Source organism: Silene latifolia, chromosome 10 (assembly GCF_048544455.1).
Source record: "Silene latifolia isolate original U9 population chromosome 10, ASM4854445v1, whole genome shotgun sequence".
Lineage (NCBI taxonomy): Eukaryota > Viridiplantae > Streptophyta > Magnoliopsida > Caryophyllales > Caryophyllaceae > Silene > Silene latifolia.
Window position 1 is genome coordinate 4,015,312 of NC_133535.1, and position 62,618 is coordinate 4,077,929.

The 62,618-nt window shown below is 39.8% G+C and overlaps 4 protein-coding genes across 9 annotated transcripts; 1 reads left to right on the forward strand and 3 right to left on the reverse strand.

Annotated features, from left to right (window-relative positions):
* Positions 1-24,729: 24,729 nt before the first annotated feature.
* Positions 24,730-28,735, reverse strand: LOC141604755 (actin-11-like). Its single transcript, XM_074423242.1, has 5 exons — positions 28,557-28,735; positions 26,516-26,586; positions 25,864-26,257; positions 25,152-25,765; positions 24,730-25,062 (listed from the first exon to the last, which is right to left on the reverse strand). The coding sequence occupies exons 2-5, from the start codon at positions 26,573-26,575 to the stop codon at positions 24,997-24,999; spliced, it is 1,134 nt and encodes a 377-aa protein (XP_074279343.1). The 5' UTR covers positions 26,576-26,586; positions 28,557-28,735; the 3' UTR covers positions 24,730-24,996.
* Positions 28,736-32,644: 3,909 nt separating this feature from the next.
* LOC141604754 (actin-7-like) lies at positions 32,645-36,175 on the reverse strand. The gene is made up of 5 exons (XM_074423240.1): positions 35,938-36,175; positions 34,282-34,352; positions 33,799-34,192; positions 33,072-33,685; positions 32,645-32,973 (listed from the first exon to the last, which is right to left on the reverse strand). The coding sequence occupies exons 2-5, from the start codon at positions 34,339-34,341 to the stop codon at positions 32,908-32,910; spliced, it is 1,134 nt and encodes a 377-aa protein (XP_074279341.1). The 5' UTR covers positions 34,342-34,352; positions 35,938-36,175; the 3' UTR covers positions 32,645-32,907.
* A 2,444-nt stretch (positions 36,176-38,619) lies between these two features.
* LOC141604756 (actin-7-like) lies at positions 38,620-60,038 on the reverse strand. 5 transcript variants are annotated; one of them, XM_074423244.1, is made up of 9 exons: positions 59,426-60,038; positions 59,244-59,317; positions 46,797-46,966; positions 41,200-41,252; positions 40,866-41,013; positions 40,161-40,234; positions 39,679-40,072; positions 38,973-39,586; positions 38,620-38,884 (listed from the first exon to the last, which is right to left on the reverse strand). In XM_074423244.1, the coding sequence occupies exons 6-9, from the start codon at positions 40,218-40,220 to the stop codon at positions 38,819-38,821; spliced, it is 1,134 nt and encodes a 377-aa protein (XP_074279345.1). In that variant the 5' UTR covers positions 40,221-40,234; positions 40,866-41,013; positions 41,200-41,252; positions 46,797-46,966; positions 59,244-59,317; positions 59,426-60,038; the 3' UTR covers positions 38,620-38,818. The 5 variants fall into 5 exon arrangements, with proteins under 5 accessions (XP_074279345.1, XP_074279347.1, XP_074279344.1 ...); XM_074423246.1 differs by lacking the exon at positions 40,161-40,234; XM_074423243.1 differs by having other exon boundaries at positions 40,161-41,013.
* LOC141604757 (MADS-box transcription factor 23-like) lies at positions 43,567-51,030 on the forward strand. Of its 2 annotated transcripts, XM_074423248.1 has the most exons (10): positions 43,567-43,847; positions 43,933-44,123; positions 46,935-47,013; positions 48,073-48,134; positions 48,729-48,828; positions 48,903-48,944; positions 49,028-49,111; positions 49,203-49,354; positions 49,458-49,519; positions 50,701-51,030. In XM_074423248.1, the coding sequence occupies exons 2-9, from the start codon at positions 43,942-43,944 to the stop codon at positions 49,471-49,473; spliced, it is 717 nt and encodes a 238-aa protein (XP_074279349.1). In that variant the 5' UTR covers positions 43,567-43,847; positions 43,933-43,941; the 3' UTR covers positions 49,474-49,519; positions 50,701-51,030. The 2 variants fall into 2 exon arrangements, 1 of the variants encoding a protein (XP_074279349.1); XR_012526211.1 differs by lacking the exons at positions 48,903-48,944; positions 50,701-51,030 and having other exon boundaries at positions 48,729-48,852; positions 48,999-49,111; positions 49,458-49,626.
* Positions 60,039-62,618: the final 2,580 nt, after the last annotated feature.

Below are 62,618 nucleotides of genomic sequence, written 5' to 3' on the forward strand. Positions count from 1 at the left end.
AGATAAAGCAGCCATGCAAAGTTTGAGTACCAACGGAAGACATTTTGAGGTGCCGGTGTGCCACAAACCAGCATTCGCCGATCCTCGGGTTATCGTGAAAAATGTGTTAAAAGCTCGTTATTTGAGGCTGAAATCGAACATGTTAATTCCTGAAATGAGCTCGGACGCGTGATTGAAAAACAGGGAGAAAAAGAAACAGGGTCCGGTATGACCTTCCGAACGGCTCAAATTGAAGTCTATAATACATGGTTTTTCGGGATTCCAGGGTCCCGGAACAAAATTCTCCGGAAATCACATAGAAAGTTCCTCGTGTCAGATAAAGTGGCCACGCAAAGTTTGAGTACCAACGGAAGACATTTTGGGGTGCCGGTGTGCCACAAACCAGCATTCGCCGATTCTCGGGTTATCGTGAAAAATGTGTTAAAAGCTCGTTATTTGAGACTTAAATCGAACATGTTAATTCCTGAAATGAGCTCGGACGCGTGATTGAAAAACAGGGAGAAAAAGAAACAGGGTCCGGTACGACCTTCCGAACGGCTCAAATTGAAGTGTATAATACACGGTTTTTCGGGAGTCCGGGGTCCCGGAACAAAATTCTCCGGAAATAACATAGAAAGTTCTTCGTGTCAGATAAAGCAACCAAGCAAAGTTGTTTGAGTATCAACGGAAGACATTTGGGGGTGCCGGTGTGCCATAAACCAGCATTCGCCGATCCTCGTGTTATCGTGAAAAATGTGTTAAAATGTGTTAAAAGCTCGTTATTTGAGGCTGAAATCGAACATGTTAATTCCAGAAATGAGCTCGGACGGATTGAAAAACAGGGAGAAAAAGAAACAGGGTCCGGTACGACCTCCGAACGGCTCAAATTGAAGTGTAATACACGGTTTTTCGGGATTTCGGGGTTCCGGAACAAAATTCTCCGGAAATCACATAGAAAGTTCCTCGTCTCAGATAAAGCGGCCACAAAAAGTTTGAGTACCAACGGAAGACATTTGGAGTGCCGGTGTGCCACAAACCAGCATCCGCCGATCCTCGGGTTATCGTGAAAAATGTGTTAAAAGCTCGTTATTTGAAGCTGAAATCGAACATGTTAATTTCTGAAATGAGCTCGAACGCGTGATTGAAAAACAGGGAGAAAAAGAAACAGGGTCCGGTACGACCTTCTGAACGGCTCAAATTGAAGTGTATAATACACGGTTTTTCGGGATTCCGGGGTTCGGAACAAAATTCTCCGAAAATCACGTAGAAAGTTCCTCGTGTCAGATAAAGCGGCCACGCAAAGTTTGAGTACCAACGGAAGACATTTTTGGGTGTCGGTGTGCCACAAACCAGCATTCGCCGATTCTCGGGTTATCGTGAAAAATGTGTTAAAAGCTCGTTATTTGAGGCTGAAATCGAACATGTTAATTCCTGAAATGAGCTCGGACGCGTGATTGAAAAACAGGGAGAAAAAGAAACAGGGTCCGGTTAGACCTTCCGAACGGCTCAAATTGAAGTGTATAATACATGGTTTTTCGGGATTCCGGGGTCCCGGAACAAAATTCTCCGGAAATCACATAGAAAGTTCTTCGTGTCAGATAAAGAGGCCATGCAAAGTTGTTTGAGTACCAACGGAAGACATTTGGGGGTGCCGGTGTGCCATAAACCAGTATTCGCCGATCCTCGTGTTATCGTGAAAAATGTGTTAAAATGTGTTAAAAGCTCGTTATTTGAGGCTGAAATCGAACATTTTAATTCCTGAAATGAGCTCGGACGTGTGACTGAAAAATAGGGAGAAAAAGAAACAGGGTCCGGTACGACCTTCCGAACGGCTCAAATTGAATTGTATAATACATGGTTTTTCGGGATTCCGGGGTCCCGGAACAAAACTCTTCGGAAATCACATAGAAAGTTCCTCGTGTCAGATAAAGCGGCCACGCAAAGTTTGAGTACCAACGGAAGACATTTTGGGGTGCTGGTGTGCCACAAACCAGCATTCGTCGATTCTCGGGTTATCGTGAAGAATGTGTTAAAAGCTCGTTATTTGAGGCTGAAATCGAACGTGTTAATTCCTGAAATGAGCTCGGACGCGTGATTGAAAAACAGGGAGAAAAAGAAACAGGGTCCGGTACGAACTTCCGAACGGCTCAAAATGAAGTGTATAATACACGGTTTTTTGGGAATCCGGGGTCCCGGAACAAAATTGTCCGGAAATCACATAGAAAGTTCCTCGTTTCAGATAAAGCGGCCATGCAAAGTTTGAGTACCAACGGAAGACATTTTGGGGTGCCGGTGTGCCACAAACCAGCATTCGCCGATCCTCGGGTTATCGTGAAAAATGTGTTAAAAGCTCGTTATTTGAGGCTGAAATCGAACATGTTATTTCCTGAAATGAGCTCAGACGCGTGATTGAAAAACAGGGAGAAAAAGAAACAGGGTCCGGTATGACCTTCCGAACGGCTCAAATTGAAGTCTATAATACATGGTTTTTCGGGATTCCAGGGTCCCGGAACAAAATTCTCCGGAAATCGCATAGAAAGTTCTTCGTGTCAGATAAAGCGGCCACGCAAAGTTGTTTGAGTATCAACGGAAGACATTTGAGGGTGCCGGTGTGCCATAAACCAGCATTCGCCGATCCTCGTGTTATCGTGAAAAATGTGTTAAAATGTGTTAAAAGCTCGTTATTTGAGGATGAAATCGAACATGTTAATTCCTGAAATGAGCTCGGACGGATTGAAAAACAGGGAGAAAAAGAAACAAGGTCCGATGCACGACGATCCGAACGGCTTAAATTGAAGTGTAATACACGGGTTTTCGCGATTCCGGTTCGAACAAAATTCTCCGAAAATCACGTAGAAAGTTCCTCGTGTCAGATAAAGCGGCCACGCAAAGTTTGAGTACCAACGGAAGACATTTTGGGGTGTCGGTGTGCCACAAAACAAAGATTCGCCGATTCTCGGGTTATCGTGAAAAATGTGTTAAAAGCTCGTTATTTGAGGCTGAAATCGAACATGTTAATTCCTGAAATGAGCTCGGACGCGTGATTGAAAAACAGGAGAAAAAGAAACAGGGTCCTTAGACCTTCCGAACGCTCAAATTGAAGTGTATAATACACGGTTTTTCGGGATTCCGGGGTCCCGAACAAAATTCTCCGGAAATCACATAGAAAGTTCTTCGTGTCAGATAAAGAGGCCACGCAAAGTTGTTTGAGTACCAACGGAAGACATTTGGGGGTGTGCTTGGTGTGCCATAAACCAGCATTCGCCGATCCTCGTGTTATCGTGAAAAATGTGTTAAAATGTGTTAAAAGCTCGTTATTTGAGGATGAAATCGAACATGTTAATTCCTGAAATGAGCTCGGACGGATTGAAAAACAGGAGAAAAAGAAACAAGGTCCGATTTACGACGATCCGAACGGCTTAAATTGAAGTGTAATACACGGGTTTTCGGGATTCCGGGGTTCCGGAACAAAATTCTCCAGAAATCACATAGAAAGTTCCTCGTGTCAGATAAATTGGCCACGCAAAGTTTGAGTACCAACGGAAGACATTTGGGGGTGCCGGTGTGCCATAAACCAGCATTCGCCGATCCTCGGGTTTTCGTGAAAAATGTGTTCAAATGTGTTAAAGGCTCCTTATTTGAGGCTGAAATCGAACATGTTAATTCCTGAAATGAGCTCGGACGCGTGATTGAAAAACAGGGAGAGAAAAAAACAGGGTCCGGTATGACCTTCCGAACGGCTCAAGTTGAAGTGTATAATACACGGTTTTTCGGGATTCCGGGGTCCCGGAACAAAATTCTCCGGAAATCACATAGAAAGTTCCTCCTGTCAGATAAAGCGGCCACGCAAAGTTTGATTAACAACGGAAGACATTTGGGGGTGCCGGTGTGCCACAAGCCAGCATTCGCCGATCCTTAGGTTATCGTGAAAAATGTGTTAAAAGCTCGTTATTTGAGGCTGAAATCGAACGTGTTAATTCCTGAAATGAGCTCGGACGCGTGACTGAAAAACAGGGAGAAAAAGAAATAGGGTCCGTTACGACCTTCCGAACGGCTCAAATTGAAGTGTATAATACATGGTTTTTCGGGATTCCGGGGTCCCGGAACAAAATTCTCCGAAAATCACATAGAAAGTTCCTGGTGTCAGATAAAGCGGCCACGCAAAGTTTGAGTACCAACGGAAGACATTTTGGGGTGCTGGTGTGCCACAAACCAGCATTCGCCGATTCTCGGGTTATCGTGAAAAATGTGTTAAAAGCTCGTTATTTGAGGCTGAAATCGAACGTGTTAATTCCTGAAATGAGCTTGGACGCGTGATTGAAAAACAGGGAGAAAAAGAAACAGGGTCCGGTTAGACCTTCCGAACGGCTCAAATTGAAGTGTATAATACATGGTTTTTCGGGATTAGGGGTCCCGAACAAAATTCTCCGAAAATCACATAGAAAGTTCCTGGTGTCGATAAAGCGGCCACGCAAAGTTTGAGTACCAACGGAAGACATTTTGGGTGCTTTGGTGTGCCACAAACCAAAGATTCTCCGATTCTCGGGTTATCGTGAAAAATGTGTTAAAAGCTCGTTATTTGAGGCTGAAATCGAACGTGTTAATTCCTGAAATGAGCTCGGACGCGTGATTGAAAAACAGGGAGAAAAAGAAACAGGGTCCGGTTAGACCTTTCGAACGGCTCAAATTGAAGTGTATAATACATGGTTTTTCGGGATTCCGGGTCCCTTTAACAAAATTCTCCGGAAATCACATAGAAAGTTCTTCGTGTCAGATAAAGAGGCCACGCAAAGTTGTTTGAGTACCAACGGAAGACATTTGGGGGTGCCGGTGTGCCATAAACCAGCATTCGCCGATCCTCGTGTTATCGTGAAAAATGTGTTAAAAGCTCGTTATTTGAGGCTGAAATCGAACATGTTAATTCCTGAAATGACTTCGGACGCGTGATTGAAAAACATGGAGAAAAAGAAACAGGGTCCGCTACGACCTTCCGAACGGCTCAAATTGAAGTGTGTATAATACACGGTTTTTTGGGATTCCGGAACAAAATTCTCCGGAAATCACGTAGAAAGTTCCTCGTGTCAAATAAAGTGGTCACGCAAAGTTTGAGCACCAACGGAAGACATTTGGGGGTGCCGGTGTGCCACAAACCAGCATTCGCCGAAACTCGGATTATCGTGAAAAATGTGTTAAAGCTCGTTATTTGAGGCTGAAATCGAACATGTTGATTCTTGAAATGAGCTCGGACGCGTGATTGAAAAACAGGGAGAAAAAGAAACAGGGTCCGGTACGACCTTCCGAACGGCTCAAATTGAAGTGTATATAATACACGGTTTTTTGGGAATCCGGGGTCCCGGAACAAAATTGTCCGGAAATCACATAGAAAGTTCCTCGTGTCAGATAAAGCGGCCATGCAAAGTTTGAGTACCAACGGAAGACATTTTGGGGTGCCGGTGTGCCACAAACCAGCATTCGCCGATCCTCGGGTTATCGTGAAAAATGTGTTAAAAGCTCGTTATTTGAGGCTGAAATCGAACATGTTATTTCCTGAAATGAGCTCAGACGCGTGATTGAAAAACAGGGAGAAAAAGAAACAGGGTCCGGTATGACCTTCCGAACGGCTCAAATTGAAGTCTATAATACATGGTTTTTCGGGATTCCAGGGTCCCGGAACAAAATTCTCCGGAAATCGCATAGAAAGTTCTTCGTGTCAGATAAAGCGGCCACGCAAAGTTGTTTGAGTATCAACGGAAGACATTTGAGGGTGCCGGTGTGCCATAAACCAGCATTCGCCGATCCTCGTGTTATCGTGAAAAATGTGTTAAAATGTGTTAAAAGCTCGTTATTTGAGGATGAAATCGAACATGTTAATTCCTGAAATGAGCTCGGACGGATTGAAAAACAGGGAGAAAAAGAAACAAGGTCCGGTATGACGATCCGAACGGCTTAAATTGAAGTGTAATACACGGGTTTTCGCGATTCCGGGTTCGAACAAAATTCTCCGAAAATCACGTAGAAAGTTCCTCGTGTCAGATAAAGCGGCCACGCAAAGTTTGAGTACCAACGGAAGACATTTTGGGGTGTCGGTGTGCCACAAACCAGCATTCGCCGATTCTCGGGTTATCGTGAAAAATGTGTTAAAAGCTCGTTATTTGAGGCTGAAATCGAACATGTTAATTCCTGAAATGAGCTCGGACGCGTGATTGAAAAACAGGGAGAAAAAGAAACAGGGTCCGGTTAGACCTTCCGAACGGCTCAAATTGAAGTGTATAATACATGGTTTTTCGGGATTCCGGGGTCCCGGAACAAAATTCTCCGGAAATCACATAGAAAGTTCTTCGTGTCAGATAAAGAGGCCACGCAAAGTTGTTTGAGTACCAACGGAAGACATTTGGGGGTGCCGGTGTGCCATAAACCAGCATTCGCCGATCCTCGTGTTATCGTGAAAAATGTGTTAAAATGTGTTAAAAGCTCGTTATTTGAGGATGAAATCGAACATGTTAATTCCTGAAATGAGCTCGGACGGATTGAAAAACAGGGAGAAAAAGAAACAAGGTCCGGTACGACGATCCGAACGGCTTAAATTGAAGTGTAATACACGGGTTTTCGGGATTCCGGGGTTCCGGAACAAAATTCTCCAGAAATCACATAGAAAGTTCCTCGTGTCAGATAAATTGGCCACGCAAAGTTTGAGTACCAACGGAAGACATTTGGGGGTGCCGGTGTGCCATAAACCAGCATTCGCCGATCCTCGGGTTTTCGTGAAAAATGTGTTCAAATGTGTTAAAGGCTCCTTATTTGAGGCTGAAATCGAACATGTTAATTCCTGAAATGAGCTCGGACGCGTGATTGAAAAACAGGAGAGAAAAAAACAGGTCCGGTATGACCTTCCGAACGGCTCAAATTGAAGTGTATAATACACGGTTTTTCGGGATTCCGGAACAAAATTCTCCGGAAATCACATATAAAGTTCCTCCTGTCAGATAAAGCGGCCACGCAAAGTTTGATTAACAACGGAAGACATTTGGGGGTGCCGGTGTGCCACAAGCCAGCATTCGCCGATCCTTAGGTTATCGTGAAAAATGTGTTAAAAGCTCGTTATTTGAGGCTGAAATCGAACGTGTTAATTCCTGAAATGAGCTCGGACGGATTGAAAAACAGGGAGAAAAAGAAACAAGGTCCGGTACGACGATCCGAACGGCTTAAATTGAAGTGTAATACACGGGTTTTCGGGATTCCGGGGTTCCGGAACAAAATTCTCCAGAAATCACATAGAAAGTTCCTCGTGTCAGATAAATTGGCCACGCAAAGTTTGAGTACCAACGGAAGACATTTGGGGGTGCCGGTGTGCCATAAACCAGCATTCGCCGATCCTCGGGTTTTCGTGAAAAATGTGTTCAAATGTGTTAAAGGCTCCTTATTTGAGGCTGAAATCGAACATGTTAATTCCTGAAATGAGCTCGGACGCGTGATTGAAAAACAGGGAGAGAAAAAAACAGGGTCCGGTATGACCTTCCGAACGGCTCAAGTTGAAGTGTATAATACACGGTTTTTCGGGATTCCGGGGTCCCGGAACAAAATTCTCCGGAAATCACATAGAAAGTTCCTCCTGTCAGATAAAGCGGCCACGCAAAGTTTGATTAACAACGGAAGACATTTGGGGGTGCCGGTGTGCCACAAGCCAGCATTCGCCGATCCTTAGGTTATCGTGAAAAATGTGTTAAAAGCTCGTTATTTGAGGCTGAAATCGAACGTGTTAATTCCTGAAATGAGCTCGGACGCGTGACTGAAAAACAGGGAGAAAAAGAAATAGGGTCCGTTACGACCTTCCGAACGGCTCAAATTGAAGTGTATAATACATGGTTTTTCGGGATTAGGGTCCCGAACAAAATTCTCCGAAAATCACATAGAAAGTTCCTGGTGTCAGATAAAGCGGCCACGCAAAGTTTGAGTACCAACGGAAGACATTTTGGGGTGCTGGTGTGCCACAAACCAGCATTCGCCGATTCTCGGGTTATCGTGAAAAATGTGTTAAAAGCTCGTTATTTGAGGCTGAAATCGAACGTGTTAATTCCTGAAATGAGCTCGGACGCGTGATTGAAAAACAGGGAGAAAAAGAAACAGGGTCCGGTTAGACCTTCCGAACGGCTCAAATTGAAGTGTATAATACATGGTTTTTCGGGATTCCGGGGTCCCGGAACAAAATTCTCCGAAAATCACATAGAAAGTTCCTGGTGTCAGATAAAGCGGCCACGCAAAGTTTGAGTACCAACGGAAGACATTTTGGGGTGCTGGTGTGCCACAAACCAGCATTCTCCGATTCTCGGGTTATCGTGAAAAATGTGTTAAAAGCTCGTTATTTGAGGCTGAAATCGAACGTGTTAATTCCTGAAATGAGCTCGGACGCGTGATTGAAAAACAGGGAGAAAAAGAAACAGGGTCCGGTTAGACCTTTCGAACGGCTCAAATTGAAGTGTATAATACATGGTTTTTCGGGATTCCGGGGTCCCGGAACAAAATTCTCCGGAAATCACATAGAAAGTTCTTCGTGTCAGATAAAGAGGCCACGCAAAGTTGTTTGAGTACCAACGGAAGACATTTGGGGGTGCTTGGTGTGCCATAAACCAAAGATTCGCCGATCCTCGTGTTATCGTGAAAAATGTGTTAAAAGCTCGTTATTTGAGGCTGAAATCGAACATGTTAATTCCCAAATGACTTCGGACGCGTGATTGAAAAACATGGAGAAAAAGAAACAGGGTCCGCTACGACCTTCCGAACGGCTCAAATTGAAGTGTGTATAATACACGGTTTTTTGGGATTCCGGAACAAAATTCTCCGGAAATCACGTAGAAAGTTCCTCGTGTCAAATAAAGTGGTCACGCAAAGTTTGAGCACCAACGGAAGACATTTGGGGGTGCCGGTGTGCCACAAACTAGCATTCGCCGAAACTCGGATTATCGTGAAAAATGTGTTAAAGCTCGTTATTTGAGGCTGAAATCGAACATGTTGATTCTTGAAATGAGCTCGGACGCGTGATTGAAAAACAGGGAGAAAAAGAAACAGGGTCCGGTACGACCTTCCAAACGGCTCAAATTGAAGTGTATATAATACACGGTTTTTTGGGAATCCGGGGTCCCGGAACAAAATTGTCCGGAAATCACATAGAAAGTTCCTCGTGTCAGATAAAGCGGCCATGCAAAGTTTGAGTACCAACGGAAGACATTTTGGGGTGCCGGTGTGCCACAAACCAGCATTCGCCGATCCTCGGGTTATCGTGAAAAATGTGTTAAAAGCTCGTTATTTGAGGCTGAAATCGAACATGTTATTTCCTGAAATGAGCTCGGACGCGTGATTGAAAAACAGGGAGAAAAAGAAACAGGGTCCGGTATGACCTTCCGAACGGCTCAAATTGAAGTCTATAATACATGGTTTTTCGGGATTCCAGGGTCCCGGAACAAAATTCTCCGGAAATCGCATAGAAAGTTCTTCGTGTCAGATAAAGCGGCCACGCAAAGTTGTTTGAGTATCAACGGAAGACATTTGAGGGTGCCGGTGTGCCATAAACCAGCATTCGCCGATCCTCGTGTTATCGTGAAAAATGTGTTAAAATGTGTTAAAAGCTCGTTATTTGAGGATGAAATCGAACATGTTAATTCCTGAAATGAGCTCGGACGGATTGAAAAACAGGGAGAAAAAGAAACAAGGTCCGGTATGACGATCCGAACGGCTTAAATTGAAGTGTAATACACGGGTTTTCGCGATTCCGGGGTTCGGAACAAAATTCTCCGAAAATCACGTAGAAAGTTCCTCGTGTCAGATAAAGCGGCCACGCAAAGTTTGAGTACCAACGGAAGACATTTTGGGGTGTCGGTGTGCCACAAACCAGCATTCGCCGATTCTCGGGTTATCGTGAAAAATGTGTTAAAAGCTCGTTATTTGAGGCTGAAATCGAACATGTTAATTCCTGAAATGAGCTCGGACGCGTGATTGAAAAACAGGGAGAAAAAGAAACAGGGTCCGGTTAGACCTTCCGAACGGCTCAAATTGAAGTGTATAATACATGGTTTTTCGGGATTCCGGGGTCCCGGAACAAAATTCTCCGGAAATCACATAGAAAGTTCTTCGTGTCAGATAAAGAGGCCACGCAAAGTTGTTTGAGTACCAACGGAAGACATTTGGGGGTGCCGGTGTGCCATAAACCAGCATTCGCCGATCCTCGTGTTATCGTGAAAAATGTGTTAAAATGTGTTAAAAGCTCGTTATTTGAGGATGAAATCGAACATGTTAATTCCTGAAATGAGCTCGGACGGATTGAAAAACAGGAGAAAAAGAAACAAGGTCCGATACGACGATCCGAACGGCTTAAATTGAAGTGTATAATACACGGTTTTTCGGGATTCCGGGTTCCGGAACAAAATTCTCCAGAAATCACATAGAAAGTTCCTCGTGTCAGATAAATTGGCCACGCAAAGTTTGAGTACCAACGGAAGACATTTGGGGGTGCCGGTGTGCCATAAACCAGCATTCGCCGATCCTCGGGTTTTCGTGAAAAATGTGTTCAAATGTGTTAAAGGCTCCTTATTTGAGGCTGAAATCGAACATGTTAATTCCTGAAATGAGCTCGGACGCGTGATTGAAAAACAGGGAGAGAAAAAAACGGTCCGGTATGACCTTCCGAACGGCTGAAATTGAAGTGTATAATACACGGTTTTTCGGGATTCCGGGGTCCCGGAACAAAATTCTCCGGAAATCACATATAAAGTTCCTCCTGTCAGATAAAGCGGCCACGCAAAGTTTGATTAACAACGGAAGACATTTGGGGGTGCCGGTGTGCCACAAGCCAGCATTCGCCGATCCTTAGGTTATCGTGAAAAATGTGTTAAAAGCTCGTTATTTGAGGCTGAAATCGAACGTGTTAATTCCTGAAATGAGCTCGGACGCGTGACTGAAAAACAGGGAGAAAAAGAAACAGGGTCCGTTACGACCTTCCGAACGGCTCAAATTCAAGTGTATAATACATGGTTTTTCGGGATTCCGGGGTCCCGGAACAAAATTCTCCGAAAATCACATAGAAAGTTCCTGGTGTCAGATAAAGCGGCCACGCAAAGTTTGAGTACCAACGGAAGACATTTTGGGGTGCTGGTGTGCCACAAACCAGCATTCGCCGATTCTCGGGTTATCGTGAAAAATGTGTTAAAAGCTCGTTATTTGAGGTTTGAAATCGAACGTGTTAATTCCTGAAATGAGCTCGGACGCGTGATTGAAAAACAGGGAGAAAAAGAAACAGGGTCCGGTTAGACCTTCCGAACGGCTCAAATTGAAGTGTATAATACATGGTTTTTCGGGATTCCGGGGTCCCGGAACAAAATTCTCCGAAAATCACATAGAAAGTTCCTGGTGTCAGATAAAGCGGCCACGCAAAGTTTGAGTACCAACGGAAGACATTTTGGGGTGCTGGTGTGCCACAAACCAGCATTCGCCGATTCTCGGGTTATCGTGAAAAATGTGTTAAAAGCTCGTTATTTGAGGCTGAAATCGAACGTGTTAATTCCTGAAATGAGCTCGGACGCGTGATTGAAAAACAGGGAGAAAAAGAAACAGGGTCCGGTTAGACCTTTCGAACGGCTCAAATTGAAGTGTATAATACATGGTTTTTCGGGATTCCGGGGTCCCGGAACAAAATTCTCCGGAAATCACATAGAAAGTTCTTCGTGTCAGATAAAGAGGCCACGCAAAGTTGTTTGAGTACCAACGGAAGACATTTGGGGGTGCCGGTGTGCCATAAACCAGCATTCGCCGATCCTCGTGTTATCGTGAAAAATGTGTTAAAAGCTCGTTATTTGAGGCTGAAATCGAACATGTTAATTCCTGAAATGACTTCGGACGCGTGATTGAAAAACATGGAGAAAAAGAAACAGGGTCCGCTACGACCTTCCGAACGGCTCAAATTGAAGTGTGTATAATACACGGTTTTTTGGGATTCCGGGGTCCGGAACAAAATTCTCCGGAAATCACGTAGAAAGTTCCTCGTGTCAAATAAAGTGGTCACGCAAAGTTTGAGCACCAACGGAAGACATTTGGGGGTGCCGGTGTGCCACAAACTAGCATTCGCCGAAACTCGGATTATCGTGAAAAATGTGTTAAAGCTCGTTATTTGAGGCTGAAATCGAACATGTTGATTCCTGAAATGAGCTCGGACGCGTGATTGAAAAACAGGGAGAAAAAGAAACAGGGTCCGGTACGACCTTCCGAACGGCTCAAATTGAAGTGTATATAATACACGGTTTTTCGGGAATCCGGGGTCCCGGAACAAAATTCTCTGGAAATCACATAGAAAGTTCTTCGTGTCAGATAAAGTGGCCACGCAAAGTTTGAGTACCAACGGAAGACATTTTGGGGTGCCGGTGTGCCACAAACCACCATTCGCCGATCCTCGGGTTATCGTGAAAAATGTGTTAAAAGCTCGTTATTTGAGGCTGAAGTCGAACATGTTAATTCCTGAAATGAGCTCGGACGCGTGATTGAAAAACAGGGAGAAAAAGAAACAGGGTCCGGTACGACCTTTCGAACGGCTCAAATTGAAGTGTATAATTCATGGTTTTTCGGGATTCCGAGGTCCCGGAACAAAATTCTCCGAAAATCACGTAGAAAGTTCTTCGTGTGAGATAAAGCGGCCACGCAAAGTTGTTTGAGTACCAGCGGAAGACATTTGGGGGTGCCGGTGATAAGTGCATATTTTATATACTTTCATCCCCTATATTAGCTCCATTTTATTTGTTATTTAGCACTTATCATAGTGTCATAAGCTAATATTTGTTGTTCTAGTATATTTGCTTGTCTTAACATGTTTTTGTAGGAATCTAAGCATTTAGAGGCTTTTTCCTATCTTTTTATACACTAAGTTCACTAAGCTAAACAAGACCAAGTGTTGGACTAAGCATGAAGCATTGGATTGGGTTTTGCATGGAGAAATTGATGGATTATTATGTATAATGCAAATGTTGACAACAACCAAAGTCAAGGCCCAATAATCAAATCCAAGTCAAAGTAGAAAGCATAAGATTCCAACATGCTTAGGATGCTTTTTGGGAGCTCTAAAGATCATAGATGAGGCATTTACCCGGGTGATTAAGGAGCATTAAAGTATAAACTTTGGATTCCTCACGCAATTAAGAGAGGAATTAAGAGAAATTACCCGGAAACACACGACCCCGATCGGGGTGGGTGGCCCCGATCGGGGTTACATGCCCCTTGGTATTTACGTTGCATCCCGCTCTCCTATAAATAGGAGAGGTATTCCTAGGTTTTGGGCATCCGATTTTACGTCCAAGTTTTAGTTTACAGTAGCCTTAAGCATTATAATTCTCTCAATAGTTTTCATATTAGTTTACAAATTAGTTAATCTTGTAGTTGTTCAAACATTTGGTTCTAAGTTATTTCAAGCTTTTGGTTATACATTGTTCTTCCATACAAGTTCTCTATTATTAAGGTATTTCTATTTCTAGTTTGCAATTTTACATTTCTATTTTAGTTATCACATAGTTTATAATCAAGTATTCCATTTTACATTACCATTGTTCTTTTCTCATGTTATATCATCTAATTAATATAAATCTTATAACCATGTTTAATATTTCTTACAATATAGTTTGCAATTTACATTTTAGTATGAGTAGCTAAATTTCCTAGTCTAAGGGCTAGGGGAGCCATGCATAAATCAAGTATATAACATGATAAAATAGATTAATAATAATATTGTTCATATTGCTTCTATCACATGCTTGTGCCACAATGTTTAATCTTTGTTTAGGGCCCTATTCATTTGATTAAGTTTGTTTATTCGTTCTATAAGTCGAGAGGCACGGAATTGAATTAAACTAATCATGTATAGTAGGACGACCTAGTCATGGACGAGAGTTTCTCTAGGACCCGGTCTATGGTTGACACTAATATCGTAAGGTGGGTGTCTTTAAGCCTAAGCAATTGACAATGTTATTAGTACCGAATTTATCATGATCATATGTTTACCTTTGCATGTGCGACCCGAACCCCTTAGACTCCCTTTTATTATATAATTTACATTACAACTTTTGTTATCATCAAACAACCAAACCAAACTAAAAACGATATCGACCTTGATAAGAATCTACCCATAGCAATTCACGACGTAATTCCCGTTTTTTTGTGTTCGACCCCTATTGCTACATTAAATTGTTGTCTAGGGTAATTATCTTTGCATAGGTACGCGATAAGCCTATCAGCCGGTGTGCCACAAACCAGCATTCGCCGATCCTCGGGTTATCGTGAAAAATGTGTTAAAATGTGTTAAAAGCTCGTTATTTGAGGATGAAATCGAACATGTTAATTCCTGAAATGAGCTCGGACGGATTGAAAAACAGGGAGAAAAAGAAACAGGGTCCGGTACGACCTTCCGAACGGCTCAAATTGAAGTGTATAATACACGGTTTTTTGGGATTCCGGGGTCCGGAACAAAATTCACCGGAAATCACGTAGAAAGTTCCTCGTGTCAGTTAAAGTGGCCACGCAAAGTTTGAGCACCAACGGAAGACATTTGGGGGTGTCGGTGTGCCACAAACCAGCATTCGCCGAAACTCGGATTATCGTGAAAAATGTGTTAAAACTCGTTATTTGAGGCTGAAATCGAACATGTTGATTCCTGAAATGAGCTCGGACGCGTGATTGAAAAACAGGGAGAAAAAGAAACAGGGTCCGGTACGACCTTCCGAACGGCTCAAATTGAAGTGTATAATACACGGTTTTTCGGGATTCCGGGATCCCGGAACAAAATTCTCCGGAAATCACATAGAAAGTTCCTCGTGTCAGATAAAGCGGCCACGCAAAGTTTGAGTACCAACGGAAGACATTTTGGGGTGTCGGGGTGCCACAAACCAGCATTCGCCGATCCTCGGGTTATCGTGAAAAATGTGTTAAAAGCTCGTTATTTGAGGCTGAACTCGAACATGTTAATTCCTGAAATGAGCTCGGACGCGTGGTTGAAAAATAAGGAGAAAAAGAAACAGGGTTCGGTACGACATTCCGAACGGCTCAAATTGAAGTGTATAATACATGGTTTTTCGGGATTCCGGGGTCCCGTAACAAAATTCTCCGGAAATCACGTAGAAAGTTCTTCGTGTCAGATAAAGCGGCCACGCAAAGTTGTTTGAGTACCAACGGAAGACATTTGGGGGTGCCGGTGTGCCACAAACCAGCATTCGCCGATCCTCGGGTTATCGTGAAAAATGTGTTAGAATGTGTTAAAAGCTCGTTATTTGAGGCTGAAATCGAACAAGTTAATTCCTGAAATGAGCTCGGACGCGTGATTAAAAAAAGGGAGAAAAAGAAACAGAGTCCGGTACGATCTTCCGAACGGCTCAAATTTAAGTGTATAATACACAGTTTTTCGGGATTCCGGGGTTCCGGAACAAAATACTCCGGAAATTACATAGAAAGTTCCTCGTGTCAGATAAAGCGGCGACGCAAAGTTTGAGTACCAACGGAAGACATTTGGGGTGCCGGTGTGCCACAAACCAGCATAAGCCGATCCGCGGGATATCGTGAAAAATGTGTTGAAATGTGTTAAAAGCTCGTTATTTGAGGCTGAAATCGAACATGTTAATTCCTGAAATGAGCTCGGACGCGTGATTGAAAAACAGGGAGAAAAAGAAACAGGGTCCGGTTAGACCTTCCGAACGGCTCAAATTGAAGTGTATAATACATGGTTTTTCGGGATTCCGGGGTCCCGGAACAAAATTCTCCGAAAATCACATAGAAAGTTCCTGGTGTCAGATAAAGCGGCCACGCAAAGTTTGAGTACCAACGGAAGACATTTTGGGGTCTTTGGTGTGCCACAAACCAAAATTCGCCGATTCTCGGGTTATCGTGAAAAATGTGTTAAAAGCTCGTTATTTGAGGTCAAATCGAACGTGTTAATTCTGAAATGAGCTCGGACGCGTGATTGAAAAACGAGGAGAAAAAGAAACAGGGTCCGGTTAGACCTTCCGAACGGCTCAAATTGAAGTGTATAATACATGGTTTTTCGGGATTCCGGGTCCCTAACAAAATTCTCCGAAAATCACATAGAAAGTTCCTGGTGTCAGATAAAGCGGCCACGCAAAGTTTGAGTACCAACGGAAGACATTTTGGGGTCTTTGGTGTGCCACAAACCAAAGATTCGCCGAATCTCGGGTTATCGTGAAAAATGTGTTAAAAGCTCGTTATTTGAGGCTGAAATCGAACATGTTAATTCCTGAAATGAGCTCGGACGCGTGATTGAAAAACAGGGAGAAAAAGAAACAGGGTCCGGTACGACCTTCCGAACGGCTCAAATTGAAGTGTTTAATACACGGTTTTTCGGGAATCCGGGGTCTCGGAACAAAATTCTCCGGAAATCACATAGAAAGTTCCTCGTGTCAGATAAAGCGGCTACGCAAAGTTTGAGTACCAACGGAAGACATTTGGGGGTGCCGGTGTGCCACAAACCAGCATTCGCCGATCCTCGGGTTCTCGTGAAAAATGTGTTAAAAGCTCGTTATTTGAGGCTGAAATCGAACATGTTAATTCCTGAAATGAGCTCAGACGCGTGACTGAAAAACAGGGAGAAAAAGAAACAGAGTCCGGTACAACCTTCCGAACGGCTCAAATTTAAGTGTATATATAATACACGGTTTTTCGGGACTCCGGGGCCCCGGAACAAAATTCTCCGAAAATCACATAGAAAGTTCCTCATGTCAGATAAAGCGGCCACGCAAAGTTTGAGTACCAACGGAAGACATTTGGGGGTGCCGGTGTGCCACAAACCAGCATTCGCCGATCCTCGGGTTATCGTGAAAAATGTATTAAAATGTGTTAAAAGCTCGTTATTTGAGGCTGAAATCGAACATGTTAATTCCTGAAATGAGCTCGAACGCGTGATTGAAAAACAGGGTGGAAAAGAAACAGGGTCCGGTACGACCTTCCGAACGGCTCAAATTGAAGTGTATAATACACGGTTTTTCGGGAATCCGTGGTCCCGGAACAAAATTCTCCGGAAATCACATAGAAAGTTCCTCGTGTCAGATAAAGCGGCGACGCAAAGTTTGAGTACCAACGGAAGACATTTGGGGTGCCGGTGTGCCACAAACCAGCATAAGCCGATCCTCGGGATATCGTGAAAAATGTGTTGAAATGTGTTAAAAGCTCGTTATTTGAGGCTGAAATCGAACATGTTAATTCCTGAAATGAGCTCGGACGCGTGATTGAAAAACAGGGAGAAAAAGAAACAGAGTCCGGTACGACCTTCCGAACGGCTCAAATTGAAGTGTTTAATACACGGTTTTTCGGGAATCCGGGGTCCCGGAACAAAATTCTCCGGAAATCACATAGAAAGTTCCTCGTGTCAGATAAAGCGGCTACGCAAAGTTTGAGTACCAACGGAAGACATTTGGGGGTGCCGGTGTGCCACAAACCAGCATTCGCCGATCCTCGGGTTCTCGTGAAAAATGTGTTAAAAGCTCGTTATTTGAGGGTGAAATCGAACATGTTAATTCCTGAAATGAGCTCGGACACGTGACTGAAAAACAGGGAGAAAAAGAAACAGAGTCCGGTACAACCTTCCGAACGGCTCAAATTTAAGTGTATAATACACGGTTTTTCGGGACTCCGGGGCCCCGGAAAAAAATTCTCCGAAAATCACATAGAAAGTTCCTCATGTCAGATAAAGCGGCCACGCAAAGTTTGAGTACCAACGGAAGACATTTGGGGGTGCCGGTGTGCCACAAACCAGCATTCGCCGATCCTCGGGTTATCGTGAAAAATGTATTAAAATGTGTTAAAAGCTCGTTATTTGAGGCTGAAATCGAACATGTTAATTCCTGAAATGAGCTCGGACGCGTGATTGAAAAACAGGGTGGAATGGAAACAGGGTCCGGTACGACCTTCCGAACGGCTCAAATTGAAGTGTATAATACACGGTTTTTCGGGAATCCGGGGTCCCGGAACAAAATTCTCCGGAAATCACATAGAAAGTTCCTCGTGTCAGATAAAGCGGCCACGCAAAGTTTGAGTACCAACGGAAGACATTTTCGGGTGCCGGTGTGCCACAAACCAGCATTCGCCGATTCTCGGGTTATCGTGAAAAATGTGTTAAAAGCTCGTTATTTGAGGCTGAAATCGAACATGTTAATTCCTGAAATGTGCTCGGATGCGTGATTGATAAACAGACAGAAAAATAAACAGGGTCCGGTACGACCTTCCGAACGGCTCAAATTGAAGTGTATAATACATGGTTTTTCGGGATTCCGGGGTCCCGGAACAAAATTCTCCGGAAATCACATAGAAAGTTCCTCGTGTCAGATAAAGCGGCCACGCAAAGTTTGAGTACCAACGGAAGACAATTTGGGGTGCCGGTGTGCCACAAACCAGCATTCGCCGATTCTCGGGTTATCGTGAAAAATGTGTTAAAAGCTCGTTATTTGAGGCTGAAATCGAACATGTTAATTCCTGAAATAAGCTCGGACGCGTGATTGAAAAACAGGGAGAAAAAGAAACAAGGTCCGGTACGACCTTCCGAACGGCTCAAATTGAAGTGTATAATACATGGTTTTTCGAGATTCCGGGGTCCCGGAACAAAATTCTCCGGAAATCACATTGAAAGTTCTTCGTGTCAGATAAAGCGGCCACGCAAAGTTGTTTGAGTACCAACGGAAGACATTTGGGGGTGCCGGTGTGCCATAAACCAGCATTCGCCGATCCTCGTGTTATCGTGAAAAATGTGTTAAAATGTGTTAAAAGCTCGTTATTTGAGGCTGAAATCGAACATGTTAATTCCTGAAATGAGCTCGGGCGGATTGAAAAAACGAGGAGAAAAAGAAACAGGATCTGGTATGACCTTCCGAACGGCTCAAATTGAAGTGTAATACACGGTTTTTCGGGATTCCGGGGTTCCGGATAAAAATTCTCCGGAAATCACATAGAAAGTTCCTCGTGTCAGATAAACCGGCCACGCAAAGTTTGAGCACCAACGGAAGACATTTGGGGGTGCTTGGTATGCCTGAAACAAACCAAAGATTCGCCGATCCTCGTGTTATCGTGAAAAATGTGTTAAAATGTGTTAAAAGCTCGTTATTTGAGGCTGAAATCGAACATGTTAATTCCTGAAATGAGCTCGGGCGGATTGAAAAACAGGGAGAAAAAGAAACAGGATCTGGTATGACCTTCCGAACGGCTCAAATTGAAGTGTAATACACGGTTTTTCGGGATTCCGGGGTTCCGGATAAAAATTCTCCGGAAATCACATAGAAAGTTCCTCGTGTCAGATAAAGCGGCCACGCAAAGTTTGAGCACCAACGGAAGACATTTGGGGGTGCCGGTATGCCACAAACCAGCATTCGCCGATCCTCGTGTTATCGTGAAAAATGTGTTAAAAGCTCGTTATTTGAGGCTGAAATCGAACATGTTAATTCCTGAAATGAGCTCGGACGCGTGACTTAAAAAGAGGTAGAAAAAGAAACAGGGTCTTGTACGACCTTCCGAACGGCTCTAATTGAAGTGCATTATACACGGTTTTCGGGATTCCGGGGTCCCGGAACAAAATTCTCCGGAAATCACATAGAAAGTTCTTCGTGTCAGATAAAGCGGCCACGCAAAGTTGTTTGAGTACCAAAGGAAGACATTTGAGGGTGCCGGTGTATCACAAACCAGCATTCGCCGATCCTCGGGTTATCGTGAAAAATGTGATAAAATGTGTTAAAAGCTCGTTATTTGAGGCTGAAATCGAACATGTTAATTTCAAAAATGAGCTCGTACGCGTGATTGAAAAACAGGGAGAAAAAGAAACAGGGTCCGGTACGACCTTCCGAACGGCTCAAATTGAAAGGTATAATACACGATTTTTCGGGATTCCAGGGTCCCGAAACAAAATTTTCCGGAAATCACATATAAAGTTCCTCGTGTCAGATAAAGCGGCCACGCAAAGTTTGAGTACCAAAGGAAGACATTTGAGGGTGCCGGTGTGCCACAAAGCAGCATTCGCCGATCCTCGAGTTTTCGTGAAAAATGTGTTAAAATGTGTTAAAAGCTCGTTATTTGAGACTGAAATCGAAATGTTAATTCCTGAAATGAGCTCGGACGCGTGATTGAAAAAAAGGAGAAAAAGAAACAGGGTCCGGTACGACTTTCCGAACAGCTCAAATTGAAGTGTATAATACTCGGTTTTTCGGGATTCCGAGGTCCCGGAACAAAAATCTCCGGAAATCACATAGAAAGTTCCTTGTGTCAGATAAAGCGGCCACGCAAAGTTTGAGTACCAACGGATACATTTGGGGGTGCTGGTGTGCCACAAACCAGCATTCGCCGATCCTCGGGTTATCGTGAAAAATGTGATAAAATGTGTTAAAAGCTCGTTATTTGAGGCTGAAATCGAAATGTTAATTCCTGAAATGAGCTCAGACGCGTAATTGAAAAAAAGGGAGAAAAAGAAACAGGGTCCGGTACGACCTTCCGAACGGCTCAAATTGAAATGTATAATACACAGTTTTTCGGGATTCCGGGGCCCCGGAACAAAATTCTCCGGAAATCACATAGAAAGTTCCTCGTGTCAGATAAAGCGGCAACGCAAAGTTTGAGTACCAACGGAAGACATTTGGGGGTGCCGGTGTGCCACAAACCAGCATTCGCCGATCCTCGGGTTATCGTGAAAAATGTGTTAAAATGTGTTAAAAGCTCGTTATTTGAGGCTGAAATCGAACATGTTAATTCCTGAAATGAGCTCGGACGCGTGATTGAACATGTCATTTCATGAATTAACATGTTCGATTTCAGCCTCAAATAACGAGCTTTTAACACATTTTTCACGATTATCCGAGGTTCGACGAATGCTGGTTTATGGCATACCGACACCCGCAAATGTCTTCCGTTGCTACTCAAACTTTGCGTGGCCGCTTTATCTGACCCGAGGAACTTTCTGCGCGATTTTCTTAGAATTTTGTTCCGGTACCCTGGAATCCCGAAAAACCGTGTATTATATACTTCAATTTGAGCCGTTCGAGAGGTCGTACCGGACCCTGTTCTTTTACTCCCGGTTTTTTTTATCACGCGTCCGAGGTCATTTCAGGAGTTAAACTATTCGATTTCTGTCTCGGATAACGAATATTAATACATTTTTCACGATTATCCGAGGTCGACGAATGCTGAGTTATGGCATACCGGCACCCCCAAATGTCTTTCGTTGCTATTTAAATTTTGCGTGGCCGCTTTATCTGACCGAGGAACTTTATGCGTTGTTTCCGTAGAATTTTGTTCCGTTACCCAGGAATCCCGAAAAACTGTGTTTTATACACTTCAATTTGAGTCGTTCGGGAGGTCGTACCGGACCATATTTCTTTATCTCCCTGTTTTTTTATCACGCGTCCGAGGTCATTTTAGGAGTTAACCTATTCGATTTCACCCTCGGATAACGAATATTAATATATTTTTCACGATTAGCCGAGGTTCGACGAATGCTGGTTTATGGCATACCGACAACCCCAAATGTCTTCCGTTGCTACTCAAATTTTGCGTGGCCGCTTTATCTGACCCGAGGAACTTCATGCGCGATTTACGGAGAATTTTGTTCCGGTACCCTGGAATCCCGAAAAACCGTGTATTATATACTTCAATTTGAGCCGTTCCGGAGGTCGTACCGAACCCTGTTCTTTTACTCCCGGTTTTTTTTATCACGTGTCCGAGGTCATTTCCGGAGTTAACCTATTCAATTTAAGTCTCGGATAACGAGTATCAATACATTTTTCAAGATTATCCGAGGTTCGACGAATGCTGGTTTATGGCATACCGGCACCCCCAAATGTCTTCCGTTGCTACTCAAATTTTGCGTGGCCGCTTTATCTGACCTGAAGAACTTTCTGCGCAATTTCCAGAAAATATTTTTCCGGTACCATGGAATCCTGAAAAACAGTGTATTATACATTTCAATTTGAGCCGTTCGTGAGGTCGTACCGGACCCCATTTCTTTTTCTCTCGGTTTTTTTATCACGCGTCCGAGGTCATTTCAGGAGTTAAACTATTCGATTTCAGCCTCGGATAACGAATATTAATACATTTTTTACAATTATCCGAGGTTCGACGAATGCTAAGTTATGGCATACCGGCACCCCCAAATGTCTTCCGTTGCTATTTAAATTTTACGTGGCCGCTTTATCTGACCCGAGGAACTTTATGCGCGATTTCCGTAGAATTTTGTTCCGGTACCCTGGAATCCCGAAAAATCGTGTTTTATATACCCTTCAATTTGAGCCGTTCGGGAGGTCGTACCGGACCATGTTTCTTTTTCTCCCGGTTTTTTATCACGCGTCCGAGGTCATTTCAGGAGTTAACCTATTCCATTTCAGCCTCGGATAACGAGTATTAATACGTTTTTCACGATTATCCGAGTTTCAACGAATGCTGGTTTATGGCATACCGGCACCCCCAAATGTCTTCCGTTGCTACTCAAATTTTGCGTGGCCGCTTTATCAGACCCGAGGAACTTTCTGCGCGATTTTCGGAGAATTTTGTTCCGGTACCCTGGAATCCCGAAAAACCCTGTATTATAGACTTCAATTTGTGCCGTTCGTGAGGTCGTACCGGACCCAGTTTCTTTTTCTCCCGGTTTTTTTTTCACGCGTCCGAGGTCATTTCAGGAGTTAACCTATTCGAGTTCAGCCTCGGATAACGAGTATTAATACATTTTTCACGATTATCCGAGGTTCGACGAATGCTGGTTTATGGCATACCGACACCCCCAAATGTCTTCCGTTGCTACTCAAATTTTGCGTGGCCGTTTTATCTGACCCGAGGAACTTTCTGCGCGATTTACGGAGAATTTTGTTCCGGTACCCTAGAATCCCAAAAAACCTTGTATTATACACTTCAATTTGAGCCGTTCGGGAAGTCGTACCGGACCCTGTTTCTTTTTCTCCCGATTTTTTTATCACGCGTCCGAGGTCATTTAAGGAGTTAACCTATTCGATTTCAGCCTCGGATAACGAGTATTAATACATTTTTCACGATTATCCGAGATTCGACGAATGCTGGTTTATGGCATACCGACACCCCCAAATGTCTTCCGTTCCTACTCAAATTTTGCGTGGCCGCTTTATCTGACCCGAGGAACTTTCTGTGCGATTTAAGGTGAATTTTTGTTCTGGTACCCTGGAATCCCGAAAAACCGTGTATTACACACTTCAATTTGAGCCGTTCGGGAGGTCGTACCGGACCCTGTTTATTTTTCTCCCAGTTTTTTATCACGCGTCCGAGGTCATTTCAGGAGTTAACATATATTCGATTTCAGCCTCGGATAACGAGTATTAATACATTTTTCACGATTATCCGTGGTTCGAGGAATACTGGTTTATGGCATATCGGCACCCCCAAATGTTCTGTTGCTACTCAACTTTACGGTAATAATTGCATAAAATCGTGTTACACAAAAATGTGTGGATCTTTAATACTCACTGGATTGACCCTTTGACGAAACACCCCTTCATTCCTTGAACATCAAGTAGACCACGGCAAACAATGGTAATAAATGGAAATTTTCCAGTTGTAAATTGTAATCCAATTGAATAAGGAATTTGGTAATGAACCTATAAGTTGATCATTCGACATGATACAAATGACCGGGACGGAGGAAATAATTGATAGGAGGCATCATTGCAATGAGTGGGGCAACATATGCGATTCAGCAGCTGGTATTTGCCATTAAGTTTCGACAAGGTACGGATACAGTAACAGGAACTAATTTGCATTGACAAATATTACAAATTTACGATGCCACAATCTGCATACTCCGTACTTAATTAGCTGTAAATAATGAGGGCCAAGACTTGAACACTTACGGTCTGAATACACGAAAATTTCTATTATATGCGATTTACTAGTTCACGCGAAGTTTTACTCTATCCAGCTAGCAAAATATAGCCTAGATGGTCAAATCGTAAAATTTCAGAGACTGCATAATCGAGAACGTTAAGGCTCTAAACTCCCACCGGCAATCTGGAGATTGTTTGAAGGAGCAATTCATGATATAGAAAAAAGGGAAAACACACACAAAACAACCCCGTACCAGTTACAACGAGATCAGAAACGATCAGTTGTCCATAATGGAAAAGCACAGCGGGTTGTCCAATAACAATCAGAGGGTGAACGAGCTAATTCCTACAATTGATCATAAAATAATCCAATAACAACGGGCAACATTCTTTCTTTTGCCCACAACGGGTTGTCTTACTTGTCTATAAGCAAGTCATACTACAAATGAGTCATCTACAAGGCTTGGCCGTAATAGTCAGGTTATCCGACTACATACGATAAATCATAGTGGTAAACCAATCCCTGTCCTTGTCAATGATGTAAAAGTTCTGGAACTCCGAAGAGAAATACCCCAAAATCATAAACACATACATCCAAAATCAGACTTCTGGAAATCCCAAGAGAAATACTTCCGGAACCACACTTCCCTTTCGTGAAATTCTCACGTCTCACAAAAATACTAAAAACTATCGTTGTCAGCTAACATATTCTCTATTTCTCTGCCACAGACTAAACCAGACAAGATTCAATAAAAAAAAAATACGATAGAAAGGGAATGACACCCAGAAGTTGAAGTAATAAGATATCCGAAAGGAAAGCATACCATTCATACACAACAGATAAAGAATGTAAGTAGACGGAAAAACATGGGCCACAATTAACATCAAAATAATTGACATGGCAAGGTGACCGAGAAAAATAGTGTGTAATAATTAAACATACTGCAATCTTCAAAGATTGCAGGACATAATCCAACAAAAATAGTTACAACAATCAATAAAAATTCCAAAGGGTTGTTCCCCAAAAAAAACACCACAAGCTCTTCAAACTTCTCCATCTCTCTCAACCAAATCAAATCATATAGCATACTTAAAGTTTTGACCGAACTGAAAGAAAAATGAGGAGATAACAGGAGACTATATAGGACTACAATCTCAAAACTTATCTTAGAACTTAGAAGCACTTTCGGTGGACGATTGATGGGCCAGATTCATCATACTCGCCCTTGGAGATCCACATCTGCAACACAAAGAAAGACATTGTCAGTCAATGTCCTTCAATTCGATAAATAGAACAAAAAAACGTCATTAATGAGAACACGGGAGTACCTGTTGGAAGGTGCTGAGTGAAGCAAGGATAGAACCTCCGATCCAGACACTGTATTTCCTCTCGGGTGGTGCGACAACCTTGATCTTCATGCTGCTGGGAGCAAGAGCTGTGATCTCTTTGCTCATACGGTCAGCAATACCGGGGAACATGGTGGTACCACCACTGAGAACAATGTTACCGTAAAGATCCTTCCTGATATCGACATCACACTTCATGATGGAGTTGTAGGTAGTCTCGTGGATACCCGCAGCTTCCATACCGACCAATGATGGCTGGAAGAGTACCTCTGGGCAACGGAATCTCTCGCCTCCAATGGTAATCACCTGCCCATCGGGAAGCTCGTAGTTCTTCTCAATTGCAGAGCTGCTCTTTGATGTCTCTGATTCCTGCTCGAAATCGAGAGCAACGTAGGCCAGCTTCTCCTTTATATCACGGACAATTTCCCGTTCGGCAGAAGTGGTGAACATGTAACCTCTCTCAGTCAGGATCTTCATGAGATAGTCAGTGAGATCACGACCAGCAAGATCCAAACGAAGGATGGCATGGGGTAGGGCATAACCCTCGTAGATTGGGACTGTGTGACTCACACCATCACCAGAATCAAGCACAATACCTGTTACATGACACAAGATTGTAGAGCTGTAAGATAACATTACAAGAGAACACGAAGCGCTTATAAACACCAGTAAGAAACCTTTACCAATCACTGACCTGTTGTACGACCACTGGCGTACAAGGAAAGAACAGCCTGGATGGCGACATACATAGCGGGAACATTGAATGTCTCAAACATGATTTGGGTCATCTTCTCCCTGTTAGCCTTAGGGTTCAATGGTGCTTCTGTAAGTAGCACTGGATGCTCTTCAGGAGCAACACGAAGCTCGTTGTAGAAGGTGTGATGCCAGATCTTCTCCATGTCATCCCAGTTGCTCACTATACCGTGCTCAATTGGATATTTCAAGGTCAAGATACCTCTTTTTGACTGTGCTTCGTCTCCGACATATGCATCCTTCTGGCCCATTCCAACCATGACACCAGTGTGTCTGGGACGACCAACAATACTTGGGAAGACGGCCCTTGGAGCATCATCTCCAGCGAAACCAGCCTTTAGAAACAAGAAAACATATTTGATCAGCTTGAAGCTCATGTCAAGTACGCAACACCTATGTTACTCTGACTCAGCTCAAAGGGTTGGACACAGGTGCATACACTACTGTCGGATTTGACAAGTTTTGGGTCTAAATGTAGTGTTGTAGTGTCGCACCAATGTCCAAAGGTCAGGACACGGATACGTGAGCCTATATGAATTGTCGAAGTAGCATAGCTCAACTCATAAAAACAGATACAAAGGATTCTTTCTTACCTTCACCATACCAGTTCCATTGTCACAGACAAGGGGTTGAATCTCCTCTGCATCTGCCATCTCGATTTATACTATGCAAGACACATTATTCAAAAGGGTCACTATAAAGATTAAAGCTAGTAACCATCTTTCATCCACAACACCGATTAAGATGAAATATTCATCTAAAAATATCTCAATTACTCAGCATATAGACCCACACAAACCACACAAGGAGCAAATTCACAAATCATTTTTAGCGATCAATTTTTAATGTCAACCAAACCACAAAAAGTGTATCAGAAACACTGCTATCAAAGTTGCTTTACAAAAAACTGATGGTCTTCATGTCAAATCAAGTGTTTACTTCAATACACAAACATACAACGGAGGATCCTATTACGAATGTCTACATTCGGATTATTACAAAGACTATACCCTAATTATGGTCAGCGTAAATTTTCAACATTTATTCTTCCAGTAAAACAATGTTTATGACCAGTCAATTAACAAACAAATTTTCTCTAGAGAATAGTTCATTTATAGCGCGGCCAAACAAAGTTTTTTTCCTTGTGCACCAAACTCCACAAAACCCCAAACTCCATTGCCAGCATCAATTACAAGTACCATCTACAAGCTCCAGTGGCGATAAGCCCCAAATTTTATTTAAATCTGAAAGCATTTTTATGTCCAAATTCTTTTAAACAACTTTTGCTTGTCCTTTTGGGATTTTTTCCCAGCCGTGACTGGTTTTTCTTTCCATAAAAGAGGTTGAAAAGCTGTTTTAAAGAGTATGTAAGCTCATGAGATTTTTCATAAGAACTTGCAATCGATATCGTAATTACAACTAAACATTTCAGATCAGACAAAGTTCATCCTTCTCTAAACGACATCAAATCCATAGATCGTTTCACAGAAAGCAGTATGAGCAAGCAACAATGTAATAAACGCTATACAGAAGCGTCATATTCAAAAATTGATCGTTTTAACAAGGGCTTATTGGTTTGATTCTTACAAAATTGTATTTCTTTATCTATGATGTGTTTTGTTGATATCGTATGGCCTTTTGTTAATTAATTGATCATTGATAATTAACTCAAATAAAATAGAGTAAAAAATAGAAAGGCAAACAACAACAACAACATCAGAGCCTTAATCCCAAAATGATTTGGGGTCGGCTGACATGAATCATCTTTTCGAACCGTCCATGGGTAACGCACGCCTCAAAATGCGAATAAAAAAAGGGAAGATGAAAAACAAAAAGGAAGAACGAAAATGTAATGGAAACAAAAATGTAATACAAAGGCAAACAATCAACACAAATCTGCAGCCAAAAGCGATAAAAACAAACCACAACCCACACATTCATATGCATAACTACAATTTCGGTATTAGTCAATCAGAAGGCTAAGATAAACTGTAGTCAAAGCACATCAAGACTAATCTAAGCTACGGCACTAGCAATCCTGCTTCTTATTAATGATCAACTCCGGTCGAAAACTTAACAAGAACTTGGCCCCTACCCTCTGCATTATATCCTTTTTAAGTAATTGAATCGCCTAAGATTCAAATCCGCCCCTAAACCCTTCCCCGACACATTTTAGTCAAGATCCGCCGCTAAATTCACCTCTATGATATTAAAATGCCATCAATATTTCCGATTCAAAATCAAACCATCATTTGTATCAAAATCCACCAAAAATGCGACTAAATCGCAACACAAGATTACGAAAACTCATCTATTACAAACAATTTCTCCCAAATCACAGCATTTAAATCAACGATAACCAAGATCGGACGAACAATCAGATCGAATCGAGCACATTTACTCGCAACAATCGATTCACCAAACCCTAGATCGGAACTCCATTCAAATCAATCGAATTAAATCATACAAAATTACAAACACAACTTCAATCAAACACAAATTTCAACTATTCGGATTCAAATATGCAACAAATTGAAAATCGATCTACACAAATAATCGAAATTATATATAAAAAAAAAAATAACAAAAATAAAAAGATAAAAAAATAAAAGAGGTGGAGAGGTGTATATATACCTTGAAAAAAGAGGGGAGAGAAAAATGGAGGAGAGAGAATGTTAGATGGAGAGGAGAGAGAGAGGGAGAGTGAATGAGGGAGAAATATGAGGGATTGAGATGTAGCTTTATTATGTTGTTGAGGACGGCTCACAACTCACAAATGAAATGCAAATGTAAATGAAATGTAAATTCACTTTGATTTTATTTTATTTTTATAAAATAAAAATTGATTTTAAATTTTAAAGAAATAAAATATTTGGGAGGAAAATGCTTTTTAATGTTACATGGAAGAATGTGAGAACAATGATTCGGACAGGGTGGAGAGAGGATGAAAGTTAAATCACTTTTTTTTATTTTAATTTTGTAATATTAATTACAATTGGTCTCCCTTGTGACGGGTTACCATTTGTGGCGGATATTTTGTGAGATAAAATGGTAACAAAATGGGTTAGTGGAGAAAGGGGACCACATAAATAGTGTTGCAGAGAGAGAAAAAGTGGGTACTTGGTGAGGTAAAATGGTATCCGTCACTCAAGAGTGACGGATATGTGCCGTCACAAACAAGAATTGGTGTATTAATTAATAAGAATGATTTATTGGTGAAAGTTTAACATTTGCGACAGCCCGATAGGTAGAGGTGATAATCGGGTTAGCTCAAGTCGAGTCGGGTTGTTTCTGATTACTGGATTCATCGGATCGGGTTATTATCGGATCTTTATCACATAATTTCAATTTTTGATCATTAGGTTTAGCTTTCGATTATTAATTGGTTTATTTAGTTCATTATTAAGTCAAACGTATCAAACTAAACTCTAAATCTCTTTTATTTTGATCAATATTAAGCTTGATAATCGTCGAGTCATCAATTTAATCGGGTTAATATCGTGTCAAGTTTGCTCGAGTTCGAGTCGGGTCAAACTTGTCAACAGCATAGAATATGCACTTTATGGTGGCGGTTCGATTGCAGGCTGTTAGACCGTCCTGCCCTATATTTAGACCCAGCCAAGGGTCGAGGCATGAATTCTAAGGTCTGGAGAGGTTGGCTCATGCTTGGGCCTAATCTGTCTCGTTACGCCTAATTTTTATTTTTATTTTTATTTTTGTTTTAGGCGAGTTTGGGAAAGTCGGACCAACTTTTCGAGCCTTTAACCGATCTTGAAATTTTGGCGGGAAGGAGGTAGGTCGGGGAAACTCGGTCCTGTAAAGCCGATTGAGGTGATTTTTACTTTGGTGAGGTTGCAGGTGGCCATCGGGTTGGGCCAATGTGGGCTCCGTCGGGTCAGGACGGGCTAGGTTGGGGTAAGGGGCTCGGGCACGACACTATGAGGCGTTAGTGTCGCGCTAGTGTGAGGTTGGGCCGAAAAAACCCGAGTCTGAGCATAGCTAAGTTAGTGTTAGAGCTAATAACGTGAGATAGGTAGGCTAGGTCCATGTACCCTTTTCTATACTAGGTCAACAGATTGACCTATGCCGAACTATAGAGGGATCAGCACTTTCTCGGCCCCGCTCCAACGATAGGCTGGGCCGTGCTTGATGACGGGCCACCAAAATCTGACTCGTTTTGGCGGACTGGGCCGAGCTAGCCTGCCAAGTAAGCCACATCTAGGCGAGGTCTACAGGTCCGGTACAACCAAAGCACAAGCATAACCAAAACACGACTTAATTTCAGGTCGGACTCTAGGCCCGACTTTGTTATAGTTTTTGAATTAATCAATGATCAAGCACGAGTCAGTGCATTTGCTAGGTGGACCGTTAGGTAGTCACACCCTGTTGTAGTGTGATAGACATGTTGTAACTTAAGTCAACTAGATTATCATTAATTTCTTTAGGATTTTCTCTTTCAAATCTAAGTATAAAAAGTTAATTTAATGAAACTTGTGAGTTATTCATTTATATTAACCGTGCAAGTTTTTTGAACCATAATGTACAATTATTTCCGCAAAAAGAACTAGATTTATGGTTACAACCTCCCCCCTCCCCCCCGAAAAACGTTTTTTAAGCATCTTATTTAAAAATTTTTTACTTAAGTATCAGAGCGGATCCCCCAAACGCTCCCCGGCTGCCTTGTTTGTTCGCCATGTAACCTCATTCCGATTCAGCACGCAAGCCAATAGGTGATTAAAGCTAAGTTAGGCCATCAAGACAAAATGAGTTGTATACCTAGTCTAATCCATTCTATAAGATTGTTTTTTACAAAAACAACTGCAAACACAACTATTATAATATGTTGTCTGATGATAAAGTGTGGGAATTGTTTCATGCCTCTACATCTTTTCCTGCCAAAATTTTAGGTATTGTTAAGGCTGCAACGGTGGTAGCAACACAATAGACACCTATCAATATCACAACCTTGAAAAAAAAACATATCACCATTCTTATAGCCATGAAAAAACAAAACAGGAGAAATGAAATTCCAAGAAAGCGGAAATTTTCAAGGGATCGTCTTCCTCATCGAGATTATGACTCCTTAAAGTTCATTGGAATCCTTACAAAAGCAAAACATTTCGACGCTACTAATGTTAAGTAATTTATTTTCGCAATACTATTTTACTCAACTCAGTACATCAGCTTGTGATAGATATATTACTCTTGTGGGATCGTCATCCTCATCGAGATTATGACTCCCTAAAGTGATTTCCTAGATGGGATATATTACTCTTATGGGACATCTATGCAATGAAAGACTGAAAGAGGCATTAAAGCAATCAACTGCCCAAGTCATATCCCATACTTTGGGAAGTTGGAGAATTGAGATGGATCATAACAATCCCATAACCAAAAGAAAGTCTTTTTAACATTTTTTTTTTCCAACAAACGGTTGGCCATTATGGTCATGTTATTTGACAACTAATGACTATTCTAAAGGGACTGGTAGTTGGCCACAATACAGTTATGCTATCCAACCACTAGTTATTAATCTAAACTAGTTTTATTCCCGTGCAAAAAATGCACGGGTCGTAATAGCAGACAGCCAGACGCTATCATTAGATATATGAACATATAATTAAGGGTGATTAAGCGTTCAATACCGTGACAATATAAAGTCCATATTTGGAGATTTGAATATCAGATTATATTGTTAGAATTATATCAAAGGTATTTGACATGTTAGACCCGTTAAATGTATGTAAAATTGTAAATTGCAACATTTATGTAAATTGTGACATTTTAACTTATATTTTAACATAAGCAATTAAAATAGAAATAAGAGATAAAAATAAGAGAAATTAGCTTGAGGAGAGAAGGTAATTAAATAGGATAAGAGACATGGCGGGACCCACGTATAGAAAATCACCAACCAATCAAAAGCCAAGAAAAAACTTGGCTTTTATACTATGTAGACAAGTCTTTAGTCTTGCTTGTGACCGAATATGCGAAATCAAGCTGCTTTTTCCATCTCTCGTTATTTGAAACCCCCGCTGATCTATTCAGTGTTGGAATCACAAGCTTCTGACTTCTCACAATCACCTTTCTTTTTTTTAACACTATTTAAATCGAGTGTGAGATGTCACAAACTTATGGAGGCATTGTGATAGTGTTGTGAACTTGTGATTCTTGGTGGTTGTGTGGTAGCCGGATCAGGCATTAGCCTTCCCCTTTTTTCGAGGGCAAATATATCTATGCATCGCCGGCATCTAGACAAAGTAGTCCCTATAGTCCTTGTCCTCTTGTAAGTTGTAACAAATACATCCAAAATCACACATCCATTTCATACAAAGTACTTTAATATTCTTGCTCATATATAATACTCCTAAACTATCGTTATCAATTAATCTCGGCCACAAAACCAAACCCGATCAAACCGAGAAATCAGCTTCATAATCATAATCGAAAAGGGATGACCGGATGACATCCAGAGACGTTCCGAAGATTGCTGATCACATAATAGTATAATAATACTAAACTATCGTTATCAATTAATCTCAGCCACAAAACTAAACCAGATCAAACCCGATAATTCAGCTTCATAATAGAAAGGGGATGACATCCAGAAACGTTTGAAGCATCGAGCAATCGGATAATCGCATGCCATCCACACACAGCAGAGACAACAAGATGCGGATGAAAACAAATGAAGATCGATCAACATAATTGGCATGGTAAGGTGACCCAGAAAAATAAGAGTATATAAGAATTAAACATTTCGCAGAAGATTACATGGCATAATCCAAGAAAAAAAAAATAGTTACAACAATCAATAAAAATTCCCAAAGCTTTGTTCCCAAAAAAAACACAAGCTCTTCAAACTTTCTCCGTCTCTCTCAACCAAATCAAATCACATCATACATCACACTAATAGTTTTGACCGAACTGAAAGAAACACAAGGAGAATAGGACTAGAATCTCGGAACTTATCATATGGAGTAACTTAGAAGCACTTCCTGTGGACGATTGATGGGCCAGATTCATCGTACTCGCCCTTGGAGATCCACATCTGCGATACAAAGAAACACATTGTCAGAATGTCAGTCAATGTCCTTCAATTCGATAAATAGAACAAAAAAAACGTCATTAATGAGAACACGGGAGTACCTGTTGGAAGGTGCTGAGTGAAGCAAGGATAGAACCTCCGATCCAGACACTGTATTTCCTCTCGGGTGGTGCGACAACCTTGATCTTCATGCTGCTGGGAGCAAGAGCTGTGATCTCTTTGCTCATACGGTCAGCAATACCGGGAAACATGGTGGTACCACCACTGAGAACAATGTTACCGTAAAGATCCTTCCTGATATCGACATCACACTTCATGATGGAGTTGTAGGTAGTCTCGTGGATACCCGCAGCTTCCATCCCGACCAATGATGGCTGGAAGAGTACCTCTGGGCAACGGAATCTCTCACCTCCAATAGTGATCACCTGACCATCGGGAAGCTCATAGTTCTTCTCAATTGCAGAGCTGCTCTTTGATGTCTCTGATTCCTGCTCGAAATCAAGAGCAACGTAGGCCAGCTTCTCCTTGATATCACGGACAATTTCCCGTTCGGCAGATGTGGTGAACATGTAACCTCTCTCAGTCAAGATCTTCATGAGATAGTCAGTGAGATCACGACCAGCAAGATCCAAACGAAGGATGGCATGGGGTAGGGCATAACCCTCGTATATGGGTACAGTGTGAGACACACCATCACCAGAATCAAGCACAATACCTGTTCACAATACAGGAACGTACAACTGTTAGATAACATAGCGAGTAGCGACACAACATGAAAGTTGAAACGCCTGTAAAACACAAGTAAAATAGACATTACGAATCACTGACCTGTGGTACGACCACTGGCGTACAGGGAAAGCACAGCCTGGATGGCGACATACATGGCGGGGACATTGAATGTCTCAAACATGATTTGGGTCATTTTTTCCCTGTTAGCCTTAGGGTTCAATGGTGCTTCGGTAAGTAGCACTGGGTGCTCTTCAGGAGCAACACGAAGCTCGTTGTAGAAGGTGTGATGCCAGATCTTCTCCATGTCATCCCAGTTGCTCACAATACCGTGCTCAATTGGGTATTTCAAAGTCAAGATACCTCTTTTCGACTGTGCTTCATCTCCGACATATGCATCCTTCTGGCCCATACCAACCATGACACCAGTATGTCTGGGACGACCAACAATACTTGGAAAGACGGCCCTTGGAGCATCATCTCCAGCGAAACCAGCCTATACAAACAAGAAGACAGTTATTGATCAGCTTGAAAGCTTTTTTCAAGTCCTTGAGAAAACAATTGAAACAAAAGATTCCTTCTTACCTTAACCATACCGGTTCCATTGTCACAGACAAGGGGCTGAATCTCCTCTGTGTCGGCCATCTTGATTTATACTATCAAAGATACATTTTTCAGGAAAGGTCAATATAGAAAGATTAAAATTAGTGTAACTAACAACCATCTTTACCCATAAAAACATTGATCAAAATACAGAAAAAATCAGTGTTACTGTATAGTTAAGACACCGAATTGGCGCGTAGGCCGTAGATCACTCATACCACAAATAAGGCTCAATCTCACAAATAAGTTTTTAATTGGGCTGTCAAGCCACAAAAAAGTGTATCAGAATCACTGGGATAATAATATTTGGTGACACAAAATCTACTCTCCCATACACGGACAGTATTTATTTTAACTTAGATGTGAAATTGAAAATACAAACATTAGTAGGATGATCTTAGGGACCTCCAGATTCGAATAATGAAAAGACTACACCATATTGGCATATCATTATATATATCTTCTTCAGTCCACGGACGTCCTTTTTCGGTACATCATTCATGAATCATGACCAATCAATTCATTTAAGAAAATTGTACTAGTACACCCAAAATTCGAACATTTACAATCAAGATAATAATTATCGATCACAGAGGCCAAACAATCAAGATAAAAATCGACCAGCAAACAGGTAGTGGCCGTAGGTTCCACCATTATCTAGATAAGACAATTAAGACAAGCCTTAGACGGAAGGTGATGACAAACATACCAGAAACAACACATTCACATGTCCAACTAAATTTCCAAAATTAGTCCATCAAAAGCCCAATTCAAATTACAGCTAAATTATACTCCTTCCGTTTCAATCATTTGTTTACCTTGATTAAATTACCTTTAAGAGTCTATCTCAACCATTTGTTTACCTTTCTACTATATATCCTTTACAGAGAATAAACAAGGTAAACAAACACAAATTCTCATTATAGACAAACGGGCCAAATATCCACCCACTTTAAGCATAAGACAAACAACAAGTTGCATGGTGGGGCCAAAAAATGTCACCACTTGCATATTTGACCCGTCTTTCACTTTAGACAGGTATATCCGTCTATAGTGAGACTAATTGGTAAACAAATGATTAGAACGGAGGGAGATCTCCGTCTCAAACTTACTCTAAGCAATATCGTTACCAATCCAACCGCCTTTCAAATAATCATCTCAATTCAACCGCGTTACTACTCAGTAGTATTTTTCGAACGTAATTAATCATCAACTTATCGTCAAGCAAACTGAACTACCTCTAATTCGAAAAATTCAACCAAAACGCATCATAAAACAGCATCAATCAGCAATAAATCATCACGAATCTCAGCATTACGACGACGACGAAAGATTAACAATCAAGCAACAACAACAAACAAGATCCGACGAAAAATCAAACTGCTAAGCACAATAAACAAGCTTAATAGCATAGCAATAATCAACTCAACATAAACCCTAGATCGACACCTAAATCACTAAAACATTCATCAAAACCACAAATTACATCAATCTAATCAGATTCATAACCACAACAACTTCAAAATCGATCTAATCAAATAATCATTTGTTCAGCTTTGATTAAAACACTTCACACAAGAATATAAAAGGTGAACAAATGACGGAGACGGAAAATAAAAAATTAAATTAAAAAAATACCTTGAAGAATTAGGAGGAGAGAATGGAGTAGTGAGAGAGGAGTAGATGAGAGAGAGGGGAGTTTGAGGTGTAGCTTTATGTTTGTGGTGGTGTTAAATGAAATTCAAATTCAGTGTAAATGTAACGTAAATGCAAATGAGTTTTATAGGGTTTTTGTAAAAAAAAATAAAAAAAAAATGAAAAAATTGGGGATGGAAAATGAGAAGAAGTGAGAACAATGATTTGGACAGAGTGGAGTGAGGAGGCACATTGTGTGTGAGTTGGATGCACGTAGTAATTCACGTGCTTTGCTTTGCATTGCTTTGTTTTGTTTTATTTTTCGAGGAGTTTCTCTTAAAACTGTTTTATAAATTTTCCAAAAAAAACCGTTTTATAATATATGATCGTTATAAGGTTGGGATGACTCACAACTAATGCAAAAAGCGAGTGGAGTTTTGGATTTTGAGACCTGACATCACAAGCTTGTGACAGTCACAAGCAAGACTTGCTAAAACCGGTTAGGGTTAGTGGAGAGTCTGAAAACAATTAAACATTCCATCATTTTGTATTTATTATAGGTTTTTTCATTTACTTTTTACACAATATTATGTTGTTCTCTTTTTTTTTTTTTTTTATCAAAGATGATATAATTTTATGAAAGATAATTAATAATACTATGACATTTGATATGATATCATAATCATTTTTCTTTATTTACAAAATTTCGAAACTGCTGAATTATAAACATGCGTCAACAAACTTGTGTGCTTGCCGAGCTGTGTAGCATCGCTTGTAAGTTGTAACTCAAGCGAGGGCATTAAATTGGTAAGTCGTTCAAAAATCAGAACAGATCTGTGTGTATTTTATTTTAATTTTTATACGAACCGCTCTAATAAAACGTTAAATCATTCATTTTGTATAAAACCGTGTGCGGTGTGCCGTTACGATATAATTGTGTTGCTAAAAATTAAACGAGTACTCTACATAACATGGTCGTAACTTGTCTATCATATTGCCAACTTATTTGAGAATCTAAAATTGTAACAAAAAACGGTGTAATGTCAACTTCGTGACTTTTTCTTTGTAATAACATGGAGAGTACATGACTAACACCAGTAAAGGATTGACAGAATGTAATGGTGGTGATGTACTAGACACAATGTGTAAGCACGTTCTCATGCCCTCCTTAAAGTTTACGACTTTTTCATTTCATTTTTCTAAATTATTATTTCCATGTAAGAATTGCATAACTAAGGAGAAAGATCATGGAATTACATTTCATAAACATACATGTATGTAGTAATCGGGTTAGGATTTACGGCTAGGAGGTGAAATTTTTTAGCTGAGTGAACAGGTTATATCATACAGTAAATTTGAAAAAATTCTGAAATTCCGACTAAAATTTCGGATTGTTCATTTTTCAGCGTGAACGAACGCCCCTTGCTAGACCCCTGGCTCCACCAGCGCATACATGTGGTATGCTTGTAAATAGAGACCGACACGGCACCTGTTCTTTCTGATCTTTTTGATGACATTCTTCTCTTACAAACAAATAAAATGCTCCGAACTTAGTGTATTGCTTATTTGGGTCACAAACGCAAATAGCTATCATACGTTACTTGATCGGTTTGTGAGATAAGAAGATCCGAAAGAGACTGTCCATACTCCATAACTGTATGTACCCTTAATATCCAATAAATTGTAATCGTATTTTGAATTAATTTGCAGTGATCCAAAGTCCAAATTGAAAGAGTCTAAAAGTAGAGGTGGTCACAAGTGCAGGTTGGCCCAGCTCAACCACACCCTTGGTATAAATTTTGGCCAGCCTGCCCTAACCCAGCCCATCCCGTCTCGCCAATAGTGACAGCACCAAGTTTGAGAGCCCGACCCGTGAAAAAAAGAGCCCATCCCGTCTCGCCACTAGTGGCCTGTGTAACACAAGACTCTCCGACACAGGTGTCGTGTCTGACGCGTGTCGAGTGTTGGATACGGCTATTTTGTGCCGATTTTTCAATTTTTTGGTCTAAAGTGAAGTGTCGAAGTCGGTATCGGACAAATAGGTGTCGAATACGCGACACGGCAGCCTAAGTAGAGTGTCGGAGTAACATAGCTAGTGGCTCTAGTGCCAGGGCACCAAGTTTGAGGGACCGGCCCGTGAAAAAAGAACCCAGCCCACTTGGCCCACTTTAGGCCGCCCCATCTTGGCCCGGTCCCGTTTCCACCTAACCCCTAGCCTGGCCCGGAGCACTTCAGCCCGTGCTGCGGGCTTGGGCCACTCAACACATAGCCCAACCCGTTCTCAGCCAAGCCCGGCTGGCCTGCAGCAGCTTAGCCCACAGTCCACATCTATCTAACAGAGGTATTTTAAGCAACTGGAATGACATAAAGATACACCATCAACAGATTCAAGTATTCAACACTAGTTAAGGAAGACCTGGAAATCTAGTTCACCAACACTAGCTTCATAGCAGATACCCAGATAGGATGAGATCGGGTACTCTCACTGTGAAAAGGTCTTGTATATTAATAAAATGTGAGTCGAGCCCAGTTTAACGGGAATACAAACTCATATTCATCAACACACGAAAAAAACACAAGAAAGAGTAACTACTCTCATATGATGCGTCAATCCCATGACGCCAGGACGGTGTCATATGAGACTACGTGCGGTATTGATAGGTAAAACCAAAAACATCCACCAAATGCTCTCCAAATATGTAACATATCGTATTATGAAGTAGCTACAAACAAAGAAATTGGACAATCATCCACATACAACACACGAACAAATTCATTCAACAAGCATAAATCAAACACTGTAAAAAGTGATTAAAAGTTTCATCAAGCCGCATTAAAAGTAAAGAAGAGAGAGATCGATAGCTGACAATCCGACACGTCCATCTCAGAAACATTTTCGGTGAACGATTGGCGGGCCAGACTCATCGTATTCACTTTTGGAGATCCACATCTGCATATGTAATTATGTATCAGGTGATAACATCAATATGTGATTTGACTTCTACCGTAAGTTAAAAGATTAAGAGAGAATGATTTACCTGTTGGAAAGTGCTCAAAGAGGCAAGAATAGAGCCTCCAATCCAGACACTATATTTACGTTCAGGTGGAGCGACCACCTTGATCTTCATGCTGCTGGGAGCAAGAGCCGTTATTTCCTTACCCATACGATCACCGATTCCAGGGAACATGGTTGAACCACCACTGAGAACAACGTTACCATAAAGATCCTTCCTGATATCCACATCGCACTTCATGATGGAATTAAATGTTGTCTCGTGGATACCCGGGGATTCCATTCCAACCAATGAAGGCTGGAATAGCACCTCCGGACAACGGAATCTCTCAGCTCCAATGGTGATCACCTGTCCATCCGGCAGTTCGTAGTTTTTCTCTATTGCTGAGCTGGTTTTAGCAGTCTCCGTTTCCTGCTCATAGTCGAGTGCCACATATGCCAGTTTTTCCTTTATATCACGTACGATTTCCCGCTCTGCTGAAGTGGTGAACATATACCCTCTTTCTGTGAGAATCTTCATGAGATTGTCAGTCAGATCCCGACCAGCAAGATCAAGACGGAGGATAGCATGGGGTAGTGAAAAACCCTCATAGATTGGAACTGTGTGGCTCACACCATCTCCTGAATCCATCACAATACCTGTATTTGCGGCACACAAATATAGTTATGAAGGAGTTCTAAATTAGCAAGAAAAACAGTCATATTACAAAAACCATCTATCCCACGCTAACCTGTTGTACGACCACTGGCATAGAGAGAGAGAACAGCTTGGATTGAGACATACATGGCAGGAACATTAAAAGTCTCGAACATAATCTGAGTCATCTTCTCCCTGTTAGCCTTGGGATTCAGTGGGGCCTCGGTCAGAAGCACAGGATGCTCTTCTGGTGCGACACGAAGTTCATTGTAGAAGGTATGATGCCAAATCTTTTCCATGTCATCCCAGTTGCTTACTATGCCATGCTCGATTGGGTACTTCAACGTCAAAATACCTCTTTTAGACTGTGCTTCATCTCCAATATATGCGTCCTTCTGCCCCATCCCTACCATAACACCAGTATGTCGGGGACGACCAACAATACTCGGGAAGACTGCCCTTGGAGCATCATCTCCAGCAAATCCAGCCTGCCAAAAAGAAATGATCCAAGTTAAACTTAGAAATCTGATATGAGCACTGCAACAAGAAAACAAAAATGTCAAACTAGAATCTAACCTTAACCATTCCAGTTCCATTATCACAAACAAGGGGTTGAATTTCCTCAGAATCCGCCATCTTGTATTACGAAACTAATGAAAATTGAAGACCAAGTACAAGTAAAACTACACAAGCTTTTATAAAGCTTGTTTAACAGAACAACTTTATTAAATAATGGAGTATATCACTGTACAGAAGATGTCAGCCTGAATCCAATATAGCCAAATAGGCACTTGTTTAAACCTATTCACAAGCATTGACATAGCAAGTTTAGACTACTTCAAACACAACAACGATGACTTCTTCTGTAGTATAGTTTATGCTGATCTATTTTTCTTTTGTTTTATTTTTACCAGTAAAACCACAGGTCTTGAATAGATCTTTCCAAACGTACTCAGCAACTTGAGCATTTAAAATTAGTACCCTTATGTGAATGAATGGGCAGAATTACTTGGTCTCACAGAAAGGAAAGGTAAGCAAGCAAACTATGATGGAGACACAAATTGTATCTAATACACACAAATTTGATTTTATAATCCTTAATGGCACTTTCACTGTGCTATAGTTGTGAAACAATTGACTTTTTCGACATCACAAGGAAAACATCAGAAAATGTGCAAGTAGGACGTTGAATCCACGTTATCCACCATCAAGACTTAACCAAACCAACAGCCATCGAAAAAGAATCTTACAGGTAAAAAAGAATTGACTATATTACTTTACCATTCCTTGTTAGTGCTACTCAAGTTTCTCTTCCCATTTCTTGTGGCGAGAACTCTGAAAATTGGGACGGCTCCGACAGATCCTCTCGGGCTTAGTAGATGTTGAGTATTTCATCGAAATTTGCAGGAGATTTTTCTTCACACACTCACTGACAAATACGATTATGATACTAATTGTTATACATCTACAACAGGTGAGTAGCGCCTAATGGCAAAAGGCAAAAATGTAACAATAGTTGTTAAGACAACAATCCTGTTGTTTCCAATTTAAAAAAATTAACCATTATCAAAGCAACAACTACGATATAATGTGCAAGTCCACGGAATATGCTTACTCTGAATTTCCGCCTTGAGACGAAGTGCTGCTATCAAGTTGTACAAGATTGGTCTGTATGTGATGTAAAAATAAAACAAATGTAAATACAAATCCAAATGTAAGCAAAAGAGATTCCAGTATCATCACAAAATATAGTCAGATATCAATGTATTATACAAGAATCATATTTGAAGGAATCAAGCACAACAATCAAATACACTGAAATATCAAGCATCCCTTCCTGAACTGAAGAAAGACTGATCTTCCTTATAGATGCTGTAAGATCTGCAAACAGCAAGATCTCATCGCCAAAGTAGTCTCCAGAGATTAAATGAACTCTGGCTTACTGAATTGTATACAGTTTTTGCTACAATATGAACAATACTCCTTGGAACCATCTCCCTTATAACCTTTCCAGGAGCCTTTCTACCATTACGTACCACACCATACACTAAATAATTTACACAACTACAGAGCGCCATCACAAAGGTCATTAATCATACCATCATGCACCATCTCATCGCCAAAGTAGATTCTGTAGAGATTAAATGAACTCCGGCTTACTGAATTGTATACAGTTTTTGCTACAATATGAACAATACTCCTTGGAACCACTGCCCTTATAACCTTTCCAGGAGCCTTTCTACCATTAGGTATCACACCACACACTAAATAATTTACACAACTACAGAGCGCCATGACAAAAGTCGTTAATCATACCATCATACAACACACAAAGAGAGAGAGTGACATGAGAGTGAAGGATGAGGGTGACTGAATCACCAGAAACCTCAAAAGATAGATGTAGTGATAAAATTGAGAAAAGGCTATGTAGACATAATTCAGGAACAATAAAGGATACATTTGCAAATCTTCTTCACAAAGCTTAGGGGTTAATGGGTAAATAAGTTTCTCACATTATATTAACATGAGACTTGTTTTTCAAGAGATGGGAGTGTTGTGATGACTTGCAGCATATAGTAAAGTATAACTAGAACGCGGCGACGGGGTGGCTTAAGAGAGTAACTCAACTATTAACCTGTTCTTTGTCATTCACCTTTCAAAGACCAGTGAAGTTCGAGAGATTGATTAAGGTATCTAAATTAAAGATCTCAAGATTTTTCATATACAAACTCTTTGAGGGCAGATTTTTCTGAGTGGTTGCACTACGATATGACAAGGGACTGGAGTACCTTAAGCAAACACTCCAATACTAGCAACATTATTTCAATCCCTTAAAAGCTTCCCACCAAGTGCAGGTAAGGCAATCAAGGAGTCAGATGTACACACTCTCCCCAAAGGTGATTTAAAAATAACCCTAATGACAATTAGGTGGATATTTGTATCAACAGACTAAAAATTAAATTAAAACGTTTGAAGTGATAGTATCATCACAAATTCTACAGCGCAAGTATAGCAAGGTTTCTGATCCATCTTTAATGGACAAAAAAATTTATACTGGCCAAATGTGCAAACACAAAACAAGTAAAATAGAATTGTCTCACAGTGAGTCAATTGACAAAATAGACCCCTACAAGACTTAATAATTGGTCAACTAGAAATTGATACAATGAATTAGCTATGTCAGAATTTTTAATCGTGAATAGTGATAAACAAATAGGAAAACACCTTCGTGAAATTAAAGCTCAATACATCAAATATCGATCACCCAAATTTACATAGATAAAATCTTTGGCAGGTAAAGCACATTTCTCTCAGGAAATCCAGCCACCTAATGAACATCATAAGGTACTTTATAGAAGTGTTGAACCCTCTAAAGGTGGTTCTATGATTACATTTAGTTCTTGTAGCTTAACAAATGTCAAACAATTTGGATCTATGGTATTTTCGAGCACAGACATGAACAACAAACCCAATTACCCATCTTGTCAAGAAAAAAAAAATATACTCCCTCCATTTCACTATGATCTTCCTACTTTCCATTTTTGGCTGTTTCAATAAGATGTTGATGTACCATTTTCACTTTTCACACAAAATGTATGGCTAATATTACCCCGTCTCTTATCCAAACACATCCTTCCTTAAATAAGAACCACATATTCGTTATCCCTTAAATATTGTGCTCAAAAGTAACATGAAGAATTTAATGAAATAGAGGGATTACATTCTAACAAGCATATGAACCTCCCCAAATATTGGGGGCACAAGCAAAAGAAGATTCCTAAACAAGTTGCATGAAAATCAAATAAAAATCCACTTCTTTTTTCAGTATAACATGGTCACGAAGGTCAAAAATAGAAAAAAGGGACACATTAAAGGGCAATTATTTCAGGACACTAGAAAAACACATGTAATATATCCAAAAAAAGTAACTTAGACTGCCACATGTTGATGATCTATTAGCTAGACAGCCCTTGTACTTGGCATATCCAATCAGATTAACTAGAAATTGATTCTTATTGGTGATTGCGCACAAAACCCCAACATTTTCCACTATACATCATTGTCTCTTTTTCCCATTGGCATATAATAACCAAGTACTTTCCTCATTTAGCAATACTCACGATTTGAAATCAACAACCAGCTCAAAGGGGTGAACTTTCAGGGAACTCCATTAATATTGACAAAATTCATTCTATATTTGTCTTTCTAGTAACTTTTCCCAGCTGCTTCTCAATTATAATCACTGTTGACCTTCCTTTCCAGGTAATATAGCTATTCTGCTTCCCAATCTGGTTATTATTGCCATTTCTACATCGGTTTGAGATTTTACTATGCCAAATTGCCTTAGTTAATCCAAATGGGAAGGGGAAAGATTGTGATAAGAAGAATCGATAACATAACGAGCAGGCAAGTGACATTCTCAAAACGAAGGAACGGATTGTTGAAGAAATCCAAGGAGCTAGCTATCCTTTGTGATGCAGAAGTTGGAGTTATCATTTTCTCAAGCACAGGGAAGCTCTATGATTTTGCAAGCTCAAGGTCAGACTAAAACTTGTAATAATACTATTATACTGTACTGCTGTGGTTCAATTTCACCTGTAGTACACAGAATCATGTGTTGCTTGTTTACCTTTATTTGATGCTATGCGTGTCGCTGGTAATTTCTCAAGATATTTCAATTGCTTAGTGTTAAATTCTTCCTACATTTATAGATCAGAAATTTAGGATAGTGGAGCAGGCTGTGAACAAAGATTATCCATCAACATTGCTCAATTTAATCTTGAATTGTTGTTACATAAGAACATCTCGTTTGCTACTCACTGCCACTTGAAAATTTTTCCCCAAGGTGGCCAGGAATAGAACTCAGTATCACACATTAGTATTAATGTGATCGGTCAAATAATGAAAAGGCAGCAATATCTGTAATAAACACTGGCTACAGAAGATTGGCTTGCCTTTCCTTAATAACAGAGAGAGAGAGTACTAGATCTGTGAGAATATGTTTTCTTGTCATATGGTTCCAAAGGGAGCTACATGAACAATACTAATGCAGACAACTTTTGAATAACTGACCTAGTTGATACTTGCTAGTTGCTAGACTCCACGACCGTTTGGTTCGCAATGTCACACAAGAGTACAAGACCCATTAGACGATGTTCTTTTGGACTTAAGTTCACTTCGTTCCAGTGCAGTCCTATCAACTCACCAATTTGGTATGTATCAGGCCAGGTAATTTCAGTCCAAAAGAATAGGGCCTAAGTTCCCCTTCATATGAAATATAACCCTCCGATTCATGAGAAGTTCCCAACTTCTATTTCTGTTTACAAGAAGTTTGTTAGTTAAATACCTCACCTCTCATCCAGTTCATGGGACTTGGTTATAGAAGGGGAAAGGCGCAAGGTAAGAAGTGTATGGGCACGCTATAGCACACAAGGCGCATTATTTTTACAAACAAAAATATATTTCCAAAATAAGACATAGGTGATTTGGTGCCACAATGGTCTTTTTTAAAAAGAGAGTTAACATGTATAACAAGGACAATATGGTAAGGAAAGTGCAAATGGAAAGAATTTGAAGAGAGGGATATGAAACTTGCAAATCCTAGCCTCAAGTCTAAGATTCTATGGGTATCCTAAGGCGCACATCTGTTGGGGATCCCAGTTTTTCAAGTTTTTCTAATAACCACACAAACACTAGGTTTTCTATATATATATATATATATACACACTAGAAGGACAAGGGACAAGAAATGTGAATTGGTAGCTAATTATCGATTAAACATCATTTGGTTGCCGACTTGCAGCCAACTAAATGTTAATCGCTAAATTCGTGGCAAAATACCGATCAATTAAGATTTAGTTGACAATAAGCAACCAATTATTGTTGTCATTATGTTTTCGAAAGGAGTGTTCTATGAAAATGTGTTGTTTGGCTGACTTGTTGGCATTTATTGTTTGAGAGAAACACTTCTATATTCCATCGACATTGTTACTTAGAATACACACGGGCTCAGTTAGTTCTCTTAGCTATTCTATGGGCAAAAGTTGATGCTCCGATGGTAATGGCCATGGGGTGAGTCGGGTGACAATATTCTTGCTTCCAGAGATATTGGAGATACTTATGAAGTCATAACAATGGAGACTATATCCATGGTGCTAGTGTCAACCTTGATATACAACAGATGGGGAAACGAAGCATCCTTCAAGGCCCCTACACGACCCCATGACGGACTATGCACAACATAAGACATTTCCTTAACCTAAGCCTGCCTTTCAAATGCCATTAACTATCCTGCTTGTTAGTCAGTTTTCTATGAGCTTTGAAATTGCCGTAAGCCGGTAAGGTTATTAGAATAAAAACAGTAGCAAGTCCAAATAGTCTAAGCAACATGTAGAAAAGATGCATCTCTCCTGTTTGGAGGTGAACGGCGTCTTAATTGTCAGTCTAGTGAGAAACTGTAATTATTTGAGAGTAATTGCAAATGAGAGACAAGGGTTGGTAGCTAGGTGAGATGGGCTTGCTTTATTGCTGATTTTGTCAAAGTTTTATGCATTGTATAAAACCAAAACAAAAGAGATGAGGGTGATAGTGAAGGCATTCCTTGCACAGTCGGTTACAAAAGTTGGAAGATAGATAATTTGTACTAGGCAAGCATAATTAAACAGCTGCTGCCTGATCTGCTCAGCAAGCAGCAACACTATTTTATAGGGACTTCCAGTAGACAACTGCGTATAAAAAACTATTGCCGAGTGTAGAGAAAATTTGTATAAAGGACTATTGTAAAGAGAAAAAATGATGCCAGTGTTATACCCCCTAGTGTGTTCTGGCACTTATTAAAGTTGTGGACCAATTCAAGTTAACCGACCCTGAAACATTTTAAAGGTAACGGTTTATTGTTTTGTTCTTGTAATGATAGAACTTCAGGATGTCGGTCTTTCTATTCCTCATGAGTTAGTTATGACATGAATCCTACAACAAATTGGTAGCAGAGAATGATCTCTGAAAACTCTATTTAGGGATTTTGAGAATACCACTTAGAAATTAGAATCTATATACAAGACCAATCAAGCTTCAGAGAAACCAGAAACTAGTAACAATGCGTCACAATGAAAACTTGCACAGGAAAAGATGCAGGAAACTAAAATACATATATGCAAACATACTATCACCTTTAACTACATTCTCAATGTTGCAATTGAGATTAAGACATACCTGATAGTTAGTTACTCTGAGTGTTGTGCATTCAAATCCATGTGAAAGGACCGCAGCAGCAGACTCTGCCATTTCTTGCACAAGGAGTCCTGTACCATATTGCTGAATGCTGAAATCACTTTGAATTTGCATTGCCAGCATGAAGTCTGTAATTGACCGCTACAACAAAGCTAAAGAGGAAAAGAATCAGCTGGTGAATCCAGATAGTGATATAAAGGTATGTTCACTGTTATATTCTCAAACACAATGTTTATAGTATACTGCATTAAGTACTCCTAGTATAGTCTTAATTTCCCAATATAAATGAAGAAAATAGCTGCTGTGCGCGAGCCATGTACATCTACGAGAAGGACAACTATCCCTCAAACCCTCAATTCGTAACTCTCAGTTAATGATGTCCACGATCAAAACAACAAGAATCAAATTCAAGCTTTGACACACTTAGTAGGTACTAGCACATTTGCCGTCACGGACGAGCAAGAGCATAAAGTCATGCAGCACAGTAAACTTTATTATTAGCAACTTATAAATACCAGCAAGAAGAAGAATGCATGTATGTGACAAAAAATCATGGAAACTTAAAGGCCCAAGCAATCAGTTTTATAATATGGATGTCATATTTTCTCAATTCCTAAATCATGTTGTCCATTAAACATCAAAACAGTAGAGACACTCATTATCCATATTCCATTTTAAGGACGGCCACTTCCCAAATACAATTTCATCACTCCACTTCAACCCACCAAATCTCCTTCTGGAATCTTGTATTTTTCATTTGCAATATAGAGATAGGGGTGTGAACTGGACTACCAAGTCAATATCAAATTCACAATCTGTTGGACTTGAAATTTTTGATCAAATTTAATCCAAATATTATGTAGCTCAAATCCAGTTCAATCCATATAATGTTCACCAGCATAAAATATAAAATTATACATCTTTTACCTAAACAAATATATTAAACCAGATTTTTCTATATTCCAATTTATTTCAACTAACATTGCCCAGTGATGACATCAAACAGAAAAGGGGAAAATCAAACAAAAGTCCACCAAGATAACAGCCAATGAATAACTACATAGATATATCTATTGATTTTTCATTTTCTTAAATATGAAAATTTATGATGTAATTATAGGTGCTTGAACCGTAGTCCACCACAAGGCTCGATGGTGACTGAACCAATCAAACATCCCATATAGATACATACCAGCTTTCCCATACCTATCAATGATTTCTATAATTTACCATGTTAATGGAATTATCTTCTTGACAGTTTTGGCAAAATGAAGCTCTAACCCTAAGGCAACAGCTAAACGTCCTTCAAGAAAGGCATCGGTATGATCCCTGCTCCTTGCTACAATTTACTGCTTGCTTAAACTGAAGTAGATAGAATTCCTACTCTGGCTTACAGTTTACAAAGTAACCATTAGAACAAAAGTTCCCATTTTGTCATACAACATGCTCACATACCGAATCCAGTAACATGTACATCACAATTATCAGAGTATATATATCAAATTAGACGAGTGAGAAAAAACTATTTATGAAACAACTGTGCAGCTATAACACTATAGAGTTAGGATTTAAGAACTTGAGATTGTTTCAGGATGCAATGTCAAAGTCAGATCCAAGACAAATGCAAGCTAAAAAAAAAAAAACTGACAAGTCTGATTTGAAACAGCAAATGCTCCATTTAATGCATTATCGGCAAAGGTGGAACGAAAACAATTTTGAAATAAAGCCTAGCAATCTATTACTACATTAAAGCAGATGAAAAAAAAAAAAAAAAAAAAAAAACAATCACATTACACGTCCAACAGATCATATTGCTAAGTAATGTTGAGACTTGAGTGCAATGGAAACGGAAAACATGAACAAGAATTTTTTATTCAAGTTAATAAGAGAAGTTTTCCTTGTTTTACGTTGCAGTCAAATAATGGGGGAAGATCTCTCAGGTTTGACTGTTAAAGATCTACAAAATCTCCAGAATCAACTAGAAATCAGTTTACGAGAAGTTCGCACAACGAAGGTACTACAGATAAGGTTAGAAAAGGTGATAAAGTTTGTCTGATATATAATTAGCTCATTGCCTTTGTTTTGCAGGATCAACTAATGTTTAACGAAATACAGGAACTAAAAGAAAAGGTTAAATTATACCACTCTTGTTTATATGGTTACATTAACAAAGAAAGTTATTAGTACATAAATGTGAAAGCTAAATCTTACAGGAGAAGCTCATTCACCAAGAAAATGCCGAGTTGTACAAGAGAAAAGATCTGATTCACCAAGAGAACATCAAACTAAGCAAAAAGGTATTTGTCGGTTAGTAATGGGTAGGATTTCTTCCTCAATGACAAGGTATTGTGTACAATAACAACTTGGATGTCACGAGTTCCTTTTCAGGTATATGAAAGCCAAACAAAAGGTTCTAACAGAGATGCTATACTTAGAAGCAGCAGATATGTTGTGGAGGACTCGAATGGACCTATGCAGCTACAACTAAGTCTACTACCACAACAGCAAAATGACGAATCATCAAGCACCATAAAGTTGGGGTATACCACCTATGAGAATCTATCCAATCCATTTTTTTATTCATCTTTACAAAGATTGGGCCCAAAATTCTCGCCAATAATTTGTTTTTTCCTTCACTGGCAGACTGCAGCTGTACTAGCAGAGATGGGGTTCTTGAATAATACTATTCAAGACAATTCCTCAAGGTTACTATGCTCTGCTCCCTTTTGGGACTAAGGATTTGTTATTATTGTTGTACTACACTTTGCTCCCTTTTGAGACTAAGGAGTTGTTATAATTGACCTACTATCCCATGCTTTTGTTATTTTGGCTGGTAAAAGACCATTGACCGTCTCATAAAAAATAGTGTCGATGTGAAAAACAAATAAATTTTGCTAGTGAATGATGGAAATTTAAGATCGGGTTGAGAGGCAAAACCAAAAACATTATGAGAACCCTCGAAAACGGTAATAAAGGAAAGCACACCATGCTATGTGTTCGCTTTTGAGTAACTTATCTCTGCTTCTTTAAAAAAGAAAGCCTTAGCGGAATAAACTTGGGTTGAGCATGGCCCATTTATGATTTAACTACCAAAGATCTCAGCTAACTAATTCAGTAAAAGAGCATTTTAGTGCAAAGCAGATAGGAAATTAACAAAATAGAATGTTGAGATTGGGGGAAATAGCATATAGTTTTTGAGAGCTAGGACTGAGTATCCAGTCATCAACAAAAAAACCGCTTTGCACGAAATTTGAATGGCTTCTACAAAAGAACTTGTTTTGTAAATTAGATTACGTGAATGCCTGAATGGGGTAGTGAAAAAAACTTCAGGGAAGGCGACCTTAATGGATTTTCAAAATCTAGAGTTTAAGCAAAAAAGGCAACCAGGCTTTCTCTCTTCTTTGGCTTTATAATATAACAGAGATGTACTCTTGAGCCTGTGTAAGCCGCAGCCACAGGATTAATATGTAGAAATAGCCTCCAAAGTTTTTTCTTTTAGTTCAAAATGGTCAATATGTAATAACAATGATACTAGTAGGAACACTGTATATGTAGAAGGAGCAAGTAACAGAAAGAAGCAATACCTTATCAGGAAATATATGAGTAAGCTACAAGTCTATATATTCAACATTCGACTAAGAAATGCTCCTGACTTAATCATGCAAATGATAAATGAGCACAATATGTTTCATTGTCAGTCCAACGAAATAGAAGATTCTGAGGATAGTTCCAGGAAAGTCAAAGAAATGTTTTGGCCTAAGGTAAATAAACAAAGTTAAAAAAAATGGCAGTACAGCTTACATACCTAGCACAGTATACAGACTCAGCTGAAATTTATTATGCCTGGAAATGTTACAGTTGCACTGATTATGGAAAAAATTTACAGGAACAGAGTCCCAACATGACTCTCACACATGGTGACCAGTGTTCAAGACTAAGAAGCCAATTTGGTACGGAAGTTGCAAGAAAAGTGGCAAGAAAATTTACCTGATCAAAAGAGGTAACAAAGTGTGATAGCATATGTCTTTGTAACTAGAGTATTGATTAGAAGTCAAGAAAGAAACCAAGAATTTATATCCTCAAAAACAATAATCAAACATTTCAAAGTTAGTCATTGTCACAAGAATTTATGTACTAGCTTCTTTATGAATGATATTTCAAGAAATGCCAATTACCTGGATCCAAAATAATTGGAGCCAGTGAACTCCTTGTCCTATACTAATTTTTGGATAGAGGATATAAACATGTCAATTAGCTTAGTTTGAAAACTCGATGAGCGTTCATTCTGTTGACGTGAGTTCAAAACCTTTCATATAAAAAGTGCCTTTGCCTTGTAGGTCTCTTTACATACACACAACACAACATAACGAAATAAAACGAAACAGTATGCAAATATAATTCTTATTTATTACACTGAATCTGAAAGTGGGAAGACACTCCCTCCATTCAACTCCAAACACTCCATTTTCTTTCTAAAACACATGCACCCTTAATATATTTAACTACACATTCTGAAGACTCTCTACGTTAATGATTGCATATAATTAGTGCATATATGTAATGGGGGCCTAAATTTGAGTGTTCAACAAGAGAAAAACAGTCTTTCCTTCCTAAGCTAGATTCCTAGTTGTCATCTTTAAAATCTCACAAATATAACAAAGTGAAACCAATAAATAGGATAAAAGGCGCAAGAGGCCCTAAGTCAACGAGGCATAAGGCGCACCTCATAGTCTCAAGTTGAAAACCAAAGTCGAAAAGGACAATATAAATGAGATGAGCTATTATTCTTCCTCCTACCCTTCTACTAAAAATTTTGCATCTTACATTCCTTACGGTCCTTTAAATACCACGTATCTAGAAAAATTAGTGGATCCACTTAGTCTACCCAGAGGTTTTCATTTTTCTACGTGGTATTCCTGCCTTTCTGAAATTCTATTGTGGACTAAATTCTATACTCAGCCTCTACAATTATTGATTATGTCCTATAACTTAATCCACCCGTGAAGCCAATTACCCTTTAGCCCACCAATTAACGAACCCCATAAACCCACCCAATAATCCATGAACTTCAATAAAAAAAATCCATAACCTACTATTATCACTTTACACTTCACGGGGAAGAAGGTATTTACAGTAGGTTGTAGTTGCTAAAGATGGTTTGTGATCACTATAATAACGAAGGGTGAGATGTGAAAATGGAGGTTGAAGGAGGGTTGTTCGTGGAGAAAGAGAGAAAAGGAGGGTTGAAGGGGATCATAGTAAAGACGTATGAAGTTACAAGGAACGTCGTTGGAATTTCAAAATCGTAAGGGTACAACTTAGATAAGTCGGCAGTTGAAGGTACAACTTAGAAAACTGAACATTATTTCTTTTACATGGGCTTCTAGTAAGTGAACTCTATATTTTTCCTTTATAGTTGCATGACTCAAATTGATTTTGTTGTTCAGATGTTCTTTATTGCTATTGGATTTGGATTTCAGAAACTTAAAGTAGACACATAAAAAAATAAAATTCTACAAAAAAATTGGTACATGTTTTTTTTTTACCATATGAGAGAAAAAGTGAGTGGGAATACTAGGTTAAAAAATAGGTTTAATTGGAAAGTGGTTTACATTTTCGGATTAATAGAGAAATTATAGGAAGTGAAGGACGAAAGACAACAAAAAATGCTACACATGTTGTGCCATAAGATGTGTCCTAGGCAGTTTTGATCATTTGCATATTGGTTGAGGAATTGATCAGACATAGGCAAACCTAAGAAATTTTTCTTTTTCATCAAGTAGCTTACTAACAAGTAAATATCAACAATGCCTACTAAACCATAAATTGTAAATCCAAAAACCACTAATTGCTCAAAAATGGGGTACATGTAGAAAACTCACAAAACATGTGAGACCATATATAAAGGAGACAAAAAAAAAGTTTTGGTTGGATTAGCTATTGTTATGGGTGAATTGATGACATCAATCATCAATTCAAGACGATGTACCATAGTGTGATTTTTTGCAAATGATATTGCTATTGTGTTCTGATTAGAGAAAGAAAGGAGTTCAAAGTTCAAACAAACTTACAAGGAAGGAGTTGAAAGCAAACTGAACTCTGGAGACAAACGTTGGAATCTCATAGCTTTAAACTCAGCCTTTGAAGGATAGATTTAGTTGTAATGAAGGTAGGGAGGCATCACCCTCAGATGGGGAGACTGTACAAGTATCTAACTTTTTTGAATATTAGTAACCAAAATAATGGAGAAGTGGCACATAGACTTGAAGCATGATGGTTGACGTAAAAAGAGTCACGTTCAAAAAATAGATGTACCACAAGAAATGGGTTCATGAACGATTGCTAACCAAGGTTACTGATTCGTAATACACTCTATTTACTCATGTGATTCACTCTATTTCGCGTATCTGATTCGCTAAGCGTATTACAAATATCAAAATTCGCTAATACATATCGATTTGCTAAATGTACCAAACGAATAAAATACAAAAATAATTAATGATAAGAAAATACAAAAAGACCCCAAGTACTCTGAATAAGAGAAAATTGATCTACTACTAATCTTCGCTACATTTACGAAAAACAATTGAAGGAAATAACTAGACGCACTCTGCTGAGACTTGAATCCATCAACTACTATTACCAATTTCGAAACTTTCCAAGGTCATCTCTTGAAGCTTAAGCGATCAATCCTCCAAGCTAGAAATTCCATTTTTCCTTTTTAAATGCACGAGTCGGATAGTCAATTGTAAATCAGGACATGAAACTAAGGTTAGATGGGATGCATACAAGTTTCTCGGCTCTTATATTATTCAACCTATTTCAAACCTCACTATGAATAAACTTGTAAGTACTTCAATTCCTCTCCGCGGAAGAGCTTATTCAAGTACTTCAATTCCTCACCGCGAAAGAGCTACTAATAAGCTGTGATAAGATCTTAAATTACCTTAAATTCTTAATCGCAATTTAAGACAATTCTGGAGCCTATTAATAGCTCTTCTGCGAAAAGTAATTTGAGTACTTACAAGTTTATTCATGGTATGGCTATGATTAGAAATAGGTTGCATAACATAAAAGCCGAGAAACTTGTATTCGTCCATTCGAACCTTCGTCTTATCGACTTCAGAGCCGGTGATCCTTAGCTTGGAGGATTCATCCCTTAAACTTCAAGAGATTGAATTCACAAAATTTAGAAATTAGTAAATTAGTAGTAGTGGTTGACGACTTTATGGATTCAAGAAAAGATAAGTAGTGGAGTGCGGCTAGTTATTTACTTCTATTATTTTTCTCACTTTGGATATTTCAAGGACATCTAACGAAGATAAGTAGTTGATCAATTTTCTCTTATTCTAGTACTTCGAGTCTTTTGAATTTCTGATCATTAATTGAGTAATTTCTAAATTGTTTTTATTCGTTTGGTCAATACGTATTAGTGGATTATAATCAGCAAATCAGATCCGCTTAATAGAATGAATCGTGAATTCGAATCAAGCGTATTATGAACAGCAAACCCTGGTCCAAGGCGGCGAGACACAAGGCGAAGGCACAGCGAAGACGTGTGCCTTCTTGACACGAGACACGTTTTCAGATGTAAATTTGTACTCCCTCATATTGAACTAAGGAAGTTTTTTGTTATCAACATGTTCACTAGTTTTTTTCTTTTTCAGCATGTTCAAAAAGTTGTTTATGTCTCCTATTTGGGGCGCTTTTAACACACCCTTACTATCTTTACCCTTCTTCCACACCCTTACTAACCATTCACATCAAACCCAGTACCCCCCCCCCCCCCCACACACACACACACACTAACCTCTTACCACTCCAGCAACGCCCAGACATGAATTACGCACGCCCAACTTGGAATTTCTACCCACGTGCCGATCACCACCTTCACCTCACCGTAATCGCACCCACGTGTTGGAAAACACTTACCACCTCTCCACGAAAGCCACCCCACTACTCAAAAAACTCACCCTTGAAAACCCATATCTGTGCGATTAGAGGGTGTGGTTTGGTTGGTGGCGGGTGGTGGTGACTGGTGAGTGAGGGTTGTGAGCTTAGTTTGAGAAGGCGCAAGGCGCACTAAGGGGATGGAGTCCCAAGGGGTTGAGGCGCGAGGCGAAGGCGCGCGCCTTTTGCTCACGAGGCGCATTGTCAGGAGAACATCCATATTTTACAATCAAATTTTGTGCGAAAATAATCCCTTTTTTTAAAGAGGGCTAACATGTACTTTAAAAGTGAAAATTAAGTATAAGGGGGAGAAAACAAGGGTAACTGCACACTAATGCGCCACGTGTGCGCCTTGGCGCGCCTCGCCTTGGGTGTGCCTCATGCGCCTTAGGTACGCCTTTTGAATTAGGCTGGGGCAGCCTAGGCGCGCCTTGCGCGCTTTTTTAAACTAAGGTTGTGAGTGAAATGCTAGATGGTGGAGAAGTTAAGTGTAGGCTGTGCGGTAATGTGGGTACGTGGGTTTGGTGAGGGTAGTGGGGGTAGTGTTTAAGAAAGGGTAAGGAAGTAACTTAGTAACAAAAGACAATTTGCATAAAAAATCAATCCAAACGTAGACATCATTGAGTTGAATAGGATGGAGTATCTTAGAGTAACATTTTGTGCAACAAAGTCCCTTTTTTTTTCTTTTAAAGAAGGTTAACATGAATTTATAAGTGGAAATTAACCATTAAAGGAGAAGCGAAGGGTTGCATAAAAGAATTTGGAAAAGAAATCAAGGATTGAACAATATGTGCCTCAAGAGTCGTCTCCCACTTAGACACGACGGGTCGCCCGCTTTTTGATTAAGCTTTTAAACCATTTCTCGGAAAAGATGGGTAATATCTAGTGAAAGTGCAAAACTCCTACGACTTTTTTGTCTCGGAGTACTAGGAAAGGAGATTATACTAATAAAAATATGTTTGATAAAATTTTCAATCATACTAGTCGATGACTCGTACGGTGGAAACCTCATCCGATTATCATTTTTTGCTCCATTAACCGAAGCCTTATCTTTATGGCATTAACCATTGCCTAATCCTCCATGAGTCAGCTTCATCTTCATCTTCTATCTTCGCATGGAAACATGAGTGTGGGGAGGGGTTTAATGCAAATGAAGTATGATCAAGGGTTGGATGGTCGAAGTCTAGAAGGTGCTTCTATTTAGTGGTTCACTTTGATATTAGTATAAAAAAATCATTGTGTATTAGATAAAATTGGTTCTACGCATATATAGGTCACACCATGGTTACCGAATGAATACGTCCTTACCAATTCGCAATTCGCTCCTATAAAATGTGTGTGTTATGTGTATTTTTAGTAAGCAACATGATAGAATTCGCTTTAAGCAATTCGCGATTCGCAGGGCACCGAGCGAATTTGGTAACCATGGGTCACACAAATGGTCTTGTTTATAGTTGAGTAGAATTGGCCTTCGTAATTGAGTAGTGCCCTAGTGCCCTTGTTGTATTTGAGCGATTTTTTAGTAACAATTTTGAGCAAAAATCTTAGTAGTAGTATTTTAGTACCGTTTTACCCTCTACTTTTACTTTGATTTTCTTACCCTTATCGCTCTTTTATGAGCGATTTTGGGTTGCTAACCGTTACCTCTAGTGCCCTTGTTGTATTTCTTACCCTTATCGCTCTTTTATGAGTGATTTTGGGTTGTTAACCGCTACCTCTAGTGCCCTTGTTGTATTTGAACGGTTTTCGTAGGAAATGAGACTTTGGAGCGCTATCCGACTCACGAGAAAGACAAATAGGAGCTAGAGCTAGAGCTAGGCGGACCCAACGAGCTCTCATGTGACTCCAAACTCGCATTTGCCAGCGGACCTAACGAGCTCTCGTGTGGCTGTGAACTCACATTTGCCAAGTTAGGAGCTGTGGCCCGACCAGCTAGATGAGGAAGTAAGGGAAGTCCAACGGAACTCCCAAATGGCATCCAAATGGTGTCCCTAGCCAAGACAAACTGTCCATACAGTCGCCTCTAGTGATGCACGACCGCAACAAACGAAGAACAAGGAAAACAACTAGAGTGGTGATCCTGACCAGGACGGGCACAACCCACTTCCGCGCTCGTTCATCTTCCGTCTTTTTGTCATTTGGATATAAATACCCTCATCTGTATTCATTTTAAGCGAGAGAACCCTAAATCTAATTAAGCTTAGTTTAGACAATCTCCTAGCGCTTGTTTATCTTACGTCTTTTTGGCATTTGGGTATAAATACCCCCATATATATTCATTCATTTTAAGCGAGAGAACTCTAAATTTAATTTAGCTTAGTTTAGAAATTCTCCCTTTAGTTTAGCTTTTAATCTTTCCTTAATTAGTTTTTAATTTTAGTTAATCATGTAGTAGTAAGTTTATTTGGGTTTGTACTAAAGATTGAACCTTCAATCCTTTCATTCTAATCAAGTTTTCTCTTTCTCATCTAATCTTTTGTTATGGGTAAATATCTCATTTTCTCCTCTTTATTATTATTTTCTTTGCTTTGATTTAGTTAAACTTATTATTAACCATATTTAGCATTTTTATTGTTCAGTTTATGTTTGTGTTAGATAGATATATGTGAGTAGATCTTTCCTGGGGTTGTAGGGGGATCTTGTATGAGTTATTTAGGGTAATTGGTAAGGATGTTGAATGGTGATTGTTTGTTGTTCTTGCTTCCCACTTATGTTCGATGGCATAAATAAAGATCAAGAAAATAAAAATATGGAAAATGTGTAGCCTACTACCTAGCCTCGTTAGGTAAGCCTTATCTAATAGGCGCACCTAAAATGCACTCACACGTTTCGGTTAGTGCCTCACAAGGGCGCACCTTAGGCGACAATCGAGAGGCCGTTTTTTTAGTACCCCTTCTATCCTTTAAATATATCTCTCACTTACAAAAAAACAAAAACAAAATCAGAAATGCAAACACCAATTGTTTTGAAAAAAAAGAGCGTTTGACCCGAGGCTTGATGAGGCACTAGCCAAAAGGGCCTAATAAGGCTCTAGCAGAACACACTAGACACTACTATAATATTTCCTTGCCTTTTCTTACTTGCTCTTCTATTACCCCTTCATTTTGCCATATTGTTCCTTACCTTTTACTCGTATACATGTTAGCCCTCTTTATAATCCCAACAAGGTTCGTTATTTCTCCAGAAGTTAACATTTTGACATTCAAATTTGGTTGCAAAGATAGTGTACCCCATGTCTATGAGGTGAGTTGCGCCTTCACCTCGTGTTTTACGCCTCATTGGTACGAATCGTCGTCTCTAAGAAACACCCTCCTATTTTAACCTACCTTCATCTTCTTACCTTCTGAATATATAGGCACCTCTAACACATAATCAAGTATCATGTTACTAACCAAAAACCACAACCACCATTTATAAAGCATTGCATTGCCCTTCTATAATTTCTTGCTTCCTCAAAGAAGAACTTGATATTCAGTCTATCCTCAAGCAATTTCTACAACTTGCAAGCAAAAATCTGCCATAACAATCGAGAACAATTGTTTCCAAACACACATTCAACTATTTCCACTCGTGAGTAGAAACTACAAAAAATGAGATTTCATACACAAGAGACCAACAAAACTCCCTAAAATAAATAAACCAAGGTGAACGATCTTTCTAATATTTCAAGAATTTCCACTATGTTTGAATAGACTTCTAGGAGGGAGGGGGTACATAGAGGGGACTCGGGGAGGAAAAGAGGGAGGACGGAGGACAGAGAATGGAACAATGTCATTTTGCCTTCTAATCTTTCTTACATTGGAGGGATTTTAATCAGGCTTGTATAAGAACAAATGGATCCATCTATTACCCTCCGTTCCATTTCCATTCTACCACACTTGTTCTCCTCCTTTCCGTCCCCTTCCTTTCCCACTAAATCCGTCCATCCAAACAAAACCCTAATCACTAAGCTCAACCTAGAATATACAAATATTTTATTTATTTGACATTAAAATAAGGGTGTGTTTGGATAGGGGGATTTGGAGGGGAAGGAAGGGGAGGGATTTGAAGGGATGAGAAATCCTTTGTTTGGTTAGCAAGATGGAGGTGGAGGGATTTGGAGGGGAGGGTAATTAGATCCCTCCATTTCCCTCCTCCAAGCCAAATTATTTCCCCAACAAAAAAGGCAAGATTTGGAAGGAAAATGACCACCGCCATTCTCCCTCCCCTTCCCTTACCTCCCTTTCTCTTCCCTTCTCCCCCCTCCCCTCCCTTTCCCTTCTATTTTGATATCCAAACAAGGCCTAAATGGAAGCCAACACACTACGGAGTATGTAATTATGTAAGTGCTCTAAACTAGGGCGCAGGTATTTTCACACATTTACAAGGCAACTTGCATACAGTATAACATAAAGCTATGAACAAGTTGAAGTACTATAATCCACATTCCAAGCTGAACAAAAGGAAAAGGCCATTATTAAATTAAATAAAAACAATTACCAGGCGAAAACCAAGGCGAACCGGTAATTTGATCCGACACAGCGTTTGTTGCAGGCTTGCAGCTCCTCATTTGCCTTCAATTCATACATGCAAAACCAAAATATCATCAACAAAATACTCAGAATTCAATTACTCAAAGAAAATGATTATAATCAAACAAAAACTTGTATATGAAGCATTACCAGCAATATATGACGGTAATTCCGTTGGCAATGTAATATTATACTCATTTTTCCCAATTTTAACCACTGTAACACTCTCAATGTTCCAAAAAAAGCTGTAAAAATCCGAAACGAAACCGAAAAAAGAAAAAGTTTTTGTTCGAGCATGATAACTGACATGCAGCAAAAGATTAAGTCAATCGAGTAAGTCTCCTGAGAAACCGTCTCACCTACGAATAATGTGAGATAAATCGCACAAAACCGTCTGAGAATTAATGAAAAAATTCAAACCTAGAAAAATTTGTTAAGATATACGAGTACTCAGTAGATCAAATTTCACAGCAAAATCCTTCAAAAAATAACAACAATTATACATTTGAACAGTTAAAAAGGTCAATTACAGTTATAAAATTACGACGATTTACAACAATTGGAAGAATAATTGAAATCTATAGCGAAATCATTCGAATTACGAACAAAAAAAGCGAAATTGTGATGAAAAATTGATGATCTCCGCATCAAAATCACGCCTGAAATACGAAAAAAAATTGTGCTCCGAAAATTAAAAAATCGCAATTCAACAGAAATTCGGTATAAATCAAGCTGGGGTAAAATCAAATCAAACTCTTAAAAAGCGGTTACAAATACACTGTTTTAGCCAAAAAAAAAAATTAGGTAAGACGAGCTTACATTTTTGGTGAAACGGTTTTACACGAGAATTAGCAGTTTTATCCAAATTTTTAGGTAGGACGGTTTTATATGAGAATTTGTTGTTCCGATAAGTGGATAAAATTGAAGATGATAGAAGAAAAAAGAGTTTAAGTTTTATGTAAGACGGTCTTATACGAGAATTTATCGTTCCAATCGGAGGGTGAAATTGTAGATGAAGAGGGAAAGAGAGAGGTGGGGGTTTATTAAGAGGGTTACGTAGCGTTAATGTGTCCCTTAATTTTAGTGATTAGATAAAGTATTTATTTATTTAAGAGAGGTAACAGTGTAAAACAGTAAAGAATGGTGTGGAGACAGTCGAGAATTTTTAATGAGCTGGTACAACCTAGTTGCGTTACGTCAATCGAGAACAAAGGGATTCTATGGTTGACTAGTGTGACTAGTGGTTTTTTTGGATTGCCAGCCGACTTCTTTTTTTATTCACAGTGTGACCAATTTGAGCCCAAATACCATTATTATACCCTATGGACTATGGTACAAAAATATAAATGGCAATTAGTCTTGCTGAAGACGGGTCAGAGCAAGTGACGGAATATCACTCATAAAACGAATAGGGGGGACAAGGTGGGGGCATCCCCATGTGCTTTCCCCTCTCCTTTATTTGGGTCATTTGTGACGGATACGTGCCGTCACAAATGAGATTTTGTGATAAATGGGGTGGGTACTCTCGCCGCAAAATAAATTCTCTCTATTTTCTCTTATAAAATATTACTTCCTCCAATTCAATCCAAACTATCTATTTATTTTTTAATGTCAACTTTGTTAAATATTGACATCGATTATATTTAGTCAAAATTTTAAAATTTATACATAAAATTTACATATTTACGTTTGTTATAAAAAGAGATTTCGGAAAATTATAATTTCGACACAAAAAACTAATATATAAATGGAGAAAAACGTGGTCAAAGTGTCGTCTCGTAGACCGTGAAAAGTCAAATGGGTAGTTTGGATTGGATTGGAGGGAGTACTGTATTATACTCCCTTCATACTAGATCAATAGTAACACTTACCTAATACGGTAGGTCATGATGCGGTGATTGTTGAAAGTGATTGCTCTCAAGTTATAGACGGCCTGAAGGCCAGGAAAACGGGTCGTAGTGTTTTTGCACTTGTGTTAGATGATATATTACGTCTTTGTAATTCTTTTGGTTCTGTTGCTTTTTCTTTTGTGTCTCGAAAGAACAATGAGGTAGCTCACGCTCTGGCTCATGCGCTACCAGTAGTCTCGGGTCGTTCGGTTTGGTTTGAGCAACTTCCTGATGTAGCTAGTCGCTATATTTCTTTGGAGTAATATATTTACCCATGTGGGTTTCAAAAAAAAAAAAAAAAAATAGTAACACTTACCTAATACGGTCGTACTACACCAATGTTAACATTCCTTATTTGGTGCACAACATTACCAAATTATCCTTATACCCATTTAATATTTACATAAAATGTCACTACATACTCCACATACCAACTCACAATTAACACAATTACATACCCCACCTATTTTCTTCCCTCTTTACCCCTTCTTTTACCCTCTTTTCTTAAAAACCTCATTTTTTACCACGTTAGCATTTGTATGGTACGGAGGGAGTATATTTCAATTTCATTTATTTACCTTTTTGTTTTCAAATAAATCTACAATCATCTAATCGAACCCATATTTAATTCGGAGCGTTCAGAAGTAATGGATCTTCATTTCTTTTTTAGAATTGGAGAAGATCCTTAGTCCTCCAGTTTTCATTTTTTTCTATTTTTTTTACGCTGGCAATCGCAGTTGCTACTTCGTTGCGTATTAAAAAATGTGATAGCCTACATGTCACGTATATCAGATAAGTCACCCCGAGGTGATAGGCTCAAAGTTTAGAAGGAATAAACTCGAACCATAAATACTGCCATAAATACTCCACAAGAACGCTTTTAGGTAGGGTTGAACATTGGTCCCTTAGGAATTTCACCAAGTTTTTAACCACTACACTCCACCCCTGCGGAATTGTGAGTCACCTATAGTATTGGTAAATACTCCCTCCCATCCAGACCAAAGGTTACAGTTGCTTTTTGGCACTATTCAATTCATGGTCGTAGGGAATCTTTGATATTATTCTTAATCTATAAGACAAAATATAGTCATGTGAGATCTTGTTTGATTTATCGTCATGAATGTTATAAGAATATCAAATTTTTATAATTTTTAATAATGTGTAACTAAAGATATGCACGTTATAAAACATGCCTCGACAAGTGTGATAAAGCAACTGTAACCTTTGGTCTGGATGAGAGGAAGTAGTTATCTTACTTATTTATTTATTACTGCAAATTCTTTATTTACAGTGTGGGCATTTGGGGTCTAGTGGTTTGTTGGATACTTGAATTGTTTAGGGAAGTTCATTTTTTTATCTGTGTTTTTCCATGGTACCCTCGAATTTTGCCAGATTACACATGGTACCCCTCGTTTTAAGTTTCTACATATAGTACCCCTGTGTTTACCTTTTTC

Coding starts and splice junctions, on each gene's coding strand:
- LOC141604755 (XM_074423242.1), bottom strand. CDS start 26,575: ATGGCAGATGCAGAGGAGATTCAACCCCTTGTCTGTGACAATGGAACT. Junction 25,766..25,863: donor CGCCAGTGGTCGTACAACAG/GTCAGTGATTGG, acceptor GTCATGTAACAG/GTATTGTGCTTGATTCTGGT. Junction 25,063..25,151: donor CACTCAGCACCTTCCAACAG/GTACTCCCGTGT, acceptor TTTGTGTTGCAG/ATGTGGATCTCCAAGGGCGA.
- LOC141604754 (XM_074423240.1), bottom strand. CDS start 34,341: ATGGCCGACACAGAGGAGATTCAGCCCCTTGTCTGTGACAATGGAACC. Junction 34,193..34,281: donor ATGGAACCGGTATGGTTAAG/GTAAGAAGGAAT, acceptor TTGTTTGTATAG/GCTGGTTTCGCTGGAGATGA. Junction 32,974..33,071: donor CACTCAGCACCTTCCAACAG/GTACTCCCGTGT, acceptor TTTGTATCGCAG/ATGTGGATCTCCAAGGGCGA.
- LOC141604756 (XM_074423244.1), bottom strand. CDS start 40,220: ATGGCGGATTCTGAGGAAATTCAACCCCTTGTTTGTGATAATGGAACT. Junction 40,073..40,160: donor ATGGAACTGGAATGGTTAAG/GTTAGATTCTAG, acceptor TCTTTTTGGCAG/GCTGGATTTGCTGGAGATGA. Junction 38,885..38,972: donor CTTTGAGCACTTTCCAACAG/GTAAATCATTCT, acceptor TTACATATGCAG/ATGTGGATCTCCAAAAGTGA.
- LOC141604757 (XM_074423248.1), top strand. CDS start 43,942: ATGGGAAGGGGAAAGATTGTGATAAGAAGAATCGATAACATAACGAGC. Junction 47,014..48,072: donor ATCCAGATAGTGATATAAAG/GTATGTTCACTG, acceptor TCTTCTTGACAG/TTTTGGCAAAATGAAGCTCT. Junction 49,112..49,202: donor ACATCAAACTAAGCAAAAAG/GTATTTGTCGGT, acceptor GTTCCTTTTCAG/GTATATGAAAGCCAAACAAA.